At 41.3% G+C, this 72,089-nt stretch overlaps 2 protein-coding genes across 3 annotated transcripts; one reads left to right on the top strand and one right to left on the bottom strand.

Moving 5' to 3' along the window:
* Positions 1-15,108: 15,108 nt before the first annotated feature.
* Positions 15,109-24,722, top strand: GORASP1 (golgi reassembly stacking protein 1; the record flags this gene model as incomplete). Its single annotated transcript, XM_080339153.1, has 9 exons — positions 15,109-15,171; positions 18,888-18,968; positions 20,272-20,475; positions 21,145-21,231; positions 21,587-21,717; positions 22,237-22,378; positions 23,169-23,313; positions 23,661-23,819; positions 24,439-24,722. The coding sequence occupies 9 exons, from the start codon at positions 15,109-15,111 to the stop codon at positions 24,720-24,722; spliced, it is 1,296 nt and encodes a 431-aa protein (XP_080195279.1).
* A 3,234-nt stretch (positions 24,723-27,956) lies between these two features.
* Positions 27,957-61,797, bottom strand: WDR48 (WD repeat domain 48). 2 transcript variants are annotated; one of them, XM_080338987.1, is made up of 19 exons: positions 61,701-61,797; positions 50,926-51,066; positions 49,167-49,245; positions 48,812-48,894; positions 48,564-48,693; positions 44,456-44,544; positions 43,560-43,661; positions 42,974-43,198; positions 41,557-41,631; positions 41,114-41,216; positions 40,716-40,813; positions 38,059-38,166; positions 37,569-37,665; positions 36,934-37,053; positions 33,646-33,751; positions 32,150-32,237; positions 31,542-31,618; positions 30,582-30,774; positions 27,957-29,962 (listed from the first exon to the last, which is right to left on the bottom strand). In XM_080338987.1, the coding sequence occupies exons 1-19, from the start codon at positions 61,746-61,748 to the stop codon at positions 29,867-29,869; spliced, it is 2,058 nt and encodes a 685-aa protein (XP_080195113.1). In that variant the 5' UTR covers positions 61,749-61,797; the 3' UTR covers positions 27,957-29,866. The 2 variants fall into 2 exon arrangements, with proteins under 2 accessions (XP_080195113.1, XP_080195114.1); XM_080338988.1 differs by having other exon boundaries at positions 36,934-37,029.
* Positions 61,798-72,089: the final 10,292 nt, after the last annotated feature.

Below are 72,089 nucleotides of genomic sequence, written 5' to 3'. Positions count from 1 at the left end.
AGGAGTGGTTCAATTTCGACTAGAGATTTTGGGGGATAAAAGCCCCAGAGAAGGATTTGGATGAGGAGATGTCTATAACCAGAACATCTCTATTCAGCTCTGGTGTGACTGAAGGCCCCATGGCTGAGCTCATCTCCATGGGACCTTAAATCTCCCTGGTTCTATTGTGTTTTGGGCCAGCTGAGATGCTCAAAGGTATGAAGACATCCCCATGGGGCTGGTGGAGATGATGAGGGCCCTAAATAGAGCTGTGTCCCTTTGACACAGCACGAAGGGATGGGATGGGATGGGATGGGATGGGATGGGATGGGATGGGATGGGATGGGATGGGATGGGACGGGACGGGACGGGACGGGATCTCCTCAGACATCCCTAATGGCACTGAGCACTGTACTTGACCCCTGCACCCCCAAGCTGTGTTTCACGGCATCTCCATCCTTCCATCCCCAAAGAGCTCAAGGTGTTGTAGCTGGTCCTGCCTCTCACCAGAGCATCCTACCCCTAGTGGGACCAACCCCAGGACATAAGTGTCCTGTTACCACAGTTGTCTCCTTTTTCTGCTCCCCATAAAGGTGTGGAGAGCACAAGTTTTACAAAATCTAGTTGGTTCCCTGGTTTCACTACATCCTCACCACCCATCTTTGGAGAAACGGATGGGAACATTTTATGTGAGCACTATGGTACTGTGCCCAGTCATGTTTTCCCAATACCATGGGATATTGCATCGCTCTGACACCTAGTATGTTCAAACAATAAAACCCATGTGAAGCACAGTATTTTCCTTGGTATCACAGCTTTGCTGGGGAACAAGTAGCTCTAGCAAGGCTCCGGGATAGCGAGAGGTAAATGAGGCACAGGAGAAGCACACACGCTGTCTGCATGCTGCCAGGCTATCGCCTTCCTCTTATCCTACGTAATAAATCATGGCTGAGCAGCACAAGCTGTTCCTGTCATCGAAACACGGGAAGAAAAGCTCCTCTTGGCATCGGGGAGGTGATAATGACCCTGAATTAGAGCTGTATGTCTCCAGCACCTGATTCTCCTGCTCCTGCGGGCACAGCCTGATGTTTCTCCTCCTGGCTGTTGCAGGAACGGGTCCAGGTCTTGCTCATGTGGAGGAAGGATTTAAAGGAGCGATGTCCAGCCTGACTTTGGAGCAGCTTCTGACAACAGGTTTCAAGTACCTGATGGTCACGGCTGCCCCATGGAGACCAGGGGCAGTTGCATGGCTGTGGACAACAGCAGGGACAGCCCATCACCACTGTCATGTCAGAGGACAAGCAGGATGGCTGTAGCATTTTGGGTTGTGGCAAGGCACGTGCATTTTCATTAAATTATTAATGTGGTCCCTGGAGTGCTTTTGGCTCAGGGAATAGCAATGTCCCCAACAGTTCCCAGCTCTGCTCAGCCCAGGTCAGGGGCAGAGGCTGATGAAGGTTTGGGACCCCGTGTGACATCCCCAAATCCCCCCATTGCCCATGCACACAGAGTTAGACCCCCCAGCCCAGGCACTGCAAGCCCCCCAAGGCACTAATGCTGCACTTTGCAGCATCTGAGTAATTTGTAGAAGTGTTTTGAGGGGCTCCCTTTAAAAATATGATTTCCCAAAGCCTTTGACCTATGTCTTTTTAATTCCTTCTGAAACTCAAAATTCAAATATAGCCAAGCCAAGATCTCAGATGCCAGTTTGCTCCTGTCACTCGGCTCCTAAATTCACTTTTAAAGGACATTACTTCATCACTGAGCCTAGTAGATCTAGGCTCTTTCAGAAGAAATTAAATATTTGAACTTGATATATTAGCAGAAATCACACATACTGTCTTAAAAGGAGCAAGATCCATTCACTGATACTAAGGGGCAGGAAAGCTGAGATTTAGGGGGTTTAAAACTTGTCAAAAGAGGAGAACAGTCAAACTAGAGAGCACCCAGGAGACACTGCCAAGTGCAGTGCAAATAGAGCAGAGAGCTAAAAATACAGCTGGGACTCCAGTCCTTTACAAGCCCTAAAGACAGCGCCGCTGCTTTTGGTTTTGTTTGCACTTGCCGTAATAAGGAAGATTTATCTATTTGCAAATAGGACCTTTGGATAACAGCGGCGAACAGCAGCTCCTGTGTGTCATTGCTTATCTGTGTGTCTGCAAGCGCACACGGAGGACAGAGTGCAAGGCTGCGTGCGTTCTATTTTATCTTTCTCTACCCACAAAACTTCTCTTTCACAACCGTATCGGATATTCCTCTGGTTTGCCAATGCCCTCTAGTGGCTTTTGGCGAGAAGAAATATGCATTAAAAAAAATAAAGAGGATTTTGCAAAAAAACTGCTATACTCTAGGTGTGTGGAGAGATAGGCCATACGTGTTTTAAAATGGAAAAAGAGATAAATCAAAATCCTTAATTCATAAATGCTCATCTCATACACAGAAAATGGGAGAGGGAAGGTTGTGGGATTCCCCATGTATTCCCAGAAGGTGCTATTGTAGCTCATCAAAAGACAAATATTGCTTTATTGTTCAGGTACATCTCCCTCTCTTCCTCCTTCCCTCCCTTAACTGACCCTACTGCATGTCTAGTAGGAACATGGCTTTTATTTGGAAATCCTAAGTGCTGCAGATAGGGTTGCCCACCTGGTTGGAGTATGGGCCCCTGCGTGTCTAACAGCACAGGGGATTGTTTTACACTGAATTTATTGCTTCCTCACTAGAAAAGCATCATCCAGAAAGGTCATTTTCTATGCTCTTAGTCTTAGAAAAGGAATTTTTAGAAAACAATCATCCTGCACAAAGTGAATTTAAGAATAAGTTAGATGGGTCGTACTTTCAATGGGCTGAGTTTGCCAACTCAATAGTGTCCCAGGTGGAGGAACAGCAAGGTCAGATAGGAATAAAAGAGTAATAAAGGAGCTCGAAAATGCTCTGATTATAACAGATCTTAACACTGCATCCAGACCTCATGCCATCTCCACCTGCACAGATCAGAGTGACTTTTGCTTGAGATCCCCACCAGTCATGCTGGGAGCAGATCTCATGGTCGACCACTATCAGCATCAGCTCCTGCAGTGTGTCCACACTGCTGCCACTCGCCAGCAGAGAAAGGGTAAGAGTTTGGTCCAGGAGCTCCAGTGGTTGAGGAAGGAAGGCCATACCCTGCCTTGGGCAGCTTTACCTGCACAGTGGTCCCTCTGAAACCAGGAAGGACCCTCAACACTCAGAATCACAGAATCACAGAATATCAGGGGTTGGAAGGGACCTTGAAAGCTCATCCAGTGCAATCCCCCCATGGAGCAGGAACACCCAGATGAGGTTACACAGGAAGGTGTCCAGGCGGGTTGGAATGTCTGCAGAGAAGGAGACTCCATAACCTCTCTGGGCAACCTGGTCCAGGCTCTGTCACCCTCACTGAGAACAACTTTCTTCTCATATTTAAGTGGAACCTCTTGTGTTCCAGTTTGAACCCATTACCCCTTGTCCTATCATTGGTTGTCACCGAGAAGAGCCTGGCTCCATCCTCCTGACACTCACCCTTTATATATCTGTAAACATTAATGAGGTCACCCCTCAGTCTCCTCTTCTCCAAGCTCAAGAGCCCCAGCTCCCTCAGCCTTTCCTCATAATGGAGATGCTCCACTCCCTTATCATCTTTGCGGCTCTGTGCTGGACTCTCTCACTCCTCCTTCCCCCTTCCTTACCCCAACTACCTCCCATCCAGTAATACAGCAGGGATGGTTATTAGGCAAAACTTCTCATTCAGGTGGAAGCACTCCCAGCTTAATGAACCCAGTGTCATAGGCGGGAGAGTCAAGGTGCAGCCGTGTCATAGCTGAAATGGGATACAGGTAAAAGACTCTTTACTGAGATTCCTGAATTAGCCCTAAAGCAGATGTCTGCACTCACATTTTTTCACTCATATAAGTCTCTAGGCTCTGGTAGCCAAGCACCTTGCAAACATCACTAATTAATCCTTACAGCTATCACAGGTAACAGGAAAATACAAGCAATTAAAAGAGTCCATGGTACAGACTGACAAAGGGCTAACACCTCCCAAAAAGCTCCTGCTTCTTTGGAGGCAACCAACTGAAGAGTGAATTTCAGTGGAACCTGGGTGGACAGATGTGCATCTGAAGGGGGATTTAGGACAGACCCTTGGCATTCCATAGAATCTTTTGGTTGGAAAATGCCCTCAAGATCATCAAGTCTAACCATTAACCTAACTCTGGCATTAACCATGTTCCTAAGAACCTCCTCTATGTGTTTTTAAATCCCCCCAGGGATGGTGACTCCACCACTGCCCTGGGCAGCCTGTTCCAATGCCTGACAACCCTTTCCATGAAGAAATTTTTCCTCATATCCAGCCTAAACCTGCCCTGGTACAACCTGAGGCTGTTTCCTCTCATCCTATCGTTTGTTCTTGGGATAAGACACCAACACCCTCCGTGCTACAAACCTCCTTTCAGACAGTTGTATAGAGCAATTTCACCATTGGCTTCCTTCCATCAGTGCTGGGACTGCTAGCAAGCCCCCGAATCAGCTGCATGTCCCAAATCCCTCTGTGAGGCTCATCTTTGCCCCATGTCGAGCAAAACAGGACTGAGTTGATCCACACAGACACCGTGTAACACATCCAAGAGATGAGGACATTTGAGAAATTTCCATTGTGTCATCTTGCAGCGCTTCCCACAAATCCAACCTCATCAGGAACTGGACTGAATATACATATGAACGGTAGGAGGACCGGGTGCTGAGTACCATCTAACAATTTGATGATATTCAAACAATTACCCATTGGCAATGTGGTGGGGATTCTAAACATTATGAACAAAGACTCTATCCACATGAACACAGTACTCAGTGCCACCCATCTCCAAGAGATTGTGCTCACCCAGAGCCAAGGTTGCTCCTTGTGGCCCGAACACAAAAAAACAAATCACAAATTAACTAATGTAAAAACTACTCCCCACCACTAGCTTTGCACTGTAATTTCTGCATCACTGAGACCTCCTACGAATGTAATTATTTCTAAAGCACCTTCCACCGCAGGTTCTTCAATGGACTGTGGCTAAATGGTCTTACGAATTAAGCAAAAGCTTCTTGCAGTTTGCTGGCGAAGCAAGTGGAGGTGCAGCGTCAGCTAATACAGCGCTGAGCTCGGTTTTGGATGAGAACGTTCATTTTTGCACCTCTGCATCTGTCTGAAACAGGGTGTGAAGGATCAGCTTGTTACACTTTATTGTAAGCACATCCACTAAGGGCTTATGTAATTAAAGAGGAGTGTTTGCTTATTGGTGTCACGCCGCATCGTTTAGGCAGCGCATGTCAGACGTGCTGCAGAGCAAACTGTACAACACAGCCTGGGAGCGACACAACGCACGTTTTGTACAACTTTTCCATCCCTGTGCAGGTTTCTCAGGATGCAAACCCATTTGGAACACTGGCATTCATGCAAACGTACCTCCCCTTATGCAAATCAGCAATCAGCTTGATTTCCACTCCCAGGAAGTCTGCAATTAATGCGTAAAGTCAAGGCTGAAGCAAACAGAGTTTTCCAGTTCCCTTGATTAGTGCGCAGCGAGACGTCCAGCTGTGCAAGGAACGGTGGGGAGCTCAGAGGGTGGGAAGGGTCTGGCTCACTTCTGCAGCAAGAATGAGGACAAGAGAAGGAGTTTTAATGCTTTTTATCCTACTCACACGCTGAGGCAACAGGCAGGAGTCATCACCCAGTGGGGGTGGGTAAGGGTTCCACCGCAGAAGTGAGAACAGCACCCCAGGGAGTCAGCACAGGCAATCTGAATTGATACCTGGACCAAATAACAACATATTTTACACCCAAGCCAAGCGGTCCTGCAGAAAAGGTGTGTGTGGCTTTGGGCAGTGGAAGATGTCGTTTTCTCACTCTCTTTTTTCAATATATATGGCTTTTTTCAAGTATAAGACACCAGCATTACCTGCCACTTCCAGCTGTGTGGTTGGGCCTCATGGCCTCCAATTGCCCACCCTGTCAGTACATCCATCTGAAGAGCATCCCTTAGGGGACTTCTGGAGATCATCCCTAACTACACACAAAAACGAGTGCGGTTTGGCCTGTGGATTCCTAACAAGCATCGTTTTTTGCCAGTGACAAACCTGAAGCAAGTCTGAAAGATCGAGTGACTGAGACTTGCACACGGTGTCACTGTGATCACACTCTGTGATTCTTAAAGTCTCTGTGGTTGAAAAATGCCATTAAAAGGCTCCCAGGTGCAAAGTTCTCATACAAATTGACTTCTGCTTCCTGTAGTCCCCAAAAGAGGTTCACCCTTTCCCGGCTCAAATACTTCAATGGCACTTTACTCTAGCAACTATGAACCAGATACTAAAGCACCTTGAATGAAGTAGTAGCATTTTTCCAAGAGAAGTTATTTTTATACTAAAATATCTAAGGAACTGTGTTGAAATTTGTGATTAATACAATTTATCTATACTCGTAACTCATTAAATTGAACAAAAATGTGGGAAAAAAAAAGGAGGAGCAGTGACCTGTTCAAGGCAGAGCCCAAGGTTACACAAACACCTCCACACTGCAAGAAACAAGAAAACAAGAAGAAAACAAGAAATGCCTGTAGCTGGTGGAAAATCCAGAGACTTCTTTCTATAATCAGAGGAGATTCTCTTGAGACACACAGTCCATCAGTGGGTGGGCAGTCAAGATCACTTTGAACTTTAACTGCAGCTGGAGACCAGTTGTCAAGTAAAAAAGGAAGAGTTAAGGAAAACAACTGGAGAAGACAGCAAGACTCATCCACCCAGGTAAGCTAATGGGATCCACTGTCCATGGAATGGATATAGTAGGACCAGGACCTTTTCCATGTCATCCCTTCAGTTGTCTTTAACAAATCTTTTCTATTTTACTGGAAGCCACAAAAAGTTCAGTGTGATATTTCAGCACTGAGACCATCTTTAGGTCATTGAACACTTTTTCCCCCTTACATCATAGATCACTTTTAGCTTCCAGTTAGTTTTGGCTAGAAGGTCAGAAAGTGGCCTCCTAGCCAAACAGTCTCTTCACTCACTTTCACTACATTCATCATGCCTGTTAGACCTGGCAAACTCACTTATTTTCTATTGCTAATTTATTTTTCCATAGACTTTATGTGTTCCCCGCATACGATTTTGTTGAAGAACGTTGTTGTGTGTTTATTCTCCTTTCGGACATCATGACATTTAGCTTGAGTAATTGTTTGTCCACAATCTGTACTCTCCAGCAACGCGCATGGTATCGTACTCATTTTGCAGATGAGTGGCTTTGATGTTGGGCCGTGTTGTAATGCCCAAAGGAATAATAAATGACACCGAGGATGATGAATTACAGCTGTTTTCAGAATTCCTCCACTTCAGACATTGTTTTAGCATAGAGCTCTTGAGGGACTGTCTGTGTTTTGCTCTGGGCTCTTGTTAAGGAAGTTTCTTTTCCCTCAGTTTCCTGTAGCAGAGATTCAGGCGTGGATTCCAGAAATTCTTCTTAAATAGATTATTTATTTGTAAGATGCAGCATAGAGCTGATCGAGCTGGGTAACTCCTGAAGTGGAACCCTTAGCAGAAAAACCCTTGGACAATCCAAGCCCCCACCCCCTGTGCATCAGTCCATGCCAGCTGCACAATTAGAATCTGAGCTCTCCTTGTTATTCATTGCATGTCTTCTTTTTCAACAGGCGGGTCACTTCTTATCTCTGTGGGTAGTTGTCTCCCACTATCCAGCCTGAACATCAATTTATGTGCTGTCCATCAGCTGCTACTCTGCACCTGCAGCTGGGATGTTGGAGAAGGTCTCTGGCAATAGCCAAAAACATTCTCCTGTTTCTAGTCTTCTGTTAGACTCCATTCTGTTCCTTTACATATCTCCAGGGATGCAGCTCCCCTTATCTAGTAGCTTGAACCTCTCTGAGGCTTTTTTCTGCTGAACAAGGAAGAAAGTTCAAAAGTCCACAGCTCACAGTCTTAGCAAAATCTCTATAAGCAGTTTCTAAACAAGTTCCGTAAGAAGCAGTATACCCAGTAATTCAATAAACGAAGGCAGTCTGTTCTCTCACAGCTCTCTACAGATGGTTTGTGGAAGAGGTGAAACTACAGGACACATGAATGAAGAGGAGGGAGTTTGAGCAGTGGGATTGGGAAGCTGTTCCATGTACAAGCACTTGCCAAGGTGAGAAAATTCGAATTTATGAGTTAGGACTTTAACTGCAAGGTAAGGAAATGATAAAACATGGAGATGATTGCAGTTTATGGCAATGAGAAGGGTGATAAGTTTTTAGTATTGCAGCATCAGCACAGAGCTCCAGTTGTGAAGCTCAGCTTGAGATGTCAAGGTCTAGAGCTACCACCCAAAACACATCGCACCAACTGCTAATTCTCAGAGGCCAGTAACCCTCCAAGGGCCATGAAATCTGTTTCAGAACATGCATAGTCCAGGAATCATATTCCAGAACTCTTCCTCTCTGAAGGACCATCTCAAGTCAGAGCCAGCTCAGGGTTTCTCACAAGCGTAGGTAAAAATGAATTTCTGTGCTCTAGGTCTTTACCGGTAAACAAAACAGGACATTTTGCAACACAAAGCCAACTCAAGTGGTCCTGTTTGTGTCTGTATGACACAACTCTTTTGTACTCTAAAACAGAGAGGTGTCACCCATGCCACCTATGGAACACGGTCTCTTGTCCATACTAACTTTCCAAATAATGTGTAAAAGTTGCTATGGGGAGCATGGGCTGGTGCAAATCAGTGCTATGCTAGACTGTGCTAACATTTAGCTGTACCCAAAAAGCAGGACAATTCCTGAGTTGAGGCTCTAGCACTGTTTAGTTAATTGGTGCTCTAGGATTGTTTAACTAGTTAGTGATCCAGCAATGTTTAGTTAATTAGTATATAGCCTTTTTGTCTTTGTTCTCAGAGCATCAGAATTAAATATTTTGTTGACAGTAGCATTAGTAAATACTTTTAGGTGTGATGGGAAGAATAAGGGAGGTTGTGAGGGATAGGACGGACAGTGGGGAAAGATTCCAGGACTGTATGAGCAAATAGGATTTGGGTGGACTTGAAGAGATCCACGGGGAGCTTCCGAGCACAAAGTTGAGGATACAGTCATCTTTCAGGGAGGTCCTAAAGCTCAAACTGACTTCCAGACATTGGGAGGGTTTATTGCCTATATCTACTGCACAGCTGTACACTCGCTCTGCTCTTACAGGCTTTTCCTAAGCATCTGCTGTCGGCCATGGTCACGAGGGCATTGGCTTGATGGATTTTTGGCATGGCACAGTTCAGCCCTGCGTATATCTTTACTTATTAAGTTTCTAGAACTGAAAGGCTCAGATTTATTTTTTGCAGTTGAATGCCAAGGTTTCCATTCTTCTTTATAGCAACGATTCAATGTAACCTCTCTTTCCATGATAATCTAAGCACGTTGTTAACTTAAGTATGTGCTAATGTAAAGACACGCTCCTCTTCTCAAGAGAGATGGTTTTAAACAGGACTAGAGAAGACTCCTTCCAATGCAGAGTATTTAATTTTTCTTTTTCTTTTTTTTTCTTAATCTATATTCCTTCTCTTCTGAGTTTGAGTTGATCAACACGCTAATAAACCCATAAATATTCCTAGCTTATCATCATTTGGCAACAAGTAAGAACATGAACGGAAACGCCTTTATTACTTAAGCAAAGAAGTCTATGGACACACCATCCTGAACACTGACAAAACATTGATTTAATGTACAGTACTTAATAAATATACTACAGTGGCCAATAAATGAGGATAAAGGGATAAATGACCTCACTTTTTCCTCCTCTTTTTATTGCTATAGCATGGAGTCTTTATTTCAAGTAACGTTGAGTTGTGAAAAGGGATGTATGCTATGAAATGTCTGATTTGTCAGACCACATCATTTATCTCTGTATCTGGAAGCATATATTTGAGGTTCATCTAAAATACATCCCACTCAAAAGAAATCTTTAGCAAGAAGGAAACATAAAATCAATCACTGAGAAAACTTCCCATTTCAACACTGGAAGTCATAAAATGACATGACGTAATGTCTGCACATTCGTTTTAATGATAAAAATGTTTATTAAGTTTAAGGTCAGTCTCATGAAATACACACACTTAACCCCTATTTACTGATGTTTCACATGATGATGCTTGATGGACAGGGCAAGCGACAAAGCAACAGTAGTTATTATATACTGTGATACACTCTTACATGAAAAGTGCTGCCTGATAAATTCATTAGGTGGCTGAGGAGCAGGCAAGTTATAATGCACACACAAATTACTCTGGAAGTGATGTTTAACAAAGCTGGATATACAGACTGTTGAGGGTACATGGAATGTGAGAGCACCTGCTTCATTAAGTTTGTGAGATCAAGGACCTTCTCAGTTCAGAGGGATAACAAGTGCAAGGGAAAGGGATAAAGCAAATACAGAGACATAAATGTGGTAGACAAGGGATGACTAAAATGATGACAAAGACCAAAAGTCTCCAGATGGGAACTGATGGGCCATTAAGGAACTACAAGCAGAGCTTTGGAGAGAGCGAACTTGGATGGAACAACTGATAAGAAGGGAAAAAGAAAATGAACACATAATGACCTTAACACAGGCTACTGCACGACAATCTGACCGGTTTTATTTAAAACCTTTCTGCACAATCCCAGCAGGTAAAGGAGGTTTAAAATTGATAAATCCAATTTACTGCCACTTTAGGGTACTTTCGGTCTGAGCAAATAGTATAAGTAGCTATAAGAGAGAGGGTCTGATATTCACTGTCTTTTAAATGGAATCATGTTTATAATACAGCTACGATGAATACATTTCCCCCCATGGTGAACCTAAAGCTGCACACACAGGCTTCAGTGTTCATGTCTGGGTCATCTTATTCTTAAACAGTTGTCTTCCAGTTAGATTCTTCAAAAAAGTGAAAACTTGAATTTTATATTAATTTAAAAGTCTAAAATACATGTTCACTCAACATTTTTATTTATTACTGACTGGCACCTTTAAAAGCTAAACATTTTGTATTAAGATCTTATTTTTTGGGTTTGATTGCTGCTTGTGTGTTTTCTAAAATCTAATAGGCTATTCATGCAAAATGGCAGAGCAGTGACTGAAGAGATTTATGTTTTAATATCAGTCTGGATTTTATGACACAAACCTAGTGAGAGGAAAGTTGAACTTAGTTCTTTATTTCAGAGCAGGAAAAAGTGATTTAAAGGCAGATGTCCACTCCTCACAGAGATGCCCCAAAAACCACACAAACAGAAAAGAAACTGCTCCATAAAACTCTCAGAAATTGTTGCAATTATTATTTAGTTTTCATGAATCTCTCTTATGCTCTTCATCATTGCTAAAGGGCTTTGAAACACAACAGAGAACATTGAAATGTGTCCCTTGGGAGCAGCCAGGACCAATTTGTTCTCAGAGTCTTTAGAGTCTTGCATCTGGGCAGGAACAACCCCAGGTTCCAGTATAAGTTGGGGAATGACCTATTAGAGAGCAGCGTAGGGGAAAGGGACCTGGGGGTCCTGGTGGACAGCAGGATGACCATGAGCCAGCACTGGGCCCTTGTGGCCAGGAAGGCCAATGGTACCTGGGGTGGATTAGAAGCGGGGTGGTCAGTAGGTCAGAGAGGTTCTTCTGCCCCTCTACTCTGCCCTGGGGAGACCACACCTGGAATATTGTGTCCAGTTCTGGGCCCCTCAGTTCCAGCAGGACAGGGAACTGCTGGAGAGAGTCCAGCGCAGGGCAACAAAGATGCTGAAGGGAGTGGAGCATCTCCCGTGTGAGGAAAGGCTGAGGGAGCTGGGGCTCTGGAGCTGGACAAGAGGAGACTGAGGGGTGACCTCAGTAATGTTTACAGATATATAAAGGGTGAGTGTCAGGAGGATGGAGCCAGGCTCTTCTCAGTGACAACCAATGATAGGACAAGGGGTAATGGGTTCAAACTGGAACACAAGAGGTTCCACTTAAATTTGAGAAGAAAATTCTTCTCAGTGAGGGTAACAGAACACTGGCCCAGGCTGCCCAGGGGGGTTGTGGAGTCTCCTTCTCTGCAGACATTCAAACCCGCCTGGACACCTTCCTGTGTAACCTCATCTGGGTGTTCCTGCTCCATGAGGGGATTGCACTGGATGAGCTTTTGAGGTCCCTTCCAACTCCTGACATTCTGTGATCCTGTGAGAAGAAAGTGACAGCGCTGATGGATGCCCAGTAGTACCTGAGTCAAAAGGACTATGTACAAAATACTGAGAGTTATAAAAATGTACTAATGTATACTCCAACAGATGGTAAAGAAAGTAGTTTTTAAAATCTCAGTCACCACCTCCTTCGTAGTATCCATATACAAAATGAGAGAAATTGTTGTTAGTGTCATGTCTTCAAAAATAAATAAAATAATTATTGATTTTTCAAAATTATAGAATCACCATGGGTGAATTCGTAAATCATATTTCTGACATTTGAATGGAATAAGAACCAAAAAGGGACATGAATACAAAAAAGAAATACAGTCATGTTAGCCATTTTTGTACTTATTTATCCATTCAATAAAATGTATCAAATTGAAAAACATTTAAAATCCACACGTAATATAGTAAATCACAAGCAGAGAGTACCGTATTACAAATGTAAAGAATCAGGTCACACTTATAACTAAGAAAATTGCTCAGGTATGGTTTTCTACCGCAATAAAAGCTAATTCTTAAAGCCCATAAAATATTGGTTTGGAAAAACCCTCATTTACATTTGATTCTTAGGGCCATTAACTGGCAGAAAATAGCACTGAATTAGATACGAATTCCATCTATGCTTTTACTGAGAACTAATGATATGCAGCATATTACAGGCTTTAGTGTCTAGCAAGCACATGCAGCTTCATTTAAATAGAACTGCTATTCCCATTTTCCAGGATCACACTGATTTTCGAAGAGTGGCCATCATATTATTTGTATTTCACTTCCTCTCCATTTCCTCTAGTTGTTTATTCACCGTAGAAATAACATTAGCCCTGTCACTTCAGATAATTAATGATGCACAAGAAAAATCAGTAAAGAATAACCTTTGCTGATTGTTCATAATTACTTCGATACTGCAATAATTGTGCTAATGGGGAAATCTATCTCTGGTATAATTATAAGAATAGACTGAAATTGCATTGAAAAAAAAATGGTCTATTCTGTTTCTGTCTTCAATGATAGAACTGAGCAGAGAGAAAATAAGAGGCTCTTGATACTTATTGAAATTGCTGTCTAAAGACTTCATTTTTAATTATGTTTTATTTTCTCAGATAATACTGAAGTTGCCTTATTTTAAAATGGATGATTGATTGTCAAGATCCAATAACTGTTTTCCGAGTCTACTATTCTTTCCTGAAAGTACTAATCATGAAATTGCTGGCATGATAGGTCGGCATCATTACATATTTTCCAGAAAAAGTCATAGAAAAGGAGTGAAGTACCGAAATGATGAAAATCGGAGATCTATATCCCCAAAATATACTCATTGCAGGACAGAAAAAATATTAATTCTATGCTTGTGAAAATGTGAAACCTGTTTTACTGACTTCACCTACAAAACTGCCCCCTTGTGAGTAAAACCCATGTTTTTCTCAGGAGTTTCTGGAGTGTCACATGTAGATCATGAACAGATTTTTCTACTTCAGGAAGATGGAAATGTTGGCAGCATCTGGATTCTTTTTGGTCCTTCGGCTCTGCCATTTTTAATTTGAAAAACCTTACCCTCTTCCTGAGATAAGCAGTATTGCTATATCTTATTAATTACAGCCCCCAAAACAAACTAAATCCGGCATGATTTAAGTTAACATTTAAATTATGCTGGATTTGAAAGAAGCCTTGCTGGTTGCTGAACTGGATTCTTTATAGACCACGGTTTTTAAAGGAAATGCTGTTCTTTATCAATATCGCTCTTCACTGTTTTGTCACCATCAGTGTACGCGAACTGTATTAAACAACGTAGTCAACATCTGGCATGATTCTCTTGCTCACTGTTTCTCAAAAGGATCATTGTGCATTTAGTAGAGATTGTGAATTTGGTAGGATTTCAGGTTCTCCTGCCCCTCTACTCTGTCCTGGTGAGACCACACCTGGAATATTGTGTCCAGTTGTGGCCCCTCAGTTCCAGCAGGACAGGGAACTGCTGGAGAGAGTCCAGCGCAGGGCAACAAAGATGCTGAAGGGAGTGGAGCATCTCCCGTGTGAGGAAAGGCTGAGGGAGCTGGGGCTCTGGAGCTGGACAAGAGGAGACTGAGGGGTGACCTCAGTAATGTTTACAGATATATAAAGGGTGAGTGTCACGAGGATGAAGCCAGGCTCTTCTCCGTGACAAACAATGGTAGGACAAGCCGTAAGGCGATTAAACTGGAACATAAGATGTTCCACTTAAACTTGAGAAGAAACTTCTCAGTGAGGGTGGCAGAGCCTGGCCCAGGCTGCCCAGGGGGGTTGTGGAGTCTCCTTCTCTGCAGACATTCCAACCCGCCTGGACACCTCCCTGTGTAACCTCATCTGGGTGTTCCTGCTCCATGGGGGGATTGCACTGGATGAGCTTTCCAGGTCCCTTCCAATCCCTGACATTCTGTGATTTCAAGCAGGAGAGAAGGCGAGAGACCACCCGCCCACCTTCCCTTTCTGGGAGCGAGCCCTGGGCCTCTGCCTCACTCCGGGGGGCTGGCGGCAGCCGCAGCCCCGCTCAGGGCTATGACTCGGTGGCTCTGTGGGTCGGCGAAGCCCCAACGACGCTCAGCGACCCCCGCACCCTGCGGCTTCTCCTCAGCGCTCCCGCACAGCCCTTTCCCGCCCTTTCCCGCCTCCCCCGGCACCGCCTCGCTTCCCGCGCCCCGCCCCCGTCTCTAAGGGCGTCTTCACGTCACGCGCCCCACCGGGCCGGCAGGGAGCGGTAATCGAGCGGAATTCTCGCTCCCCTCCGCCGTGCGCGGCCGCTCCGCTCGGCACTCTGTTGCTTCGACCTGCGACGCCCTCAGCCGAGGGAACGGCGTGAGGGGGATGCTCGTTGCTGCCGCCGCCGCCGCCTGAGTGTCCGGTCCTGTCCTGTCCCGTCCCGTCCCGTCCCGCGGTGCCGGGCATGGGGCTGGGCTCGAGCTCCGAGGTCCCGAACGGCGGCGCCGAGGGCTTCCACGTACACGGGGTGAGGCGGCCGCCACCGGGCTCCGCGGGGACTGAGGGCCGTGGGGGGGCGCGGGGGGTCTCGCTTCCCCACTCCTGCCCGCGGCGGCTCAGGGAGGCCGGGCCCGGCGCGGGGGAACGTGCTTGCCTGGGGGCCGCGGGCTGCTTGGTCCCGGTTGTTAGCTCCTACCGGGGAACTGCCACGGCGGCAGGGGAGGGGCGGCCGCTCCGCTCCGGTTGGCAGCGGGGACCCGCCCGGCGCGGCCTCACACCCGCCTGGCGCCGCCACGGGGCTCGGAGCCGCCACCTGCCACGTCTGGGCAGCTGGGAGAGCCCTTTGTGCTTCTCTGAAGGAATTAGAAACACTTTAAAAGTGTCTCCAAAGTGGAGAATTGGGCAGCCACCAACCGCGTGAAGTTCAACCAAGAGTAATTTGCATCTGGAATATCGTGTCCAGTTCTAGGCCCCTCAGTTCCAGCAGGACAGGGAACTGCTGGAGAGAGTCCAGCGCAGGGCAGCAAAGATGCTGAAGGGAGTGGATCATCTCCCGTGTGAGGAAAGGCTGAGGGAGCTGGGGCTCTGGAGCTGGACAAGAGGAGACTGAGGGGTGACCTCAGTAATGTTTACAGACATATAAAGGGTGAGTGTCAGGAGGATGGAGCCAGGCTCTTCTCAGTGGCAAGCAATGATAGGACAAGGGGTAATGGGTTCAAACTGGAACACAAAAGGTTCCACTTAAATATGAGAAGAAACTTCTTCTCAGTGAGGGTGGCAGAGCCTGGCCCAGGCTGCCCAGGGGGGTTGTGAAGTCTCCTTCTCTGCAGACATTCCAACCCGCCTGGACACCTTCCTGTGTAACCTCATCTGGGTGTTCCTGCTCCATGGGGGGATTGCACTGGATGAGCTTTCCAGGTCCCTTCCAATCCCTGACATTCTGGGATTCTGTGAAGTTCTGGATTTTGCACCTGGGACATGGCAACCCTGGCTGTACAGACAGACTGGGGGATGAGATGTTAGAAAGCAGCTCTGTGGAGAAGGATCTGGGGGTTCTGGTCAATGGCAAGTTGAACATGAGCCAACAGTGTCCCTGGCAGCCAAGAGGGACCTGTGTCCTGGTGCACCCAGCACAGCACGGCCAGCCAGGCAGGGAGGGGATTGTCCTGCTCTGCTCTACACCTGGATAGGTGTAGAGCTGCACTGTGTGCAGGGCTGGGAACATAGGATAAAAAGGAGATAAAGCTACTGGAGATGTCCAGAGGAGGCTCTGAAGTTGGTGAAGGGTTTGGAGGGGAAGCTGTATGAGGAGCGGCTAAAGTCACTTGGTTTGTTCAGCCTGGAGAAGAGGAGACTGAGGGGAGAGCTCATGGTGGCTCCAGCTCCTCACAAGGGGAGTGGGAGGGGCAGGACTGAGCTCTTCTCTTTAGTGACCAACGACAGAACCCGAGGGAATGGCAGGAAGATGTGCCAGAGGTGGTTTAGGTTGGAGATGAGGAAAAGGTTCTTCACCCAGAGGTGCTGGACACTGAACAGGCTCCCCAGGGAGGTGTCACGGCCCCAAGTCTGACAGTGTTCAAGAAGAGACTGGACAACACTCTCAGACAGACAGAGTGAACTGTGGGGTTGTCCTGTGCAGGGACAGGAGTTGGACTCCATGATCCTTGTGGGTCCTGTCCAACTCAGGACATTCTGTAAGAGTAGCGTTGCTCCCCTCCTCCCCCCTGCCCCCTTCAAATTCTCTTGTCTTGATGATTTGATTAATTTCTCTCAAGATCTTTGCAGCATCTTGGCTGGGGGTTAATTACACCTCCAGCCAGTGTTTTCCTGAGGGGCTGTGTCTCACAGTGCTGCATCTAGATGTGAATTTGTTTTAATTTCTCTGTGTGGCAAATTGTTTGCATACATGTTTGCTTATATGCGTATCTTGGAGCTTAAAGATAGGCAGAGGTGTTGCTGGTAAGTTAGCAGTTATGTAAGTTATTATTTCATTTAGTTTACAGCCTTCCTCTCTGAAATAAGAGTGGAAATGTTGTCATGTGCCGCTTTTCAGCAGTTAGTGTTTCTCAACCTCTCCAGATGTTCTAAGGGTACCAGTGTTGTTACGTGATCTGCTTTTGTCTGTCTCCTTCAATTAGTTATCTCCATCAGAAATGACGGTCACAAAGTGCTTCCTTCTTTTAAGTGCAGGATGCTGCACAATTGTTTGTACTGGAGGATGATTTTAGTGACCTGCAGTATGCAAGAGATGAAGGGTTTTTTTGTTTTGTTCTGGTTTGGGTTTTTGTTTTGTTTTCTTTTTCTCCAGGAAATTCATGCAGCTTTTGATACAGTGTCATTTTGAAAACCACATTTTGCAGGCTTTTCTTACAACTCACAGTTTTGTGGGGGGAATTTGTATGGCTTTTAGACATCTCAACAGCAATGTCACGAGCTCCATCATAACTCCCATGTACTACTTTTTGGGTATATTTTCGTCCTTGACATTGTGTTAGGTGTTAGTTTCATTGTAAGGCTTCTTGCACATTATTTAGAATTGGGGTGTAGGGTAAACTCTTTTTAACCTTCAGCTTGGTTCAGTACAAGCTGGCTCTTTGCTTTTCATGCAGTTTAGGGTTGTGATGAAAGTTATAGTGGTTACAGTGGTCAGTCTTGTCTGTTTAGTGATAAAGCATGATTTTTTTTCTCTATGAAAGCTTTTACTGAAGTAACTATGCTCTTACTTAAGTATATTTTATAACTTTCATAGACAGTTGTGCCAGCTTAAGCCCCACTACTGATACAACATTATGAAAAAGAAAGGTAGGTTAGTAACACAACACCAAATGCAAGATATAGCAGTTTTAACTTTGCTAGCAATTAACATTTTAGTTTAGATGATGCGTGGTTTCTACCTTAGCGCTTAAATTGTGGGGCGGCATTTTAGGAGTCAGATATATTGCAGGTTATAGGCTCTGCTGCTGAGTTCACAAAAAGTAAAGTTACACGCAGAATGAATTGTTAGCATGTTTGCAATCGTTCTCTTAAAGTTATGTTGCTTTGTTAATATACCTTGAAGTGAGTGTACTCTCATATACTGTGCATGTATCAAGTTCCTGTGTAATTTCTGGTGTTTATTTTTTCCTGGTGTTTTAAGAGCTATTCTCTAGATCTCCTTATTATATCTGTTTTACGATAACTTGCTTATAGTGAAATTGAGGTGTTGCAACTCTTAGTTCTTATGGATTTTCTGTAAGTGATGGCAATCTTCTTGACCAGTATTTGTGGTTAGTCACATGTTTGTAGCATAATCTCTTTAAGTGTTCCTGTTCTTGTGTGCTGTAAATTGTGGGAACCTAATTGTAAATTATGTTTATGTAAAAAATGGCTGTGATGTAATTAGGGACTCTCAATGTGCTCAGGCTGTTAGTAGCATGGAATAAAATCCTGAAGCAGTGCTTTGAAAACTAAGCCCTTTTCCAAAGTCCTCAATATTTAATAATTCTGTACTCCAGACTCTGCATCACAATACTTGTGTCTTGTATAGGGTTCAATACCTCTTTTTTACAGCTTAGTTAGGACTCCAGTTGTTCATAGTTCTATAAAATTAAGTTCACAATTGTGGACTGCTTCCTGAGGTCTGTTACGTGGTGTCACATCTCTGGTTGAACTCAAAAGTAAATATTGAATCAAGTGTAAAGATTAACATTGCCGCTTAATGTAACTAGAGCTCAGTGTATAATAAGAGTAAAATCTGTTTTGCAGGTTCAAGAAAACTCCCCAGCTCAACAAGGAGGACTGGAACCTTACTTTGATTTCATCATTGCGATAGGACACACTAGGCTTGTAAGCCTCAAATAATTCATTTTTTTTTCCCCTGCATGAAATATGTGTATTGTAGTGATGAAACGTAGAAGCCAAAGCTGTCACAATAAAGAAAGTTTTCATAGTGGACATTGTGTAGGGCATTAACAATGTAGAGGAAAACCTGGTGGCGTTCAAAGTCTCCTCTCTGGCTGGATCCAAATTTGAGGGAAGTCTCATTTATGCCTTTAGTCACCTTAACTTCTTAACACATTAACACAATGTTTGTTATATTACTCATTCATGCTTATTTTCTGCCACAATGTGACTATTGAATGGGCGAGTCAATGGTAAGAGCTCAACATTTGTTTAAACAAACTTATTTCAACATTTGATAGAACATGAGAAAGAGTCGTGGCCTGTCTGCTTATACTTAGGAGTGGGAACACAGTTCCTGTATGGTGAGGTATGGAAGAAGAGTTGATTTTTGGTTTAAAAGGCTCACAGCTTTGGCTGTATGCTTCATCCTAGCTCCAAACAAGCTGAATTTGTCTTGCTTTTATTAGTAGAGGTGTCTTTTTTGAAGTGATCGTTGTAATGGTGGAAGATCACAGTCGATCTTTTAACATGACAAAAACAATTATAGTTCTCTAAGCTGCTCCCAAGTAATCTGTCTGTTCACAGCCAATTTGCGATGGCTTTGAAGGGTTATTGAGTGTGGACTGGGATTAGTGGTGCGAAGTAAAATGTTGCTGCTTATCCTTATGACTACACAGTCGAGATCTAATATTGCTGATGTAATTGTATAGCAGTTATGCAGAACAGCAAAGTAAGTGACGAAACTGAGTAACAGTAACTACTTGTATAAAGGGACATGAGCTGACAGTGTTGACTTCTTTCTAATAAAAGAAAATTGAACTGCTGGGACTGATTGTGAAACACAGAGCCTAAACTTTGATGGGTTTAGTTCATTGTATTCAAATTAAAAGGGGCCTGTTGTGATAAGACAAGGGGTGATGGTTTTAAACTCAAGGAGGGAGATTCAGGCCAGACATGAGGAAGAAATTATTTACAATGAGAGTGGTGAGACCCTGGCCCAGGTTTCCCAGAGAGGTGGTGAATGAACCATCCCTGGAGACATCCCAGGCCAGGCTGGACAGGGCTCTGAGCAACCTGAGCTGCTGAAGATGTCCCTGCTCATGGCAGGGGTGGCACTGGATGACCTTTGGAGGTCCCTTCAACCCAAACTATTCTATGATTCTAAATTCTGTCACAGGTGTGATGTCTGTGTTACTGGTGCAACTAGAAATAATGTTAATCATGTATCTCTTTCTGTGCTCTACAGAATAAAGAAAACAATATGTTGAAAGATCTGCTGAAGGCGAATGCTGAAAAAGCAGTGAAGCTGGAGCTGTATAATATCAAAACAATGAAAGTAAGAGAGGTGGAGGTGATCCCCAGTAACATGTGGGGAGGACAAGGTCTTCTAGGAGCCAGCGTGAGGTTCTGCAGTTTCCAGGGAGCCAATGAACACGTGTGGCATGTTTTGGTGAGACAGAATTTTTTGGTGGCTTGTTCATGTTCATACAACCTTATTTTAAAGTGTAATGTTTAGAAGTAACTTACATGTTGAAGTACGATGCTGAAATTGCACAGAAGAAGGGAACACAGCCTTGAAAGTTTGAGCTATTTGAATAGGGACAAGTAGTGGGTTGCTGTTAGTGTTGCCTGTTGCTGTGAAGAAAACTAATTTCATCCCAGCCAGACCAAAGAGTTTTTGATGGGGAAAAGGATTTTTCATCTTACGTTAAAGAATCAATGGCAAAAGCGAAAAATATTCTGGCTCAATAGGTGTCCCTGTGTTGGCTCAGGTTCATCAAAGTAATATTAATGTTACAAAAAGCACCGCAAAGTTATTGAAAATGAAGAGGGAGAGCTGAGAGTAGGAAAGAATAGGAAAGACTCTTATGTTTCTGGTTGTTTAAATAAATGCAACTTTTCGACATCTTCAGACTATTTCATTTTGAACTGATAGTATCTTGGTCTTTCTCATTCAGCATGTTTTACAAGATGTCACACATAGATGTAGCCTGTTCAAGGGCTCCTGTTTTATCCCATCCATAAAAAACTTCTTTCCTCCTATTGCTTTTGGAGGCAGATTTCAGTTTAGATCTTGGGGTAGCGTATCCTGCTGATGATACGTGTTGTTCTTTTACAGGATGTTGAACCCGCGTCTCCTGCAGCTCTCGCTGGTCTCCAGCCGTACACCGACTACATCGTTGGATCTGATCAGATTCTTCAGGAGGTAGGGCACGTGTTCCTTCAAACACTGATTGTTTTCATGCTGCCAAGTGTATGTTGTAAGGTTTTTTTTAACAAACCTAATTGCGTGTACATCAAATGTATGGGGATAGTTTTTGGGGGATTTTGGGAGGTTGATGGTTATGACAGATGCCTTACGGTTGAGGTAAACATTATCTTTTTTAATCGGACAGTAAAAATTTGCCCCTAATGGTCAAACTACACCAGTGAGTGTTAAGTCTGTCTTTGAGTTCTTAATATGTCATGTTGAAGTAAATAACTGTGTAAAATGCTAAATTGTTTCCAGCTACTTATCTTACACATTTGAGTTTAAGAACTGTTTTTCTTTTTTCTCTTAGTCAGAGGATTTCTTTTCCCTCATTGAATCCCATGAGGGGAAGCCGCTGAAGCTGATGGTTTATAACACTGAAGCAGATTCCATTCGAGAGGTAGTTGTGACTCCCAATGGAGCTTGGGGTGGAGAAGGAAGGTACTGATCTCCGGACAGTCACTGCCTGATGACAGGTTATATACTCACTGTAAATGAGATGTTAAGAGTATTATTATTATTGATTACAGTTTGTTTTCAAGTTAAGCCTTGTTTTCTTAGACTTTTCATACATATTTCCTTAAAAAAAAAGAAAGCTTAGAACTAGGAATTAGGCATGTTCTGGATCTAATCCTGTTTGAGTGGAAACCAGTGGCAAAACCTGTGGTGACTTCCCCGGTAGTAGATTCGCTAGCTGTGTTCTCACAGTCAAACATTCAGTTAAAGCGAGAACAAAATCCAAACCTGATCAGATAGTGTATTTTGTAACTGAAAGGTAAATTACGTATGTCTAAGGGTCAATTGCAGAGTGCTTCTCGAGTGCTAAAAGTGAAATTATTCTTGCAAGTAGGTGGGTTTTGCAGTGGAATATGACACAAACTCTTCCAAATTTAAAACACATACTAGCTTTGTTAAGAACACCTTTTTTTTTTCAAGTCTTGTTTTACTTCTCTTGTACAGTTTAGGATGTGGTATTGGATATGGCTATTTGCACCGAATTCCAACACAATCTATAGTGTCAAATAAAAAGCCAGAGAGCAAACCACCTTCACCCTTGCCAGAGGCTGGAACTCCTGTACCATCTACTAATGGTTACACAGAGGTATGTCAGGAATTAGTTACATTCTCTAGAGCTTCACACTTTTCTGTCTGTTGGAACATTCATAATACAGTATATTTGAGTGCAGCACACAATTTTGATGAGCTGGGTGAAGGGAAAGTGGGAGCCCATGATGCTGAACAGATGACAGGAAGAGCAGCACGAGCAAGAAATGTTTTATTTTCTAAAACTTTCAGCTGCTATTCTGCCATATTCCTCACTGCATTTGGGTGCAATTACATATATTATAATTACTTCTTCACCAGCGTTGACCGTTATATAAATTTTTGCCAGATATTTTCTTCCTATTTTGAAGACTTGCATATTACAGCTGTATCAGTTAATTAGAAGAATACTCTTCTCACTAGGAAGTAAAAGAGTCACAGAATAGTGTGGGTTAGAAGGGGCCTCTGAAGCTCGTCTGGTCCAACCCCTGCCATGAGCAGGGACATCTTCACCAGCTCAGGTTGCTCAGAGCCCCGTCCAGCCTGGCCTGGGATGTCTCCAGGGATGGTTCATCCACCACCTCTCTGGCCAACCTGGGCCAGTATTTCACCACCCTCAGTGTCAAAAATTTCTTCTTAAAAAAAGTTTAAGTGTGGATTGTTCTTCTAAGAACTAACTGGCTTTAAAAGGCCACATCAGAACATGTCCTAATCAGTGGCTTGAGTATCGCTTTCAGCCTCGTAGGTTCTCTCTGGAGACCAAGGCAGAATGCTTTCATAGGAGTGTTGCCTTCAGGTGAAGCTTTCAATATCAAAAGATGGTTTTCCTTCTTACTGTGTTGTTCCAGACTCCGTTATTGGCACCAACTTCTGAGAGTGACAACTCTGAAATAGTCACAAACTTGGATCATTCCCCAGATCAAGAAATGAGTAGTTACTCACCAGAAAGCTCACTCTCTCCTCCTCCCCCCCTCCAGAGAGTTATGGATCCAGGTATATTTTCTTTGGTGCTTTTTTTCAGCGATTCTTTAGAGATCATCTAAGTCAACTAATATGGTTTGAGACTTAAATACAGAACTACAAGCACTGCTGGTGGTTTTCCCTAAAGTTTTTTGACTTGAGTGGGTTTCAGAACTGTAGAATTTGGGCACTAGGAGCCTGACTGAGGTTAACGTTCTGCAGAAGTCTTTCCACTGATGACAGCCAACTTTTAGGTTAAATTTACTTGCATTTAGTGGGAAGGGGACATCACTGACTTGAGTCTGGGTATGACATGTCTTTTTGAGTCGATAATTTTGTGTTGTATCTAAACCAGGACTAATATTTGCTTTCTCCTTCAGGATTTCTAGATATGTCTGGTCTTTCATTCCCTGAACTCACTGATGTATCAAGAGTGTCCAGCGTGGCTTCACCTGCCTCCTTCAACGTTCCAGCAGCAGATGCTTTAGTGGGCACTGAAGAGTTAATGATGTCAAGCAATGACACTTCTGGTTATTTTGGTGAGTGTATTCAAGATTTCCTTTAGGCCTCTGACCTCATTTCTGGAAACACAATGGAAAAAGTAGCACAAATCAGGTGTAGAAGTGGACAAAAACTAATAAGGCTTTTTAATAAGATTATAGAATGGGTGTCTTTTTCTTTAAATGAAAATGTTGATGATCCAAATTAAACTGACCTTAAAAGGAGGTATTTCTAAAATCAATGTAAATGAGTTTTTTGTATCACAGGCTTCTCTTTACAGTTGTCAACTGAAAACAAAGTGGCAGTGGCTTTTCTGTTAAAAACAAAAATATCTTCACATGATGACTGCCTTTCCCTTTGAAAGGTGGGGTGAATAAGACTTGTAGTACAAAAGAAAACATCTCTAGCATAGGAATCCAGCAGCCCAAATGGTTTGTGGTCTCTTAGAAACCTACTCTCACCATCGGATTTTTCTGGATTTGGGCAGAACGCAGCAAACGCAGCCCACGTATTGGACAGTGTGAATCTGGTGACATTTTTGTGCGAGGAATCTCAATCAAGCTGATTCTCTAGATGTGTGGTAACCAGAGGCACTGCCTGTTGGCCTGACAGCTTTTGTTTCTGTTTTATTTTTACAAACTATTTCTATTTTTCCAGAAAATGCCACAGCTTTGGACCCTGAAGATGTAACTATGTCTTCCGAAGGCTCTGCCAAGCAGCACGAGTTGGACGACCCACTGCCTTCACTTCCATCTTTACCTTCTTTTGCTCTTCCTGATGAAATTTCTTCAAGCACAACAGTAGGAACTGATCCTGATAATGAAGGAGCAAAGCTGCTCGTAGACAGTATTGAGAGCTCATTAACCATGACTCCGGTGAAACCAGATGACGAAGCAGCGAGTGAACAGAGAGAGGAAGAAGCTGCACAAGATGATGAGTGAAATGGATGCTGCTTTTGTTTACAGACTGTAGATGCTGTAATGCTACAGCTTGGAATATTTTTCTTGAAATAATCTTGAAAGATTTTGAAAGAATTACAGTGATTCTATTTTGTTAGTGTAAGACAATATTATAAAAGAAATCGTATGAAATACATACCTTACTGTCTTTTCCAATCGTTGTTTAATGATTGAGCAGCTGTGTTGAAACTTTGGATGCTGTCCAAAATCACCAATTTAATGGAGAAATCGATGCAGGAAAAAGTTGGAGATGGGCAAAATGTTGAGTTCCTGAATTCACGTTTGCCTACAAATGCTCCTGAATGTATTTGTGAGGGCATGCTCACCTAATGATGATTTTCTCAGTATGATTGATGGCATTAAAAAAATATTGGTGGTTTTGACTTGCTAGAAAGCTTTTCTAATGGTACACATTAATTTGACAAGTCTTACGTCTTCCAAAGCCCTTTCCTACCCCACGTTATCTTTATTCCTACTCTACAAACTGTTGTTTTTCTTGTTTTAGCGTCCCTTATCTGTAACAGTTATTCACGTACCTTCTTTGCATCTACCCTATGGTTTGAAGTTGCAGCATATAGATGGGACAATATCATATGGGTGGGTCCTGTCATTCACTTCAACTCTTCGATGGATCAAGTGGTGATTGTACAGTTAACAAAAAGAAGGTGGGAGGAGGAAATGATGAGGGTTTGTTTGAAACAAACTGAAGTCAAAGATGATTTTAGGTCAGGCCCTGTTTTCAGGGTGTTTAACCTCTCAGTGGAGGTGAATGTGTCTTTGTTTCTGTAGTGATAAATAGCTTTTCCTTAGTTGTGCTTTTCTTTGTACCTATTTCTGGTTTTACACAAAGAAATGGGGATGGAAAATGTTAGTGCAGCAACACCTCTTGCTTTTTGTAGCTTTTTTGTTTTGCACTTGTCTTCAAACAGCTTCTGAATGTAACAGTAAACATGAAATGAACAATGAAAGAGACACATGGGTGTTTTCAGGGGTCAGCCATTTATCATGGGATTTTAAATCTGTTCATTAAGAATAACTTCACTAGAGCTGGTACTGTTAGTGTGGTGAGAATCTTCCATACATTAAGAGAATTATTTAAAGAATAATTTAAGCCGTACCTGCAGGCAATAGAATGAAGAGATTTCAAGTCTGCTCTGCTAAATGGTGTGTTCATAGTGAACAGATTTGTTTCTTCTATGTCGCTAAAATAAATTTCCTCTTCTCCCAACTGACTGCTACAAGGGTCAACAGCCAAACACTAAAAATAAATGTAATTTAAGCTATTGCTAAGTTTGTTTGGTCTTACAGCCTGTTGACATCTAAGCAATCTATTTGTTGTTTATTCAGGACTGTTTCTAGTCTTAACCCCTTTGTCAAAACTGTTTTCTAAGCTGGCAGTAGCTCATTTGAGTGGTGCTGTACTACAGGCGCCCTTTAGAAGTTTGAGAGCGGAGAATGTCAAAACTCACACTATATTTCAAATGTCACAGTAATAAAAGACTTCAACACTTGCAGCAGTCTGTGTCCACCCTGCTTTGTGTTAATGGCTCTTGGAAGGGGAGGAGGGGAGTTCCGTTTATGGTTATGAAGACTTTAAATCACAGTATCACAGTATGTTTGGGATTGGAAGGGACCTCAAAAGATCATCTAGTCCAATCCCCCTGCTGGAGCAGGAACACCCAGGTGAGGTTACACAGGAAGGTGTCCAGGCAGGTTTTGAATGTCTCCAGAGACAGAGACTCCACAACCCCCCTGGGCAGCCTGGGCCAGGCTCTGCCACCCTCACTGAGAAGAAGTTTCGTCTCAAATGTAAGTGGAACCTCTTGTGTTCCAGCTTGATCCCATTACTCCTTGTCCTATCATTGGTTGTCACTGAGAAAAGCCTGGCTCCGTCCTCGTGGCACTCACCCTTTGTATATTTATAAACATTAATAAGGTCACCACTCAGTCTCCTCTTGTCCAGCTCCAGAGCCCCAGCTCCCTCAGCCTTTCCTCACACGGGAGATGCTCCACTCCCTTCAGCATCTTTGTTGCCCTGCGCTGGACTCTCTCCAGCAGTTCCCTGTCCTGCTGGAACTGAGGGGCCACAACTGGACACAATATTCCAGATGTGGTCTCACCAGGGCAGAGTAGAGGGGCAGGAGAACCTCTCTCAATCTACTAACCCACCCCCCTTCTAACACACCCCAGGATGCCATTAGCCTTCCTGGCCACAAGGGCACAGTGCTGGCTCATGGTCATCCTGTTGTCCACCAGGACCCCCAGGTCCCTTTCCCCTACACTGCTCTCTAATATGTAATTCCCCAACTTATACTAGAACCTGGGGTTGTTCCTGCCCAGATGTTCATAACAAATGAACAATGACCTAACATAATTGTTCAGAAAACCAAACAGAGCCTTAAACCTCTAACCAATAACTTTATCATTTAAGTGCTGAGGTGCAGTTTAACTGTACAGATGCCTTCTGAGCTTCTCTTCTCCAGGCTGAACAGCCCCAGCTCTCAGTCTCTCCTCATAAGATGCTCCAGCCCTTTCATCATCTTCACAGCCCTTGGCTGGACTCTCTCCAGTAATTCCTCGTCCTTCCTAAGCTGGGGAGCCCAGAACTGGACACAAAACTCCAGCTGTGTCCTCAGCAGGGCAGAGTAGATGGGGAGGAACAACCTCCCTCAACCTGCTGGTCACACTTTTCCTAGTGCACCCCAGGTACCATTGGCCTTCCTAGGCACTGAATTACTGCGTCCTCTCTGAGAGCAGCCCAGCTGTTGCAAGTTCACACAGCAAAGGCTTTGAGTATTCTGTACTGGCATCTTCAGCATCAGGAGACCCACCTGTGTGTCTCTTACAGGGCTATAACTTTTCTGATGTTGTCACATCAGAAAACTGTGTGACAACAGGCATGAGTCGCTTGTAGCAAGGCCATCTTTTCTTAGGGACTACACAAAATCATTTTCATAGCACCAAAGCACGTTCTGCTCACGCAAACAGCATCACTGGAGCGCATCCTCCACCTTAACAGGACCTCAGAGCTTGCATTTGAAGGCTTGCATGCCTGCTTAGTTCTTACATCCAACCATATTACAAGATCATCTTTAAGGGATGCCATTTCTTGAGGCCTCAAAGGGTTCTGAAGTCCTTTGTAATTCAACCATGAAATGGTAATGGCTCAAGCTCTACAACTGCATAATTGATCCAATACACAGAACAACTTGAAAATATTTTAACTAAAGCCTTTTTATTCTATACAACTGTGAAACGTCATTTACCCTTCTGGCATTGCAGACTCTTCTGTCAGTCTTTCCTGAAACTGTGTTTTGGGATGGTTAGGGGGGCAAAAAAATAGAAATAAAAGAAGAACAATTACAACCTTGGCTGATTTCAAACGAAATTCCTGGAGCGGTTCCAATGTACACAACAGGACAGCAAAACAACCAGAGACAAACCAACCAAACAGTGCCTATTGCAACAAGCGCAAACCCCTGCTATTAATAAATACAAAGGGCAAATTATGAATAAAAGTTACAGTTCTGTTTAAGCATTTAATTCACAAATATCACTAAAAATATGCAGGTACGGCACAACTGCATCCAACACACAAACTGGGATTAAAAACTGAAACCGACTCTCAAAAGACAGGGAAGAAGACATGCTAGTTGAGTTCTGAACCGTATCTTTTGTTTAAGCAATGAGTTTGTTTAGCGAGGCTAAGAGTGCAGAAGGGAACGAGTCGACTATTTGTTCCAAATAAAACACAATGAAAAATATTTTACGCTTTCTTTGACCAATACAATCCCAGTAATAGAATATATTGGGACTTTCTTTAGGCCTCAACCTAAATCTTGATTGCAAGACACAGGAAGGGCAAGAGCGTCTGTCTCCTGAAGAAACTCGAATAATACACTGCCCTTTGAAGGCACTTGTGCTTCTGCTTCAGACAAGAATCATTCGGACACAATTGCTTTATGAGGATTTATAATTTGCTCCAGCTACAAATAGTTTTATGGGACAGCCCCACATTTTCTAACAGAAAGCTGAAATGCCTTTAGTCCCTCCCCCCAATAAGTTAAACTCTATAAAAGACTATGAGGCTACGACAGTCACAGGTTTTTAGAAAGAACAGTGAAAAGAAGATCCGCAAAAACCTATAACAAAAGAACAAATGCATATAAAACCTCAGAAAAGAAGAGTAAGTATTTTTATATCATGAGTATGAAATCTGCTCAGAAGTCTCTAAGGTTTAACGTTCAACGTATTTTCAGAATGGTCTGAAGTTTTAACAGAATGTCACGTAGTTATGGAGCACAGTCACCAAAAATTAGACTAGTGTGTCTTTAGAACACCCAGGTTACAGTGCAGGAAGTAGTTGTATATATATATATATATATATATATATACATATATATATATTAAAAAAACCAATTTTGTTAACTTGCTGCAAAGCATGTTCACTCTGTTATGATGCACAGCACCATTGGACCGACCCTGCTGCAATATTTATCTAGTGTTCTTACTCTTGGTGCCAATAGCAACTGAGTTGCACTATTAAAACAAATCTGACGTTAACCCTTCGTTTGCAATTAAATGGGCCGATTCTTTCAAGTAGGCAATACCTATTTTCTGCTGTTTTCCCAATTTCTTTAAGTGGTAGAAATGTTTGAGTAGCACTGTTGGAACTTCATGAATGGAATGTACTAAAAATACCTCGTGTGTGGTTCAGGATTATTCTGTGAACGCAGCGACTAATATGGTCAAAATGGTTTAGTATCGAGCATGAGCAGATGAGGATATTATGTTCTGGAAAAACAAGAAAGCCAAAAGGAGGGAGCGAAAGTCTGCACTGGGTTATCACCCATTCTCTGTACACCTCACACAACACCAACCACTCAGGGACTTCCCATCTCATTGGCTGAGACAAGGACAGACTTTAGTTTAAGTCATATAGATTATTTTTTCCTCTATATTACAGATCTATTAGTCGCTTCAATTAAATGTATACTTTCTGTCCATACTGAGTCATTAGAAGTCTCATCTACCTTAGGGGTTCAGTGGGCTTCTATAGTACTAACTCTTGGAACCAGTACAGTATGGTCAAGTAAATGAGTAACCACTTGGATCCACCACTCCCTTCACGTCGATTTCTGGCGATAATGAAGCGTCAGGTCGCCCCCGCTCTTCCAAATGAAGTGCTTTACAGTTCGAAGGTCCATATTCGGATCCAAAACCTAAATGGTAAGAAGTTCATCTTTTATTCCACAAGTCACAAATTCAAAGCTAAAACGCTCTGGTTGGGCAAAACAATCCCATGGGTGAATTGGCATCAAAGATGAACCATGAATTGGCATCAAAGATGGACCATGCAAAGGCTCCGATTTTTCAACCAGCAAGTAAATCTGTTGCGTTGCTGGAAAGTTTTACCAATGTAACATTTAATTTCACATTGCAACCACCTCCTCAATCTTCATGCGCTTATTACACTTACTAGACAATTCATGATTTCGGACAAATTTTAAACTCTGCTAGAAAAGTAGAATTAAAAACATGCAAAAAATGCTAGAAATGGAACTCTGTGGGACTCTTAAGCCCATTTGTTGAGTAGGAGTGACCAATCTTATCAAGCCCACCAGTTAGAACCAAATTAAACAGATATGCTACATAAATTCTTTGATCCAGCTGTTTGCGACTCTCTGAACTTTTGTCAGCAACCGGTTAACAAGACGTCAAAACATCTCCTTAGTTTTAAAGGTAACATAGAGCATTTCAAGCTCAGTATTCAGAAATTCACAGCTGCTTCATTGCTGGACATTGCTTTTGTTCACAGGCCAAAACGCTCGAGTAACTCACCTGGTCCTGGCACAGCAGCTCAATCTTCTCCTCCGCTAGCACAGCGATGTCCTCCTCTTTTTCTTGTTCTCCTGCTTTTTCATTATTGGAAGAGCTGGTTGTCTGGGACTCGTTATCCAAGTTGATGATTTTCTCATACACATGTTCCATCACTTTTCTCACCTGCAGCATATCACTTGCTGATAGTCGGTCTCTAGATAATTTAAGTGAAGTTTAGAAGGAAAAACAACTTGAGAAACTGTATTTCTTATTTTCCAAATACCTGAATCTGGAGCAAATTATGCAAGCACACAGATAAGACCTTCCTATAATAAATTTAACAGTGAATTATCAGAACCATCCAGAATATCATGATCATAACAGCTATTTCTCCAAAGATCCACAGAGCTGAAGGGACACAAATAAGCTCTAAGATATGCAAAAGACCAAATTAAAATCAAATCTTAGATGATGAGTATTGTACACAACTCTTATTTTTTCAATAGAAAAGGGATCAGTAGGAGTGGGACAGAGATATATGCAATAATAAAGAGGTAAACCAGAATATGGTGTTCACCTCACTAATAAAAGGACATTCTAAAGTAATAAACAGCAGCAGTTTCTCCATAAAGTGCAGAAAAAGTCTATGAAGTTGCTCCTTCACAAATTGTCTCTGATGTAAAGAATTCAACAAGACTTGAAGGGGCATTAGACATTTGTGGAAAATACCATTTATATGTAACAATTTGGGGTGTTTTCTCTATGACACTGACTTTGTATCTGAGGACTTGCACTGATTTCTAACCTATACAGCTCCCAGTTGCAGCTAATGTGACGGGCAGACTATCTTGCATTCCTTACTGGCAGGTTTTGTACCTTTTCCTTTTAAAAAGCTATTATTCATCACAGTTAGAAATAGGAAACATAATATAAAGATCATTAGTTGACAACAACAATTTAATGCAAACATGCATTACTTACTTCTTTAGAGTTTTTGCCCCTGATGATGAATGAGGTTGGAGGTAGAAGGGAATCTTATTGAATTTGGGCATATTTTTCTAGAAGGAAACAAATTGAGAAGTTTTAATTTAGGATGGATCGTGATCAGCTCCTATTTCCACCAGCTGGTATGTGAAGTATATTCAGCTCCTAATTATCAAAACCCAAGAGAGATTCTTAATCAATATAACCAGCACAGCCAACTTCCAATTTACTCACACTCCTAAGATGCTTCACTTTAGATGATGCACGTTAGATTTAGCTTTTAAATATAAATTATCATTTATTTCAAAGGAAATTGGGTAGTATCAAAGCAATATGGAGAGTATCTTCTGTTCCTGAGCTCTGCACTTTAAAAGGATACCAGTTATGCACAGTGCTTTCAATTCTTTTTCTAAGACTTTCTGTCAAAAGAAAGTGAGTAAAAATAACTGGACACATCAAAAGATCGTGAATCCCAAATACAGACCTTGAGATCACTTGTTTTAAATACAGAGTACAAATTTAAAATGTCATTTCAGATTCCATACAGGTAAAAAACCTGCAGTTCACCTTAAAAAATAGGCAAAATCCATCTACGTGACACTTACATCCACAGTGATGTCGATCACCCATTGTGGCACAGTTTCATTTAGAAGCATAGATTCCGTTTCACCACCTGAATCCCGACATAATAACCTAAGACACGCAGAAATAACCTTTGTGAATGGAAGCAATTACTGTAATGTGCATTAAAAAGCTTTCCAGCGACGATCTGCGCTTTTAATGGACAAAGAGCTTGAACTTGGTTAGCTGCCCTTATACTTATCAACACCAAACTTACTGGGGAAGTGATCACGTATTTTCTATAAAGACCAGAAAAAGGAAGCCAGATCCCCAAAGCACAATCAGAGAGGTGTTTCAGGAGACCACAGCCTCTGGTACAGAGACATTTAAAAACATCCTTTGCTCATGGATTGTGAATATTGAAGCAAAAAACTGTCAGGAGAAAGGGAAGAGCATCTGGTATAAAGTAATTATTTTCTGCTTAGAAAAAATGAGCTTTGCATGTAAAGTGTTTGCTAAGCTCTCACCAAATGGAAAGAACAAAACCAATTTACATGCAACGGTGAAACAAAGCCATATGTAATTTATACATTCCAATCAAGTATTTTGTCAGAGATTCCTGCAACACACTCTTGAGGTCCAATAAGTATGGTTTGTTCTCTCCAACAGTGTCTGTCGAGTGTTGTTTGAGAACAACCTGTATAACATCCACCAGTACAGTATGGATGCAAATATTAAGCCACAGCTACAGTGTAAATACATTGACATCAGTTTTCAAAGCTGAAAAAGGTTACTCTGCTTTACTGACCAATCCATGGAGTGAAAGGTACCTACTTTTGGGCCTGGGAAACAAAAATAACAAGTCAAATATATCCCACCTCTCAAATTTAAAATCCACTAGGTCAGTAAATGTTAAAATGCTTCACGGTATTTGAAAGCTTGGAATTTGTTTTGCAGCACTATTAAACTGCCTCTGATGTACCATGTATCACAGACTTTTCAACATAGAATGAAAAGAAATAGAAATCAGCATATACAGATTATAACATAGAACCTGTGCTCCCACCTGCCAGAGCTGAGGACCTTCTAATGGGTCACCAATTCTAATTTTGGGAGCATAAACCAACTCTCTAGTGAGCAGGATCTCCTGTCTAAGTCATTAATGCTCAAAGACCAGCACATCAAACCCATAACAGAAGTTTTACAAGAGTCTGAAGCAGCACAATTTAATTCTAAAACTAAGTTTAGTTAATTGGCTTGCAGGAAGAGGGGACCCAAAAAGATCTAAAAAAAAATGACACGCAATTAAGAACAAATACAACTTACCATTGTGAAACCCCACACCTTGTTGATGTTTAAACTCAGATACTCAGGTGGACAATGCAAAATTGTAATTAATTGCTGCTTATTTTGCTTGTCAGGGGTGTGTCTTGGATACACGGTACAAATCAGACGCAAGTATTACATTTTGATAACACTTGTTCTTGCACAAAGGAAGTGATTGTTTGGCCACTGAATTTACACTCGTGAGTTTTCATACCTGAACAAAGTGCGTCCTCCGGCCTCACCAAAAATAACCGGTGTATGTGGTGGCACTTGGAAGTATCCGTTTCCTTTCTGGACTCTGTTCTCCTGCTCGCCGTTCACTGTTGGGAAAAAATATATACAACAATAAGAATGCACTAGGCCTTAAAACTTGGTATACATAGACCAAAAAGTGCCTTTTCCATCTGTAGCTGGTACAGATATCAAATATATTAAAAGGAACACTAGAGGGTAATGAGATCGATACAGGTTTCTGGAAGGTCTGTCTCAAAAATTTTGAAGAAAAGGGCAATAGAGCTCATGAGCCACAACCTGATGACTGTTTTTCTCTAGTTCCTGAGCAGAAGTCTGAGGATTTGTCAAACTGCACAACACTAATATTAGAAATAAACTAAAGATATTCCACTGAGATGAAACCATTCCCCGCTCCCAACTATGCAGGATGTTGGCTTTGCTCTTCTACCTGGATTTGTCAGATGTCAGAATAGTTGACTAGTAAAGCTCAGACTTGTATTTCCTTGAAGTTACTGCATTCTAAATACAATTTATTTTTAGCTAGTTATAGCAGTATGGTCTTCAAACACTGAAGAACCTGATTCCACATTAGATACTTAGGATAAGATTAAAAAATCAACACTATTTCACAGAATCACAGAATGTCAGGGACTGGAAGGGACCTCAAAAGCTCATCCAGTGCAATCCCCCCATGGAGCAGGAACACCCAGATGAGGTTACACAGGAAGGTGTCCAGGCGGGTTGGAATGTCTGCACAGAAGGAGACTCCACAACTGCCCTGGGCAGCCTGGGCCAGGCTCTGCCACCCTAAACGTGAAGAAGTTTCTTCTCAAATTTAAGTGGAACCTTTTGTGTTCCAGTTTGAACCCATTACCCCTTGTCCTGTCATTGGTTGCCACTGAGAAGAGCCTGGCTCCATCTTCCTGACACTCACCCTTTACATATTTATAAACATTAATGAGCTCCCCCCTCAGTCTCCTCTTGTCCAGCTCCAGAGCCCCAGCTCCCTCAGCCTTTCCTCACACGGGAGATGCTCCACTCCCTTCAGCATCTTTGTTGCCCTGCGCTGGACTCTCTCCAGCAGTTCCCTGTCCTGCTGGAACTGAGGGGCCACAACTGGACACAACATTCCAGATGTGGTCTCACCACTGCAGAGTAGAGGGGAATGAGAACCTCTCTTGACCTACTAACCACCCCGCTTCTCATACACCACAGGTACCATTGGCCTTGCTGGCCACAAGGGCACAGTGTTGGCTCATGGTCATCTTGCTGTCCCCAGGACCCCCAGGTCCCTTTCCCCTACAATGCTCTCTAAAAGGTCATTCCCCAACTTGCACTGGAACCTGGGGTTGTTCCTGCCCAGATTCAAGACTCTACACTTGCCCTTGTTATATTTCATTCAATTTTCCCCCGCCCAGCTCTCCAGCCTGTCCAGGTCTCTGATGGCAGCACAGCTTCCAGTGTCAGCCACTCCTCCCAGCTTCGTGTCATCAGCAAACTTGCTGATAGTGCACTCTATTCCCTCATCCAAATCATTGATGAATATATTGAATTTCCATTGGCATCAATGAAGTTGAATACTATTTATTCTGGTATACGTAAGAAAAACAAATTAGGGCCAAGGGATTTACACTGCAAGCAAAAAAGACCCTTCCAGAATCCTGTGTATGTAGGGTTTCAACATAAATCCTCATGAAAGAGGGGAAAAAGGATAATATATCAGGCCAAATTTGATCTAAGATTAATCAACATCTTCCTATTATTTTAAGTCTGTTAAATTCTTTTTTTAAATTATCAAATTGTCTAAACAATGTACAATAACTAAATAATTTACACATTACACCAATCACTTGAAGCCCTTAGTGTAAGTGCATGTGAAAGAGACTTTGTGCAAGAAGACTGCGCTAAGCGTACCAGAGAAAAGGTAGACTCAAGAGGAAATTTTAGTCTCATGAGATGAATAATTCCCCAGCTTTCTGACCAGCCACACATGTAGTAAAAGAAACATCAATATTGTACCAAGAAATCAAAAAAGAAAACCTGTTCTCTAACAGAAGGGATGATTATGATACTGAAGTTCAAGCAAGTGAGAAATCCTTCCGTTTGAAAGATTTCTTCCTAAGTTCTGTTAATAATTGAGAGAAACAACCCTGTATATTTAAGTTCTTCTCTCTTTACACTAATTTCAGTGTCCAGCAGGTACACTTTATCTTCTCAAGTCACCGCTCAGTATCAGTTTGTGCCATTTGAAAGGGAAAATGAGGACTGATTCTGGTCTAAAGATTCCACTGATCCACAACTATTCACAGAAATAAGTGGCGCAGCACCAGTGTTCCAACAATACAAAAGCCTGACTTATACTTCCCGTATATTGTCTGGCTCTTAATTGCCAATACACAAAAGTACAAAAATCAGCACATTTCCCCAGAAAAGCCGGCCAAGTGCTTTAACACTCCATGGAAACCGTTTTTGAAACAAGGATGTAGCTAACTCTTGGCACAATCTTTGTCATAAAATAGCAAGATATTGCTGAACTTACAGTTTTCTTAACTGTATTATCTATAGAGCCTAATTTCTTAATCGCCAAAGATAAGACTTTTCAGTCAAACCTGACCTGGGTTGAATTCATTTCAGAATAATCCACAAACTTGGGATTTACACAGTGTCTTTTATTCTGCAAATGCAGCCACTATCTTACATTTTAAATAGCTGTGCTTTTTATCTCATGTCTGATTAGACTTAGCCTTATTACCTTAAAACACCACTCTTTTAGGTGGCTTTGTATAAACCTATCCTATGTATTACTTCAATATCTACTGAATACATTTTTTTCCAATAAATCTTTATCTTATATTGTTCATAATACCTAGAAGAAAACTGGAATTATGTCAAGAGAATACTAGCTAATGTTGAGTAACTGAACGATCGCTCTTTGCTGTCATTATTGAGGTTGTTTCTTTTCCAAGTCAAACCTTAGTTTTGCCAGTAACTGGTTTTCACCACAGCATCATGTTTCTCTGACTTCAGCACCATCTATTCACCTGCTTTTTCCACAGACTTAGAGTTCTTAGGATTTTCACTGACACTTGCAGAAGAAGCTCCTCAGCAAATTTTGGTGAAAACCAAATTTAAAAGCATTAAAACCCATTTGTAATGCATACAGAGAGAGTTTTAAGACAGCAAGTCAAACTGTATCTGTGAAAGAAGCAGAAGTATAAAAGGAATGTATGAATAAATCCTAGAAAAATTAAAATATTAAAACACTAACCATGATTTATTTCATTTTCTTCTTCATCCATTGGATTGATATGTGTTCTAGGCCAATACTCCAGAAGCGCTTGCAGGAGAAGCCCTCCAAGGTTTACTGGCAAGACATCGCGAGGCAGAACTTCAGTTACGCAAATACCGTTGGCATCATAATATTCTGACATATGACTTACAGCTTCCCAAATGTTGTTCCCAAATGACCTTCCCAAAAGTTGGAGCAGTTCTGTTCCCAAAACAAAACTATTTATGGGCACAGAAATCTGCCTATCACAATCTCAGAATGATACATGACAATACTCTTCATTGAAAAAGCTGATTATAGAATCACTACTGTGTAATAACTCGCATGCTATAACATCCTCTAGATTTGGTAATAAGTCCAAGTTTAGGAATATTACTTTTCCCCTTCTGCTTCTTGAAGGTTTAGCACCAAGTTAAATAGAAAACCTGAATGTGACTGAAACGTTTCAGAACAAAAAGCAAACATTCTCACTGGAGAATTCTCTGCAGAATTCAGCCTCAAAATAAGCCCTAAAACCCAACCAGCTGCTGAGATTTGTGGCACTGGAATACTCTGCAACACAAATCCTACTTTGTTTTGGTCTCAATAAAACACTAATATTAGTTAAAACTTACATTTTGGATCAGAACCATCTGGACTGCTAAATCCAGCATCCTTTGCTGAAACCCAGGCTGCAAAGCAGTCACTTTCATCCAAAGTAATTGTCAACATCTGTTGGAAAAAGGCCACCAGAAAGAGAAATGCAATAGTTGTTTTGTATTTTAAAAGTCTATAAATTTATTTTGCTCCTACTTAGCTGGGAATATAAAGAATTTCTAAATGCAGCACAGCACACTTTGTTTACCAAACTGTATTAATTGATAATTGGTACTGGTGGATTTAAACTGATCATATTATAAGGAAAAAAAGTTATAAAATCTGTTATTCAGATTATTAAGAAGTGAGGTAAAATTTGCTGCTTTGCTTCAAATTACATCCAATCCATCAAATAAAAGATGATCATTCTTCAAAACCTACGACACACTAAAACCTTTGTGAAAAAGCAGTGTATGAAAATATATGAAATATGACATTAAAACAACATATTTAGGAGTTGTATCTCACCCCAGTTTTCAAGTCTACTGAGAACCAGTTTGGCACATACACCATTTTAAATCTCTTCTTAATTTCTTCTTCAAAATCGACTTTCCCCAGGTCTTCAACTTTACATGCCTGTACACCAAAAGAAATACACAAGTTTTAAAATTCTGAGTATCGTATCAGATCAACACTTTGGATCTTTTACTTGATCTTTCATATACACTTGGAATGATTACGACTTATGACTCCTCCATGAGCACTCTAGTCCAGAAACACTCAAGTTCAATGTTCAAATTTTTCAAAAAGAATTAAACGATAGTCTATGTGGTAAGTAATTCTTATTTATTTCTGAGGTAGTGGCATCATGACAGTGGAAAGATAGGGAAGTATTGCTTCACATTAATAAAAACCATTTGCCCTATCACTGAGTCTTCTAGCAGCCTCTGCCATTCCTCTCCCCATCAGTAAAATTCACTATCAAACAGCAATATTTGTTGCAAATCTAGCAACAAATTCAGCTCAACTACTGCAATGCGAACAGCAGAGAGTGAATTTGTGTGCTGATCCTTTTTTCCTGTTTCAGTTTGGTTTACTGTATTCTTTTAAGGTTCCCTAAGTCTTCTAACATCTAAATTCTTCTAATTCACTTGCAGTGACATCCTGAACCCTGAAATACGATTTAAGCAAACTCAAAGGACTGTAACCTTGCACGACTTATTGCCTCAAAATGCAGGAAAAATTACAGGAAGCAAAGATTGAAGGGTGTAGCTACAGGTAACAAAACTTCCCTCTTTTCTTTGGCGTCCTCAATAAAAAGTGTCTGCTTTAGAGTGCAGTGATCCTACATGTAAGATGACGCTGATCTGGTGAGTAACCCCATCTCTAAAGTGAATATTTATTTAAACATATCTAAGAGATACTTCTGAAACCCTTCCTAACAAAAGAGAGAGAACTGAATGAAAGTACAAATTAACATTAGCATTTGGCTTTGGTCCTGAGCTCTAATGCTGTACTTAAATATATACCGAGTGTAAACCAATAGAAAGAAAAACTATTCACTTGTCCACAAAACTCATCTGGATAATTTTTAGTACAAATCTACATTCTCCAACTAAATTCCCTTCTTTCTCACTTCAGTCAGCAACTCAGTAAGTTAGATGAGTGTGCTTCATTACTGAATCTTGGCTGGAATACTACATAGATCAAGATGAAACAGTAAAACATTTAAAATTTCAAACAGAATTTTACAAGAGACAAAATTGCTGACTGTCTCACTGAGCTGGGATTCCAGTCCTTTCTCTCTGCATTTTTCCCCCTCTCCTCTGATGAATCATTGGGTAAAGCAAGATATGGAAATGCCACGTCAAGCCTCTCAAGTGACAGGAGCTATGGCCCCTTCTGCTGCCCTTCCTTGCAGTCATTGTATCATTTTAGTTGGAAAAGACCTTTAAGATCGAGTCCAACTGTTAACCCAACACTGTCAAGTCCACCTCTAAACCATGTCTCTAAGAACCTCATCTATGCCCTAACTAACACGGGAAGTGGTGAGTTTATGCTCCCATACTACACTAGTGAGCACACCTGTGGGTTTGTAGCAGGACCTGAAGCCCATGTTTCCCTTTTGCAGGGTAAGTTTTCACAGTATCACAGTATGTTTGGGATTGGAAGGGACCTCAAAAGATCATCTAGTCCAATCCCCCTGCTGGAGCAGGAACGCCCAGGTGAGGTCGCATAGGAACACGTCCAGGCGGGTTCTGAATGTCTCCAGCGAAGGAGACTCCACAAACCCCTGGGCAGCCTGTTCCAGGCTCTGTCACCCTTACTGAGAAGAAGTTTCTTCTCAAATTTAAGTGGAACCTCTTGTGTTCCAGCTTGATCCCATTACCCCTTGTCCTATCATTGTTTGCCACCGAGAAGAGCCTGGCTCCATCCTCATGGCACTCACCCTTTATATATTTATAAACATTAATAAGGTCACCCCTCAGTCTCCTCTTCTCCAAACTAAAGAGCCCCAGCTCCCTCAGCCTTTCCTCATAAGGGAGGTGCTCCACTCCCTTAATAATCTTCGTTGCCCTATGCTGGACCCTCTCCAGCAGTTCCCTGTCCTGCTGGAACTGAGGGGCCCAGAACAGGACACAATATTCCAGATGTAGTCTCACCAGGGCAGAGTAGAGGGGAAGGAGGACCTCTCTCGATCTACTAACCACCCCCCTTGTAATACACCTCAGGATGCCACTGGCCTTCCTGGCCACAAGGGCACAGTGCTGGCTCATGGTCATCCTGTTGTCCACCAGGACCCCCAGGTTCTTACATTGTTCCATACTATGTGGGGCAGACATGCTCACGGGCCTCTACGAGTCCTCTTTGAAACAAAACCCAACCAAAACAAACACTATTTTCAGGATAGAATTCAAGAGTCTGAACTTGAGGTGAATGGAGATGTCAATACTTCACCAAATTCAGGTGAATGAAGATGGCAGCGTCACGTTGGACAAAGATGCAGAAAAGCTCAGAAATGCACGCTCCCCTTTCAAAAAGCAAACTCTGCATTATGTCTTGGGACAGAAAGATGACCTACTCTCTACCACCAGAATCTCACTCAGTACAAATAATATATAAAAAAAGGTACAAAATAATTAATCACGCAACAGTAGATATTTAATCTGAAATTACATACTTACCTTCAAGACATCCCAGTATGCCACATTATTATTTGTGTCTTTGGTTAATATGTGTCTCTTGTCATTAAGAATGTGGCACTGAATAATACTAGCACCCCCTAGCAAATAAACAAGAATTGAGGTCAATACAGTGATTTTTTTCTAATATTGCATTAAATTTAACTGTATAACATGACATGCAGGATCGTTCTTTGGTTTTGCTATTTTATGTAAGACTTGGATATCTCCAAGGTTGAAACACTATTTTAACTGTAACTAACACTAGATAGACAAAAAACACATTGTTTCAGTTGAAATCATAGTATCAAGTACCTGAAAACTTAAGCCAGTCTTAAAAATCTACCATTTCTGCTCATGACAACAGATTTTATAATGTACTTAAGAAGACAGTTGTTTACCTTTTATAACTTGGTCAGGCTGTGTACACAGGGGTGGTATGGGATTGGTACAATCATTATCGTAATCTCCAGACGCTCTAAAATTATGAATTCCCTTCAAAGTCTAAAGAAAGAAACAAAATAATGACACATTCATAATAATCTATGAACTTTGCTTTTATCTGTAATGACTGCTGGTTCATGCTGCTATTTTTATGCTAACTGTCCGGTGCCAAGTAACATCATTTATTTCTAAAAGCAGCATAAATAGGTAGCAAAGTAAGTCATAGCTCAATGCCTTTCCATCAATTTCAATATTAGTATTCTATGATTCATTTTAAAGAAAGCTTACAGATCACAGCAAGTCACACTCAAATTGCAAACAGTCCAACAGTTCCCAAACCAAGACTGCAAAGCCCATGACTACTTACTTGAATTCACAGCGTCTAAAACGTATCACTTACCCATTTATTCACAGAGGATTTAGTTGTTGCAACCCAAAGTGCTGGAGGAGGATCAGCTGATCTATCAAGTTCCATCTAAATAATGAAAGCACAAATACTTTCAGGCACACTTAATCTCCCTTTGTTCAATTAATATTTGCTCTGTGCAGACCTGCTCCCATACTTGGATGTAGCTCAGAAACAGCAGTACTTTCAGTTTACTAAAGAAACACAGTTTAAGTGAAAAATAACTAAGCTGCCATTTTTGAAACTCCAGATAAATAGTTTCAAACATTCAACAAATAAATTCTGGACATGGACAACAGTAGATGGAATATGTCTAAACACTCAGTATTTAAAGTTGCTTCTTGTCTAACAGACAGTTTGGTAAGTACAATATTCCCTGAATTACTTTGCATTTAAATAATTCACATGGTTAAGAAGAAAGTGTAAGAAGTTTTGTGCTAATTAAAAAGCAGAACATTATATAACGACATATATAACTATATAACTTCATATAACTATAAAGTCCTATTTCTTGGACAAGAATGAAACATGGTAGCTAACTTAGAAGTCTTCTAACTTGAACTTCTCAATTTCTGACTTCTACATTAACATATCCAGGATTTTATCTGAATATACTGAGCCAGAGTCCACTCATAAGGAAAGCGAGATTGCTCATATACTGGTATCTGTTTCAACTGCACACTCCTTATACATCTATATGCTCCAAGGTCATGTCATCCAGAGTTACAGATGGCAAAATAAATCCAAAAAACAGTCTTTTCAAAAGACTCAAAACTTGTGTGTGCATGCAGCTGAGAAAACATCATGCTTACGTGTCAAAAAAAACCCACAATAAATTTTACTCCTAGTTCCCATGAGTACATATTCCATGCAACATATTCCAATGCAGTCCTGTGCATACATATTGCTGCTAAGAAGCATTATTTTTGTGTAAAGCCTTGCCAATGCCAGCTTAGTTTCTTAAAACCATTCTAGAGTCTGGCAAAAACAACTTTTCACATTGGAAGCATATTCAATTTCATTAATATCTGAAATTGTAGATTTTAGGTAGCTGCCAGGCACTTACCTTCTTCAGACAATTAAATTTCAGATGCAATTTAATAGACAAAGCCAATATACAGAAGGTGTGCTGTAGCAAATAGTTCTTACCCAATATGCTTTTTTATCAACTTATTTCTCAACAACACACAATATAATTACACTTTTATACTCTGATGGTGACTGAGCACTGGAAACAGTTGTCCAAGGAGGTTGTGGAGTCTCCATCTTTGAAGATATTCAAAAGTCATCTGGAAATGGTCCTGAGCAACCAGCTCTAGGTGACGCTGCTGAGCAGCAGGTTGGACCAGATGACCTCCAGAGGTCCCTTCCAACCTTAACCATCCTGTCATCCTCTGATTGAAAGAATTACCTTAAGAACTGGTGCTTTTTCTTCACAGATAAGCACACGGATATCGGGGTTTCGTAAATCTGTACAATAAATCTTTCTGTCTCTTCCTCCCGAATAAACATGGGTGAAGGCTTCATTGACCTGCAGAGCCCAAACGCCTTCGTCGTGGACTCGATACGTGGCTATGCATCTCTGCTGCCCAAGGGACCACAGGCGGATGGTCCCATCAGAGCTGCCTGAAAGACACTGAGCAGCAACAACCATCATACTTTAATCAAGCAGGTATTTAAGTTTTTTACAATCATTTCTTTCATAAAGAGCTTTCATTCTTATGCTCTATTTTTCCATTAATATGGTGCCAAATGAAGACTGGCAGGTTAACAACTACAGTCACAATTTCTAGCTATTTTACCTAAACCACCCCCTCCATACATCAACGCACATGTAATCAAACAGCTTTCACCCACCAGCATCCCTCCCTTCATCACTAAATATCTGTAAAATACTTAAGCTACCCTCTGTAATCAATGACACAAAATAATAAGATTGCAAAAGACTAATGACATTTCTGCTGCCAAACGCCTTTGTCTCAAGTTAAAGCCCATACCTGGGTGCCATCTCTGTTCAACAGCAAAGCTTTTACGTTGTCCGTGTGCCCTTTGAGTTTCATTAGTTTTGCACAAGTTCTTGGATCCCACACTCTTAGAACCTACGTAAACAGACACTGGATAAGTCACATTAACATCGTTCTTCCCACCAAAGCGTTTTCTCTACAGAAAATTAAGCTTTTCTGAATAAGCTGACCCTTGTTCCAAACACACCGACATCCATTACCAGAAACATATTTCATTAAAACAAGAAAGACATAACTAGATGTTATGCACTTCTAATAACCATATGTGATTTTCTTCAGTTGATTTTAATTTAATGTGTTCCAGCTTTTTCTGTCTTCTTAAGAAATTAAAGAATGGAAGCGACTGGAAACAGAAGAGTGTGATGTGGATAAAAAGAAAAGATACTGAGAATCCTCTCAGATGCTTTGCTGGTGAATCCTATCGTCATTTTTATATTGACTTGGAAATAAAATTCTCTCTTGGGAACATTTGAATTCGTTAGTTCACTTCATTTCCCACCTCCTGCAGGGGTCTTGCAAATTGCTGGCGCCACTTTTTACTTACCTGTGCAACCTGCTTCAGTTTTTATAATCATCTCAGCAACGTGCCCCCCAAAACCAGAGATTTGTGGTGAAATTTAATGATCTCTGATAGAAGGAGGGTTACACAAGATGATCTGACAGTCTCTTCTGTGTATTAAAGCTATATGGATATATACAGAGGCAGGTATTTGTATCCTACACTTGGACTCCCATTTAAAAAAAGTGTCTACTCTCACTATTAAAAGAACAAAAGCTGCTACAGACATGACACCGAAAATGACTAAAATTGTCTCTTTATATTAAACTTTGAACTGAAGTGGAAAGAGCCTTACCAGATCTTTGCTTACCTTTTCAGTGGACCCTGATACAATAACTGTTCCCATTTGATTCATCGCCAGGCTGTAGATGGAGTCTTTGTTCCCACTCAGGGAAGAAGCTATTTCAAAATAAAATTTACATTTCCTATGTTAATGCTGTCATTTGAAAGACTTATTCACTCAAAAATAGTATTGTAGGGTATTTTAATACCCTTTGATTCATTAAAACAGTGCCAGTTTTAAAAACAAGACTATATAGACAATCTACTGCTACGAAAACCCCCTCCCAATCTTAATCTACTGCTGCATAAAGACAAAGTAACCCCTCAGACTTATGGTCATTACAACCCTGGTGCCCTTTTGGCACCACAATTCAATGCCATGACCATCAAGGTACTTATTCTTCTCTACTCCATTACTAGAAAGTGATGCTGATGTGATCTTATAGTACAGAGCATTTGGATTTAAGTGCAGAGATTTTTTTTCTAAGTCCAGTAGCAATAAAATTCTATATTATATAGGAAAGGTTGTTCTCTTAGTTCAGCAGAAATGAAGTTACACTGCAGTGTTGAAATGTGTTCCTCAAGCACACATGCTGCCTTTGCATTTGGGAAAACCATATGGCAACTCCTTTGCATCACAACTGTCAAGAGTGGAGGAATTCTGTACCTTTGAGCCCAACCTACTTTTGAGGAGATTAAAGTACTAATCCTTCAAGTCGGGAAAGCACAGACACAGCAAATAAAAATCATCTATCCAGACAGCACCATGAGTATTTCATCAAGCCTCAAAACCATACGGTCAGTATGCCAAAAACACTGATAATAGCAACAAACTGACTTGCCAGAAAAAATGTGAAACTTTATATAATAATTTATGTATATTATGGAAATAAAGTTTCTAACACGCTCTTTGTGACCCAATATCACAAACATCTTGTCACAGTGGAAGAATTATGCAGCTTTACTTGAGGGTCTTCTCAACCATTCGCTATGGCTGACCAAATGTAAACTTTCAAATGAAATCTGTTATTTGTAGCCAAAATAAAATCATACACTTCCACTGTAACCAGAGAATAGCTGAAGGCAAAAAGCAGAACTGAAAGCTCTTGAAGGTTAGCACTGTTCAAAAACCACAACAATGTGTGAAAGGATAATGTACAGTGTTATCACAAGCTGGACATCAGGAACGGAAGAGAGAATCTTAAGTGCACAGAAGGAAAATCTATGCCAGAACAAAAGCAAAGCTCAATTCTACCCTCTTCTGGAAGAGACTACCTCTCAAAAGCAAAATCTCTCCACTTAACGTAAATTATGACTATGCTGAGAGACTCTTTAAAAACAGGCTTCTATTTAACGCTGGCTTGTGTACATTGCTTCCCTGTAATCAGATAGGAAATTAATGCACAAGAACCATCTTCACTGTTGAGACCACACCTGGAATATTGTGTCCAGTTGTGGCCCCTCAGTTCCAGCAGGACAGGGAACTGCTGGAGAGAGTCTAGCGCAGGGCAACAAAGATGCTGAAGGGAGTGGAGCATCTCCCGTGTGAGGAAAGGCTGAGGGAGCTGGGGCTCTGGAGCTGGAGAAGAGAAGACTGAGGGGTGACCTCATTAATGTTCACAGATATATAAAGGGTGAGTGTCAGGAGGATGGAGCCAGGCTCTTCTCGGTGACAACCAATGATAGGACAAGGGGTAATGGGTTCAAACTGGAACACAAAAGGTTCCACTTAAATTTGAGAAGAAACTTCTTCTCAGTGAGGGTGGCAGAGCCTGGCCCAGGCTGCCCAGGGCAGTTGTGGAGTCTCCTTCTCTGCAGACATTCCAACCCGCCTGGACACCTTCCTGTGTAACCTTATCTGGGTGTTCCTGCTCCATGGGGGGATTGCACTGGATGAGCTTTTGAGGTCCCTTCTAATCCCTGACATTCTGTGATTCTGTGATTCACTGGCTCTCTGAAAAAAAATCATCAATATTGTTTGAAAAGACTGAGGAAAACCAGCTTCTTTAAGGATATATACTGTGTTCTGTTCTTCCCAACAGAAACATGTTTAGTTAGGAGCACTAGAAAGAAAGAAAAACAATTTCGCTGCTCCCCCTTCCTCCCCATTATGAAGTTCCTGTTCTAATGTTAGAAATGCAAATTGATTTCTGTCATCTTGGAGGTAACGTCTCCAGTTCTTTGATCCTGGGCTCAAAACAAGCGTCAGCTCCTCAGTACTCCCTGTCTTCCAACTGTGATTCACTTGAATCATTTGGGGTCTGTACCACTGCTGCTGTGTACAAGAAATATTCTTGTTTTATTTGACACACAACCAAATTTTCCTTCAAAAACTCTCTCTTCGACCCGAAGATAGCAGAACTTATCAGCAAATCTTGTTTTCTGTTATCAGCAAATTCTACTTTAAATGAAAGAAAATTTCTGGGAAATCTACTTAGTCATGTGCAGCTATGGGCCATCCCAATACTATTCTGCAGTCCAACACAGCTCACTAGAAGTCATCTCTCTTCTGCAGGCTACACAGACATGCCAGCATACGGCTATACTTGAAGGAAAAAGTCCTGTAGACACAATAAACACAAAACTAACAGTTCTGCCCACCAGATGCACCTTTGCGTTTAGAAGCTACCGAATCCATAAAATCAACACACCTTTCAGAATTAGTCAAATTCCTAAAAACCACATCAAAACAACTATATGCCTGCCCCTTATTTACAGAATCACATATTCCTGAAATTTTTTTGAAGTCTGTTGTGCTAATTCTAAACTTTAGTTTTGCAGATTTTTCTTGAGTCATTCCTAACCTACGAATGAGGAAGCAAGAAAATTTGTGTGTGGCAATGCAGCATTAAGTACCTATGTACATAAGTATAAAATAAAAGAGATCAGATGCTTTGAACAGTATTTTTCACAGAATCGACTGGGTTGGAAAAGACCTCAGAGATCATCAAGTCCAACCCTTGGTCCAACTCTAGTCCGTTTACTAGATCATGGCACTAAGTGCCATGTCCAATCTCAGTTTAAAAACCTCCAAGGACAGTGAGTCCAGCACCTCCCTGGACAGCCATTCCAACGCCTGACCACTCTCTATGCAAAGAACTGCTTTCTAATATCCAGCCTAAATTTCCCCTGGCAGAGTTTAAGCCCATGCCAACCTATCTAGAAGCAGCAAAACATGCTGTGGTCAAACCAGACCTCTTTCTGAAAAAATACACTGTAAAATAGCCAAGACAAACCAGGATGCTGATGACACAGATCTACATTAATCGCTCAAGCAATTAAATGTAACTGAACTTGAAGTTTGGTGTCACACTTTCCTGAAGAGAAACTTAACCAGCTCTACCTTGACTGCTCGAAGAAGGCGGTGCTGGAATTGTGCTATGGGGAAAGATCTCATGATTTATTGTAATGCCTTTATTAGGATAGATAAGCAGGACAGATCATTTCTTGAAAGATGATTATGACATTAAGGATTAACCCTGACAAGAGGAATCTATGGACAGCTTCTCCTTGTGTTCTAATATAACTGCTATGCTATGCTTACATGTAATCAGTATTACTTCACACTTCTTAAATCTAAATTTATCTAACTAACTTTATTCTTCCAACAGATAGATTTGGTAAATGTACCAAGTTCTCCTTTAGGAGCTGTGCTGCATTTTTGGTAACATCTATATAAACAAACAAACCAAAAAACCCCCACAAAACAAACAAACCAACCCCCTCCCTCCCTAAGCAAACAAACAATTCAAAACCCAACCAACTTACAATACATAGAAAATGCACTGACAAATAATCTAAAGGAAAATTTCTATAACATGTTAATTGAGGAGCAAAAAGCATCTCAAGCTAAAGCTCTATCAACTTTCAGAGAACACCAGCACATTAACATTTCAGAAGAAAATGTTCAAAGAGACCTGTCCTCTATTCTAAATGCCGTGACTGTTGGCTGCTCTAGGTTTTTAGCTATTATATGATGCAACAAATGGACTAAGGACGAACTAAAACCACCTTAAAATTTCTCGCGCATTTTTTGTGTACACACAAACTGGTACCTATATAGTCTTAAATTGATCTTGAGAATTACACTACTCAATAAAATGCATTGCATTTGCCTCCCCTCCCTAGGTACCTACTTGTTACGGTGTTATTTGAGGCAGTCAGTGCTGTTAGAGTATTTACATCCCAGAGGAATATCTGTCTGTCCAGCCCAGCAGATGCTACCAGTTCTTTATCTTTTGCATATGCTAAGGCTTTCACATAATCCTATAACAGAGTAAATATAACAACATGAATCAACAACATTATCCTTTTGAGCTCTACATATTAATATTTAAAAGATTGTCAGTGGTAACATATGGGATTTACAGATAAAGTTTTTCACCTTATGCGTCCTTAGTGTTGACATGCAAAATCCCTTATGTGCATTCCACACTTTAACAGTAGTATCTGAAGAAGCAGATATCACTAAATTGAAAAGGAATAAAGAGTAAATTTTAATGGCTCATATATTGCTATAGATCATATTTGTGCTACTCTTGAATTTTTTTAATAATCATATCTAAACGCATTAAAATTTTCAGTAAAACACCTGCTACGTTATTTACCAAATTTACAATACACACCACAGAAACTCATTTGATATGGTAAGAAAATATGGGAAATCATTAAAGAAGTAGAGAATATACTTTTATACACAATTTCTGAATACTGTACTTTTCAAACACTTCAGTACTTACATGTTTTACCATTGCAGCAGAGCACAATATCATTTACCCAATCCGTGTGATGTTCCATAGATGCTATATAAGGGTCTTGCTGCAAATTAAGAAAAAGCTTTATAAGATCTCTTCACAAATGCAAAAGATTGTGACTGTTGTGACATTTTCTTCAGTCTTCAAAGAGACCAGAAGTTGCCTAATGTAGAGTTAGTTGAAGTCAATATTCCAGAATTTTTTTGTGAAAGGATTATACAGCTATGTAAGATACCACTAATTACTTTTCAGTGAAATTCCTATACATTTAAAATTCTCGCTTTCATTTAATGTATAATTTCACCTTAAAGTGTTTGGGTTTGTATCACAGAAAAAATCATAATTAAAACAAGAGGGACAGCCAAAGCTAATGTTATTTCTGCATTTATGGGATTGGACTTGTTCTGCTGTGAAGAGGAACAGAATAATCAAAACACAATGCAAGGATCTCTCAGGATCTCTCCAAGTCATGAACTTCATGAAGTTTTATACACGTGGAAGCCCTGGTTTCCAATAATCTGCTCAAGTTCCTAACACTGGTCTTCTGTTTAGTGGGACCCACACACCAGTATACGCTGTGGCCACCCAGCTGGAAAGCAGCTGGGCAGAAGAGGACCTGGGGGTTGTGGTGGACATCAAGATGAACATGAGCCACCAATGTGCGTTTGCCATAAAGAAGGTGAATGGTCTCCTGGGCTGCATTAGGTAGAGCACACCCAGCAGGTCAAAGGAGGTGATCCTTCCCCTCTACTCAGCACTGGTGGGGCCACATCTGGAGTACTGGGTCCAGTTTTGGGCTCTCCAGTACAACAGAGACATGGACATAATAGAGAGAGTCCAGAAAATGAAAATGATGAAGGGGTTGGAGCACCTCTTCCATCAGGAAAGGCTGAGAGAGCTGGGACTTTTGGAGAAGAAAAGGTTTTGGGGGGGATCTCATCACCATATATTATATAAGTACCTGAAGAGAGGGTGTGAAAGAGATCCAGGGTCTTTTCAGTGCTGGCCACTGACAGGAGCAGAGGCCATGGGCACAAACCGAAACACAAGATGTTCCCTCTGAACATCAGGAAACACTATTTCACTGTGAGGGTGACTGAGCACCAGCACAGGTTGCCCAGGGAGGTTGTGGAGTCTCCCTCCTTAGAGATACTCAAAAGCCATCTGGACATGGTCCTGGGCAACCAGCTCCAGGTGACCCTGCTTGAGCAGGGGGTTGGACCAGATGATCTCCAGGAGTCCCTTCCAACCTCAACCATCCTGCAATTCTGTGACTACTCATTTAGTTCTCTCCCCTCAACAGAACGTAGTCTTCTAATAAATTTTCTTTAGTGATTAAGCACAATGGTGAGTAAGCAGACCAGAGTATAATGAGGGGAGATGACTTAATATTCTCTTGAAATATCACAAAGCAAATTTAACAATCCATCAAAATATATGCTCATAACAGAAAATACATAGTCCTAGTGACTCTATTTATGTCTCTCTCATCACTGCAAATGACATCTTTCTATATTTCACATTTTTCTCTCAGCTGTGACTTGTTCTTTGGATGGATAAGCCCACATGTAGGTTTGTAAAATCCCACATATTTTGTTACAATATGAACAGCATAAAAATATTTTCCTATCATAATAAAAGCAGCTGTTAAAAACAGTATCAGATGTATACCTGTAAGAAGCTCACTAGCATGACAACTCGGAAGAAAAGTCAGTTTAGATGGAGGAATCCTCTCTTGTCTTACCTTGTGCTGATTGACACTCCATATCCTTATAATAGAGTCTCGGCCTGCGGTGAAGAGTCTATTTAATGCTGGATCCAGCTGAAGTGCATTTACCCCATTTCGGTTATACTTCTCCACTTCATCTCTAATTACATAGGAGACCTAAAATACATTCACACAAATCCAATTATGGTATTAAAATATGGACTTGGTCATGGAATGCCAACATCTAATTCCACATTTGTGAAGTACTCAGGTAGAAAATGCTAAGAGCTTTACAAGCATTAAATAAGTCAGGTAGTTTGGGAGTTACCAGCACCACCTGAGTCTTTTTCCTTCCTCAAAAAAGGGGAAGAATGCTAGAAAAGATATCAGCAGTGCTAGAAGCAGAGCCCAAAGGGTTATTTAATCATTAAAATTCAAGCTTAGACCCAGAGAATCCTTCGTTTAATTCCCTGCTTCGCACAGATATTCTGGGTGATCCCAGACCAACATACAGTTTGTGTCTCAGTTCTTAGTTTCTGTAGCTGGGATGACAGTATTTCCCAGACTCACGAGGGTGAGGACACGTTCGCTAAGGACTACAAACCAAATTAAAATTCCAGGTATCTGTTTCAGGTGTCACTATTATTTTGAAACTTACTTTCTAGTATAATATGAAGAATAATTTATCTGTCTGAAATAACAATAAATATTTATACATTTCATTTCTTTCCTCTGTATTTCGCCATACTGTGTGTATAGGTTACTTCATTGTTTTATTCAGAACCACTAAAAGGACATTGAAGGAGACATACTGCAAAGGCTACAGCACTCTCCATTATTACTGTTCAGTAAATGGAATTATAAGGCACCGCAGATTTTTCAGAACTACCCCATTCACACTGTGCTGCATCTCTCCTGACCACTGGGTTTACTCAGAGTTAATGCATCACTATGAGAAAAACCCTCACAAGCAGAGAAAAGAAAGTGAAACTGCCAACTATGACTCTTCCCAGATTCTGTAAAATACAATAAGAACAACAGGGTAAACTTTAGGCTTGGTATAATCCAGTCTGCCCACAGCAGGAATCATTTCGATACATAAGTACCAAGTGTTTTGAAAATGCTTTCAAGGAGTAGCCTTGGGCTAGAGATCTGAAAGCAATTTTTCACTCCAGTAAGTGCATTATAGCAGTATAAAGAAAATGTTTTTCAGATCAGATCTTAGTTACACAGAATTAAACCAACAAATGAAATAAAATGTTCAGTGGTCCTTACTATTCAACAAACATTTTAGAGCATCTCAGATTCTATACCACAAGAACTGATTGGTCCACTTGGGGAACATGGGCAACACCTTAACTGAATTATCCTGTCCCATTGCAGCACAGTAAGAGAACTGAGGCTTCTAGAAAGCACAAAAAGAGTCTTGTTCTCCGTTTTAGAAATGGCTGCAACAGCTCTATAGACCAACACATCAATGTTAAGAGCCTCCTGAATCCTTCTGCCTTAACACTCTCCATTATCATTCCACAAGTCCATTTACTACAACTTTGATGTTACGTCCCATTCCACTTAAAGCTCTTCTTGTTCACAGTCCTTGTAGTCACAGCTCCAATTTCAGATTATGTCCTAATTTCCAACATCTCTCAGCAGTTCCAGACTCATCCATAAGATTCTTGCTATCCGTGCTCAAGTCTCCACCTACACACAGCTTCAGCAATGTTCCTGAGAGAAGACACCATCAACCACGCACCAGTGTTACGATAAAACACTTCAAATATTTGAAGATACTTGGTTTTTGTAATGCAGAGAGCAAGATATATGTGCAACTCCTCACCCAGGCTTGATCATATCATATCTACATTGCTGGAAGACCCGCACAAACCACTCAAGTAAAAGAATGTTACAAAGTCAAGGTCTAGTGTGATACAAAACACAAGGCAAAGGGATGGCCATCAAATCCACATTGCTTTGAAACTCTTTGAATAAAGCCAATGAAAATATTCAGCTAAAATTATTAAGTGTGAGCAGATAAGACATAACTTAAAGGAATTGAGAACCTAAAGGTCAGTAGATTGAATTTGATGTTAGTTACTCAGGAAAATGATCTCTTGGCGAAATATAATGTCAGATTCAAGATGAACATGGGCCCTTCAGCTCCTGCTTTTCCAAAACTGCTCGCAGGAGATTTTTTTGACAAATGCTCAGTTTTCTGATTTGTTTCTCTTCTGTCAGTTACTCCCCACATTTGCTGTATTTTCAGGTACAATACAAGGTCTTTATTCCACTCATAAATAAGACTGTCAAACTATGTTAGTCACCCGTGCATTTTAAGGAGCTTTTTGCTCATAATGTTACCTTTTTAATTTAGAGGAGTTCAAGTAAAGAACAGTCATAAATATTTTTTTTTTTTTTTAAATAGGCAAATTGTAGCTTACTCGAATAAGTCAGGTAAATGTAATAGTTACATTTATACAGTCCTAAAATAACATTTGGCCCTCTGAAGGCAACTATGAGGCTGATGTGGCCCCCAGGGAAAATGAGTTTGACATCCCTGAATATAACTGATACTTCTACAGGACTGTGGAAACTGAGAGTCATACCCCTATGTTGATCTTGAATTAAAGAATTGAATTAAAAATCAAGAATTAAAGTTGTTTCACGATTTCTTAAAGCGAAATGGATAAAATCTTTTGTCGCTAAAATAAAGAACTAAATGTTGTTCTTAACGCAGGAACTAGCAGTGAAAAAAAGCTCGTGGAGATTAGATGCAGTAAAATCATTTTCACTTCCTTCTATAATGGAATTTGCATTACTATTAAACTTCCACCTAGAATGATCCTTAAACGGTGGTTGCCAGCTCGACTGGGCACTATTTTTCCATGACCAGGGAAAATTGACAACCGCATCCCACCACCACTAGTAATGAAATATTCAAATGAAGGTCTAATTATTAAGCCCTTTATTCCTTTTAATAACTTGCACACATGAATTCAGTCAAACATCCCTTGGCAAGTATTGTTTATATATTACGAGACGCAAGACAAAAAGAGGAATTACACTGTTTCAGGATTGATGAGTCTGTGGTAGATCTAAGAGGGAATGTTAGGTCTCAGTAACAGTTTCAGCTTTAAATACAGCATCACCCTTCTTTCTTCATCTCAGAATCTTGACAAAGCAACTCTGCTGTAACAACTGAATTTAAAAAAAAGATTAAAATATTATTTCTTACTGTTCCATTATTTTGGAAAAACATGATGGATTTGATGGGGGAAAAACATGGCAAAACAACAAAAAAGCTTGACACTCAGAAAATTATTTAGTAGTGACTGCTACTGTTCATGGAATTCCACCAGTTCCTCTTGTCTCTCCCCACACTTACAGTTCTACTTCAAAATTTATTCTGTATTCAGCTGGGACATGCACAGACTAATGGATTCTCTATTGGATTTCTTTTTGGCACCTGGGTTAGATTTTCATAATGGGCTATGTACTCACCAAGGATTATTTTCTGGTATTTCCCTCTTCAGTTTATGCAATCTGACTGTATTTGTCCTGCTTGAGCACAGGCTTGAAATCACTCACCTAGCGTGATTCAAGTCACTTAACAGCTTGTAATGGGCTGTAGCATCTAAGGTGGTTTCTTCATGTCTGCAGAGGAGTTTCTTCACTTTTTGGCAAACTTTTTTATTCCAGACTTGAGGCAGAGTGGGAGCCAATGTGAGGCCATTTGGGAAGCCTGATCTCAAGCTCTGTGTAACCCTACCATATGATCATATAATCATAGAATGTCCTGAGTTGGAAGGGACCCACAAGGATCACCTGTCATGTAAATGTTCTCAGGATATTTGCATGTTTCATGTGGCAAGAAGATGTTTTGTGGTGGAGACTGGTCCGTGCTGTGCGTGTCCCCCAAAGTAAATCTCTAAGCTGCTGTCAGGAAGTTCTACATCAGCATGAGAGGAAAGAGTAGGTCCATTTTTAGGCCATGTGTTTTTTCTACTTAAAGTTTTATTTTCCACCCACAGAAGGAATAGTAAACGTTTCCTGATAAACAGTCTTATGGTCAGCAAGTTTATTGGACACCACACCGACATTTCAAGTGAATGCTGCTATTTGAGCAGTCAGGTAAGGACAAAACAAACCACTTTTCAAGAACAGAATATGGATGCCAAATTATGACTATAGCACAAAAATGGACACTCCAACCCTCATGGGAGCCCTCATGACATCCTAGTGACTGTCAGTTGCTTACATTGGAAATACTTAATGAATTTATTTTTTCATCCAAACAAAAAAAAAATGTTAAATGGCCCCATTGGGACTGAAATAATCATTTTACATATTAAAAGAAGTAGAACAAGACATGCAGATTATGCAGCTGAACTGTGCTGTACACCACAGAAAGAGGTGTAACACCAGAAGCATCAGGCTTGTATTTGAATATTTTAATTATATATCAACACAGAAGGACAAATTAAGGGTTCCACAAAATCTGTTGAAAGGGTGTTGAAATGCCTCTCAACACAATGAACTTCAGATCGGTCAATAAAAGCAACAGCAACTTGATTTAAAAGAACTGACACTTATGTAAGACCAGTAGACAGCAGGAAAAGTCCACTGAACCCAAAAGTTCCCTAAGATGAACAGAGGAAGATCGCTGATAATCCACATGTGGTTCTGCATTGTATCATTATTTTTAGGAAAAAAGGTCAGAAAGTTTGTTTGTTTTTACATTTGACTGTCACTAAGTATAGAAACATAAGGACTATTAGTAAATCTAGTCAGTATACAAACAAATACAAAAATATAAAGTATATATTCAAGTATGTGTGTACAAACACATACCTAAACAATGTAAAAGCAACAGGCTTTTGGCTGAGAAGAAACTGCTGTGATAAAATTCAGCTCCAACCAGCACACACATCTTTATCACCCCATAAAAGGTCCAGAGAGGACTATGAAAGTCACTAGAAAGTTACAACTCTAAGCACTTCAAACCCAGAGCACATTTCTACTTTGTTCATCACTGATTCACAAATCATTTGCAAACCACAAAGAGAATAATGTCTATGATATAGATGATAATTGTTTTATTGCCATGATTGTCTGGGAGGGGTAAGATTTGTGGGATATGAAACATTTTAATCAATGACCAAGGCATTTTGCATTTATACTGTTCTAGCTTTGATAAACTCCCATAAAAAATGGGAATCTTTCACTGGAGCAGTGCACAAACATCACAAGGTGATGGACCCTCATTATAAAGAGTTTATGGCATTCAGTTCCCTAAATGGATCAGGATTAATCATTTTAATGACTAAGAGCTCCAGAGCTAAAGCTACTGTCACCAGACCCATTTCAGTACACAAAGCCAAGAAAATTTCTTACAGGATTGACAATGGATGAGCATATCAGCTGACCTGAAATCTCATTACCTTTGTTACACTGCACGTCTTATAACACATTTTGTCTTAATAGATGGGTAGAATCTGCTTTTACAAATACCCCCACCTCAAAATCACTAGAAGGATTCCATGAGATCTGATGTGAATTCAATCAAAAATAAGAGAAGCAGCAGTCAACCAGCAAGAAAAAAAGATCTACTGCCTTAGTATCGTGGCAAGGCAGATATATCCCTTAAAATAGTGTCTTAAATTAGGAACATATTGATATTTGCATTTTTACCAAGCGCTCTGGGCCCTAGAATAAAAATAATAGAGAGCGTCAAGAAGTTAATTTTATATTTTTACAATGGAAGCAACTTACTGGCAATTCGTTTAAGTATTATATATAAAATGTACATATAAATTATAAATCTACTATATGTAAAACATGTAAATAATACAGATCTAAAATGTAATAAGTTACAGCACACAAAATCTAGTGCACTTTTAATAAATGCTGGTATTAACAAAATCAGTAGCTGAAATAGTTTCTAAGTGTAAACGGTTTTTTTTAATTTCACTACTTTCTACTTGCTGTCAAAATGCAGTATCAGTGCATTGATATGACAAAGTTGGTGCAAAAAGATCTTCTCATCCTGTAAAAAGGGACTTCAAATTCATTTGATAATTTCATAATAAAGATGCTGATCCAGATCACCTATGGCAAGAATTCACACGTTCTGCCAATAGGTTTTGAGTGTGAAGGTGAATTTATTCTGGCCAGGCAGCAAGTTTAGGGAGCAGTGACAATGCCGCCCCTCAAGGGCAGCTGCTTTAGGCCACCTGCTGAAAAGTGGCTTCATCTTGACTTAATTCCCAGTAAAACATGTGAAAGCTCCAGCATGTGGCCAAGATGTTCTGACCACACAGCCGTTCCTCGACACACCTCTGCGTCCCCATCCCCTTCCCAAACCTGACAACCAGTAGTATTCAATATATTCATCAATGACTTGGATGAAGGAATAGAGTGCACTGTCAGCAAATTTGCTGATGACACCAAACTGGGAAGAGTGGCTGACACTGGAAGCTGTGCTGCCATCAGAGACCTGGACAGGCTGGAGAGTTGGGCGCAGGAAAATTTAATGAAATATAACAAGGGCAAGTGTAGAGTCTTACACCTGGGCAGGAACAACCCCAGGTTCCGGTATAAGTTCGGGAATGACCTGTTGGAGAACAGTGTAGGGGAAAGGGACCTGGGGGTCCTGGGGACACCAGGATGACCATGAGCCAGCACTGGGCCCTTGTAACCAAGAAGGCCAATGGTACCTGGGGTGGATTAGAAAGGGGGTGGTCAGTAGGTCAGAGAGGTTCTCCTCCCCTTCTACTCTGCCCTGGTGAGACCACACCTGGAATATTGTGTCCAGTTGTGGCCCCTCAGTTCCAGCAGGACAGGGAACTGCTAGAGAAGAAGAGACTGAGGGGCGATCTCATTAATGTTCATAAATATGTAAAGGGTGAGTGTCACAAGGATGGGGCCAGGCTCTTCTCGGTGACAAACAACAGTAGGACAAGGGGCAACAGGTACAAACTGGAACACAGGAGGTTTCGTTTAAATTTGAGAAGAAACTTCTTCATGGTGAGGGTGACAGAACAATTGAACAGGCTGCCCAGAGAGCTTGTGGAGTCTCCTTCTGTGCAGACATTCAAACCCGCCTGGACACCTTCCTGTGTAACCTCATCTGCGTGTTCCTGCTCCGGCAGGGGATTGCACTGGATGAGCTTTCAAGGTCTCTTCCAATCCCTGACATTCTGTGATTCTGTGAATTCACTTCTGCAGCCTTCAGACATAGAGAGTTAAGCCTAAGAAACACCAATAAGCTTTCCTTAAGCTTTCTGGCATGCCTCTTAAATCCAGTGGTTGTTAGGCTGGGTTCTGTGCTACCATAATTCATCTGTAGGGCCTTCAGAGCAAAACTACCACACATACAGCCAGGTCAGTCTGGAAAGTGCTTGTAGTTTTCTGTATGTATGCATGCACAGCCACCCATACATTTTCTCCCTGCAGAGGAAATACTAAAAGATGCCCCCAACCCTCTGCTTTCCCCTCTCCACCAAAATTCAGCAATAAAAGTATTTAAAAAAAAAAAAAATATATATATATATATATGAAAATGACAGGGCTGTGAAGGTGCTGAGATTCAAGGGGAAACATCCTAACCCAGGCAATTTTATTTTTTTTTAAAGGAAGTCTTGACAATGGAAAAGGTCTAAAAATATGCTCCTAGTAATAATTTAATAATTACATTCTTAATTTAAAAGAAGAAACACAGGAAGTTTTTTGATCATGTCTCATAAACTGACACATGAAAAAGATTACAACACGAGACATCCCTTTGATACACGTGGTAAACTACATCAACATGCTTAAAACTGCTGGCTGAACCACATAAAAGCTTGAATTAAAACAAAAAATGTTTGCATTCATTTAAATGTTCTGCTGCTGGACACCTCAAATGGCCGATTTATATTTAAATCAGTTAACTTCTTACCTTTTTTTTTTTTCTTTATTCACAGACTTTGAGGCCTAAAATAACTATTCTGATTAAATCCTTTTAAACATACAATTACATGTAGAAGCACCCTAAACTAACTATTTTGGATGGTTCTACTTACCAGTAAAACAGGTGCATCCAAGATAATAATAGTACCCATTTCCATAAACTTCAACCAGATCCTCTGCCATGTAAGGAACCAAGTTCCTCCATGCCCAAGAGGTATTTCTTTAAAAAGCTTCCTCCCTCAGCCTCACTGGTTTGGGAAAAATTTATCCCCTTCTCACTCTCTCAAAAACCTGATGTAGCAGCACCCTAAATGCTGAGCCATTGGGAAGTACAATAAATCATTAGTTGTTTTAACTTTCCATCAGTGGCAGGATTCAACAGCCACTTAGAATTCCATTACATAAGCAAAATCCTGTCTAACCAAGTAGGTGAAATAATAAGAGTGCTAGAAAGTATATAGTTTCTGCCCAGAGCTTTATATGCACTTATAACCTAACTAAAGTTATTCTCTGCAGATCTAGACTTACAATGTACTGGCTGAGACACAGATCAGGGCAACAGTACATGAAGTGAAAAAAAAAAAGAATCACTTAACACAATGAAAGAGTAAAAGAAGCACAAAACTACCTCTAAATATAAGCTTTTCAGTTAAGTAATGTTTGGAAAAGGAATGAAGTAGTAAAAAAGGAAACAATGTTCTCTTTGATGCATATTGCTGTCAGGGAAATAATACTCCATAAAGAAATAGGACTACATCAAAGAAATATCTAGTTATCATAAAATCCTCCTCCTCAGGAGAGCAACCTGAAAAAACCTGTTTACGACACAAGCAACAAAGTCAACAAAGAGATATTATATTTTAGAGTCTTAGTATTTTAAAGAATATCAGAGGGTTTTTTTGGAAGGGCAAAGGAATTCTTTATACAGTATTGATCGAGTGCTTAACTTAACCATGAAAAACACTAAAGGCTACAAAGAAGTGCACATTTCTTCTACGTGATAAAACACAAAAGAAGTGTTCAAAACCCAAACCCATCTCTGCTTGGAAGGATCCTAACGCTATTTCAGGCTTAATCAATATTTCTTTTGATCACAGCGGGCAGATACAGCTGAAATTTGCACTTACCAGCAGAGGTGGGCAGCTTTGCACTTTGATAAAGCATTAAATCTTTCCCACAGTGAAAGCTGCAAAAATGTTTTAAGTGCTGGTAGTATCACAAACAAGAACAAAAGAAGTTGAGGACCACAATAAAACCATTTTCACTATTTTCACAGTTAAAGACTTTTGACTTTTTACACACATTCCAGTCATTCCCGTCTCCACCGAGGCTACAACAGTGTACTCATAGCTACGTATGAGCCCACACCATGAGGTCTGATCATTTTCTCAGGGGAGCTGAGAAAGTTCACACCCACCCGAGCACCCAGGTCACACTCTGTGCTGACCCCAGTGGTGGAATCACCATCCCTGGAGGTGTTTAAAAGGTATGGAGATGAGGTTCTGAGGGATATGGTTTAGTGCTAGATTTAGGTTATGGGTGGACTCTATGATCTTGAGGGTCTCTTCCAACCACAACGATCCCATGATTCCACCATGAGCTGGGTGGTTCAGTTCTGACTCCTCCTGGCCAGGGAACCCCACCAGCACCTGTTCCCCCTCAGCCGGCCCAGGCAGCCTCTTGCCCCGTCCACAGATGTCAGTGGAGGTGGCCAAGCACCACTGGGGGTGTCTCCTCTTCACCGCACTGTCATTGGGGAAGTGAAGGGGAGACCTGGACAGGCTGGAGAATTGAGTGGGGAAAAATTTAATGAAATATAACAAGGGCAAGTGTAGAGTCTTGTATCTGGGCAGGAACAACCCCAGGTTCCAGCATCAGTTGGGGAACGACCTGTTGGAAAGCAGCATAGGGGAAAGGGACCTGGGGGTCTTGGGGACAGCAGGATGACCATGAGCCAGCACTGGGCCCTTGTAACCAAGAAGGCTAATGGTATTCTGGGGTGGATTAGAAAGGGGGTGGTCAGTAAGTCGAGAAAGGTTCTCCTCTCCTTCTACTCTGCCCTGGTGAGACCACACCTGGAATATTGTGCCCTCAGTTCCAGCAGGACAGGGAACTGCTGGAGAGAGTCCAGCGCAGGGCAACAAAGATGCTGAAGGGAGTGGAGCATCTCCCGTGTGAGGAAAGGCTGAGGGAGCTGGGGCTCTGGAGCTGGACAAGAGGACACTGAGGGGTGACCTCATTAATGGTTATAAATATGTAAAGGGTGAGTGTCAGGAGGATGGAGCCAGGCTCTTCTCGGTGACAACCAATGATAGGACAAAGGGTAATGGGTTCAAACTGGAACACAAGAGGTTCCACTTAAATTTGAGAAGAAACTTCTCAGTGAGGGTGGCAGAGCCTGGCCCAGGCTGCCCAGGGGGGTTGTGGAGTCTCCTTCTGTGCAGACATTCCAACCCGCCTGGACACCTTCCTGTGTAACCTCATCTGGGTGTTCCTGCTCCATGGGCGGATTGCACTGGATGAGCTTTTGAGGTCCCTTCCCATCCCTGACATCCTGTGATCCGGTGAAGGAGGCGGCTGCGTTGCCATAGAAACCCCAAATCCCTGCCCGCCCCAGCTGAGAGCAGCCTCTCCCACAGCCGCTCCGGGCCGGGCGGCAGCGTCCCCGAGGGACACCCCAGATCCTGCTGCCCTCCCGCCGCTCCCCGCCACCTGCCCGCCGACCCCGCCCGCTGACCCACTGCCGCCACCGCCCCTCTCCCGGGCCGCGAGTCACCTCGCAGTCCCTGTCCCCTTCCTCCCGCCGGGCCGGGCCGGAGCCCCACGGCACCGCGCTCCCCCCGCAGCCCCTGCCGGGCCCTCACCTGCACTTTCCGCCGCCCCGCCGTGTTCTGCCGGTGATGCGCCGCCATCTTGCATGTTGACACTCTGATGTCATTTCCGAAGAGGGCGAACCGGCCCCGGAAGTCCCACCCCCACTTCTCCGCTCCGAGCCCGCTCAGGGAGGCGGGGCGGGGCGGGCCGGTCACCGCCCGGGGCGTTGCCGGGGAAACGGCCTGAGGGGGCGGGGCCGGGGGGCGGAGTGAACGTTGCTCCCCCGCCCTCGCCATGTTCTGTTCTGCTGCAGTCAGAGAGTGAGAGGATAGGTTTAGGTAGAAGAGACGTGTAAGATCATCGAGTCCAAACATAAACCCAGCACTACCAACACTAAACAGTGTCCCTAAGCGCCACATCCACAGGACTTTTAAACCCCTCCAGGGATGGTGACTCCACCACTGCCCTGGGCAGCCTGTTCCAATGCCTGACGACCCTTTTGTGAAGAATTTTTTCCTAATATCCCATCTAAACCTCTCCTGGTGCAACTTGAGGCCGTTTTCTCTCATCCTTTCACTTGCTACTCAGGAGAAGCGACCAACCCCCTCCATGCTCCAAGCTCCTTTCAGGCAGTTCAGAGATCAGAAGGTCTCCCCTCAGCTCCTGTTCTCCAACTGAACCCCCCAGGTCTCTCAGCCGCCCCCATCACACTTGTGCTCCAGACCCTTCTCCACTTTTCTATACACAAAGCAAAGAACAGCCCTTCCCCACAGAAGACCAGGGGTGTATCTGTCCCATGCTGCTGTTCATGGGGCCTATATTTTTCCCAAGAGACCAGACTCATGGGTTGAGGCTGCTTGTCCCCGCCATGGAGGCTCCACTCAGGGCTGAGGCTTCAGACCAGGCTGACCTGGGTTCCAGCCCTGAGGAGCTGCGGCTCTAAGCCCTCAGGCAGGCTGTGGTTAGTGGTGCTGCAGCTATAACTCACACCCTTTCAATGCCCGGGTCCACTGTTCTGGTTTTGTTAAAAACAAGTTTCTCTTTCAGTGAATTTTGCCTGTCAGCTACAGCCTTCGTATTAACTGCATTTTCCTGGAGAACCAGACACATGTTTTGGTAAAACCTAGCAATGGAATGCAAACTTATTGATAAGCATGGATGGACATCTCGCCAGAGGGGCGACGAGAAACAAGTGACCAAGAAACTGACCAACTGTGTATAACATTCCATTCACATAAATACTTCATATAAAGTGGGAGATCACGAGGATCTCGTCCCTTTTTCCTTCTTTTCCTCTTTTCCCTATGGCCGACATTAGGAGAGGACCTTGCTAGTCGTCCCTGTGAACTGAGGCCAGTGACAGACTGAATCCAGCTCTGGCTGGCTGTGGAGTCTAATCCAGGACTTTGGGTGCCGGCTCTGCAGTTGCTGAGACTTTCAAGATTGGTTTTGTATATTTTGTATTATTTTCTCTATTCTTATTAATAGCATTAGTAAAACATCTTTAATTTTTTCCAACTCTCTTCTCTCTGTACTTCTTTTTTCCCTCCCAATAGCCTGTCCTGAGTGGAAGGGGGGAGAGGGAGGGGCGAAAGGGAGAAGTGGGGGGGAGAGGGGGTTAACAATACATCTGCCGGGGTTTTATTATCACCTCGCAATCTAACCCTCGACATCCACCCTCTTACCTTTCATGTTGTGTTATGGGAGACAATCGCTTAAAAATGAGATCCTGACTCGCACCTTTTTTAAGGCAGCTCCACTGAGCGAGTAGCAAAGACTCAGTTACCTTCCCCAGAGAACCAGGAAAGACTTATATGATTTTGTCTAATGAAAAAAGTTTCCTGAAAATAATCGTATGATGGTATGAAATTTAATACTGTTTTCCACAGGCATCTCCCACCCCTCAACTCCCAAATATCTCTTTAGCACTTTAACTATTAGCACAAACTGTTCAGCTGCAGCAGTGACCATGTGCTGGGTGAGGATCTGTATGGAGCTGTGTACTGGACTATTTTCTCAGCACACCTCTTTGTTATAAGGGTTACTTCATTATGGTAGAGCAGGAAAGATGCTAATAGTGAAAAAAAATAAAGTATAAAGGGATAAGGAAAATAAGATACATTCAGGTATTCACATTCTTGCTCAATGCTGGTTGCAAAGATAAGTAGAAGACATAAAGCCATTTACTTCTGCTAATTGAAACTTTGCTTATTTTGATACATGTCACATTTTCTAGCATTGCTGAAGGCACGTCGTCCTCATCACAATTGCAAGTGGAGGGTATGATTCTCAAATGAGATCTGCCTTGACCAAAGTCCTTCCTGAGCCACAATATTTCTACCATTTCATCTTGTTACAGCAGTGGCAAGCGTATAATGTAAGACATCTCCTAAGATAAATGTCAAATGTGTTTATTATCTAATACATTTCAGTTTTTTTCAAATATAAAATTAAGGCTTCTTTTGTTCAGAGTTTAGCTGTGTAGTGGCTTCAGGCTAATGGTAATTGTCAAAGCGTCTCAGATGCTGTCACGCATAAAGTGTATAATTTTATTGGATTTTGGACTGGAAAAGAATGAAGCAGCATGAAGTTTTCTCTGTAAGTAAATACTGAGCAAAGTGCCTTACTGCATTTCAGTATGCATTAGTCCATTAAGAGGCTGACGACTTTTTTCATAACGCAATAATTTTCATGCATATTTCAAAGTCATTTCTTGTTTTCTCTTTAAGATGTTGAAATTCTTGTATTATTTTTGTGTTATTATTTGATAAAATGAAATAATAATTTCATTCATAAACACTAATCTTCATTTCATTATTGATAATCACCAATAGATTATCCATTTAGTAAAGTCAATATTTTGTCTTCAAGGGCAATCATCTTTTATACCTTTGTTTTAAAACTGAATTTGTTTATGGACAGAGAACATTTGGTTTTTACTTTGTTATGCAATTTAAAAATTGCTTTTCCTTTTTGTTTTGTGAATCAAATAACTTTTTGTGGGTAGTCACTGTTACTAATATATATATAATACAGTGTTTCAGATCAACAAATCATTACTTGAAGGACAAAAAAAGTATAGTGATCCCTTTGTATCACAGAAGCATTGAAGTTGAAAGTGATCTCTGGAGATTACGTAGTCCAACAAAGATCGTATGTACTGAGGGCTGCTAAAAATATGAGTATTAACATAGTGAAAATGTTCTTTTTTGTGTGTGTATGTTTATCAAGCCTGAACTAACGATATTACGCAAAAAAAAATAATTGTACGTGAACTTTCCTTTGTTATGCAGTAAAAGGCTGTATGCAGTGTATGCAGTGAAAGGCTGAGGGAGCTGGGTCTCTTTAGTTTGGAGAAGAGGAGGCTGAGGGGTGACCTTATTAATGTTTATAAATATATAAAGGGTGAGTGCCATGAGGATGGAGCCAGGCTCTTCTCGGTGGCAAACAATGATAGGACAAGGGGTAATGGGATCAAGCTGGAACACAAGAGGTTCCACTTAAATTTGAGAAAAAACTTCTTCTCAGTAAGGGTGACAGAGCCTGGAACAGGCTGCCCAGGGACGTTGTGGAGTCTCCTTCTCTGGAGACATTCAAGACCCACCTGGACATGTTCCTGTGCCACCTCACCTAGGCGTTCCTGCTCCAGCAGGGGGATTGGACTAGATGATCTTTTGAGGTCCCTTCCAATCCCAAACATACTGTGATACTGTGAAACCTTTCAACCTTTCATCTTGTTTGTGTCATTTTAGGAAAGCGGAAAGATGACCTAGTTTATAATGTTAGTTGCTGGCTTTTGGTTTTGGAAGAGAAGAAACATGACGTATGAATGAGTCCAGGGGTTATTTTTCAATTTCCATGAAAATCTGATCAACTTCAGCAAAATTGCGAATTTCTGAGAACACAAGAGTGAACAAACAACTGTTGAGCCAAAAAGGAAGTGGTGGAGGATTGAACAGGTCTCAGGAGTGAAGCCAGGATGTTGAGATAAGGAGAGAAATAAGGATGGAAATGCCTGGAATTTAAGTGTTTGTTTGTTGAATAATCATTGTAATAAGTAAGACTGTAAAGGTGATATCTCCTTAATAATAGTAGGTTGAAGAATGCTATAGAATTTCCCAGCTGCTTCTCTCTGCTGCTCCATTCCCTCTTTGTGAGGTTGGACAGTCACAGCATTCCAAGCAAATCTTAAAAGGATTTGGAAACAGGCTGTAAGAATGATTTGGAGCCAGAGAAGTATGACTTATGATGTGAAGTTCAGATGGATTTTTGTCTATGGAAGAGAGGATGAAAGAGAATGTGGTAGCAGTTTTCAAATAATTAAGAAGAAATGTGGAATAAACTCATATTCATGTCTATGATGAGTGAAACAAGAAGTAACAGGCTGAGACTGGAGTTCAGGAAATGCAGATGAAGCACAAGAAAAACTGTCAGTGAGAACAGTGAAGCACCCGAATACGTTGCATATGAAGGTTTTGGAATCATCATCTGTTGTAACAAAAGAGTAAACGAATATCTCCAGGAATTACATCAGTAGAGTTGATGCTGGTTTGGGGTAAAACTCTTTACGGGGAGGAATAACCCCAGACACCAGTACAGGTTGAGGATTGACCTGCTGGAAAGCAGCTCTGCAGAGAAGGACCTTGGAGTCCTGGTGGACAACAGGTTGACCATGAGCCAGTGATGTGCCCTTGTGGCCAAGAAAGCCAACGGTGCCTGGGGTTCATTAGGAAGAGTATGACCGGCAGGTTGAGGGAGGTTGTTCCTCCCCATCTACTCTGCCCTGGTGAGGCCACATCTGGAGCACTGTGCCCAGTTCTGTGCTCAGCAGTTTAAGGACAAGAAATTACTGGAGGCAGTTCAGCAGTCGGCTACGAAGATGATGAGGGGTCTGGAGCATCTTTCTGATGAGGAAACTGAGAGAGCTGAGGCTGTTCAGCCTGGAGAAGAGAAGCTGAGAGGGGATCTCATCAATGTTTATAAATATCTCCAGGGTGGGTGTCAAGAGGATGGATCAGACTCTGCTCAGTGGTGCCCAATGACATGATGAGGGACAATGGGCACAGACTGAAAAACAGGAGTTTCCATCTGAATATGAGGAGAAACTTCTTTCCTTTGAGGTGCCAGAGCCTGGCCCAGGCTGCCCAGAGAGGCTGTGGAGTCTCCTTCTCTGGAGACATTCAAACCCACCTGGACACCTTCCTGTGTGATCTGCTCTGGTGACCCTGCTTGAGCAGGTGGGTTGGACTGGATGATCTCCAGAGGTCCCTTCCCACCCCAACCATTCTGTGATTCTTCTTGTCAGTTTTAAAGCTGGAACGGACAAAATGTTGTGCAGTGGTTTGAAACCAGCTGGCCCAACCTTTACTAGGGCTCTTGCATTTGTCATTTTATGGTTGCGTTCAGAGCCATGTAATAAAAGGTGAGACTTCAAGAATAAACTGTGTTACCAAGATGGTGTCAGAAGTTCTGGAAATCTTTCAGAGATTGTGTGCTCATAGTATCTTTTGAGAAACATAAAAGGCTTCAAAAATACTAATACTGTTTTTCAGAATACTAAGAAGAAACAGATGGAGTAACTTGAACTTCAGGCGCTGAGCTCATTTTCTGACTTAATCAGTGCACATTAGGTGATTAGGCAAAAAGCTACTCTGTGTAACAATGCATTTAATGTGTACTTACCATTAAAGCTATTTCCTGTTCTTCTGTAAGGTCAATTAGCTATTTACCAAATACCAAATTCCATGTCTGTGTGATTTCTTATTTCATCATGCAGCACGAAAAAAGGAAAATGGCAATCATATAAATTATTATCTTGGCAAATACATCAGGTACTTTACACTATTTGATTATTTTCTAAGAGGGATTGGGACACACCTATAGTTTATCTCTAGTATTTATTTGCCAGAGCCCTTAATTTTTTCTCACTGGCAGACTCATGCCTTTAGATATTTTGTGTAATATAATAGTTTATCTGTGTCTATTGGTTTAGGGTCTTTTTGTATACCTAATATTTAGTTATTCTGCATTCTGACTATAACGAAGAAGATGTATTTCCCCACTACTTTTCTTTTTGCCTTCTGTACCATATCTCTCCTCTTATGGGGATATGATATTTTTTAAGACGTATTCCTGGAATCTCATCTAGGTCTTGAAATTAAGGAGAAGAGCTCTGAGCACCAGGGTTAATAACTGTTATACTACTCTGAATATGCGTTTTAAAGAAATACTGTCCTATGAAAATCTGCTATCAGTTTTTGAACTGTGGCCGTATGTAAATAGAGCTAGGTAGAGATTAGAAAATGAAGGACTAATCTAATTAAACTGTAGTGATTTTGAGTATTCAAGAAGGCCACAAGTGTTCATAAGTTGCTTGGATACTTAATTGTCCATCCTGTTAAATATATTTGTGCCCCTTTTTTTGGTCCACATTTAACTATTTTCAACTTTCAGCTTTTGTTTGTTGGATTGAAGAGCTGTCTGCTATTAAAGTTCTCATTCATCTATAAGCCCTTATGAGGCGATCAAGTCAGGTCTCCACTTCTTATTTTAATGATTATGATGGAAACAATCACTGAATTTGCTGACTATTTTATCCCGTACCACATTTTTCAAAGATATTTACCTGAAAGACGTAACCAAGATGGTTTTGATTAGTTTGTCTTTTCAGCACAAGCTTGTGTCCCCAAAAAACTAAAGAGCTACACCCAGAATAGAAAGTGTACTTAGTTTTTTTTGTTGCATTTGGCATCAGTGCCTTGGAAAATTCAGTCACCGGGGACCATATTTGCGCAATTATGTCTATATGTTCCATTTTGCTGTCTTGTGGCTGTCCTGCAACAGGTCAGCTGAAGAGCCATGGTACCAAAAGCAGAAGAAGTTGCCCAGTGATCAGTGATAATTCTATTTCAAGCTGAGGCGAGGAAACCGTGGGGTTCGCACCTTGAAAATTTGTGTCTGGCACTGTTGCTCCAGGACAGTGTGCAAGTTTGAGGGCTCAAGAGAAAATCAGATTCCTAACATAGAATAACTAGCGTTTTCTATTGAGAAATTCTTTCTGTCGTGATATCACAGATGCAGGTTACCCAATTCCAGAAAGTGACATTAATGAGGAGGAACTTTATTTTTGAAGTTACTTAGAAGACTTTTTTCATTGTGTGTGGTAGTGAGGCAAAAATAACAGCTGATTTCTCTTAATATCAGCTTTTTGCTGTGATTATGATTTGTGTTTATTTTTATTATGCCCAAAAGTATTCCTGTACTGTTCCTATCTTTAAAGAAGCTAAAAACATACCGTACCTTTGCTCCATCTGACATGATTTCCATTCCCTGCTCTCCAGAGACAGAGATTTTGCCTTTGGGATAGTATTTTGATGTCCACGTTCATATGTATTTGCTATTATGTGCACAGTTGAATTCTCTGTGTTTTGGGGGGGTTTTCTGTGTGCAACTGGTTTGCATTTGCTGATTCTAATGGAGGATCGTTGGCATCACCGTGTTTGTCTGAGACTCATGGTTTATGTCAACTCATGGGGAGCAAATTATAACCAGAAGGTGCAATAAGCTCTGTAATTCGTGGTCGTGCTTTGTCTCTGTGAGAATCTTAACCTAAATTAAAGCAATCATAATATATTTGATATCAAATTCAATAGAGTTCTTCATCAGTGGACGCCACGATCTGGTTATGTGTTGTGTATGATTTTGTTTTGCAGGATCCATTTATTGAAAATATGGAATCTCTTTCTTAGGCTTGAGTAGTTTTCCTTCCTACTACTATGGTTAAAGTTACTATATGTTTTTAGTATTTAAGTAATATTGATTTTTCCATTGATTTTTTGATGAATGTATTTGTTTTCTCTCTGTAAAACACTTTTTATTTTACTTGAACTTCTTTGCATGTGTATTTTGTGAATAATACATAAGAAAGACTATTGAATAGGTCAGTATACATATTTCAGAATTAGATTCACAGATCCGTCAGTTGATGATAGTGACTTATTTGTTTGAAATTAAGTTCCATTCCCTCTTGTATCCGTCTGGTATCTTGTGTCCATCTTGTAATTTTAGCCAATTATAGAACTAGTATCCTAAATATGCAGGTGTGTCTTAAAGTGGGGGGTAGTGAGATTAGGTTTTCAGCGATCTGAATTTCAGACTTCTCACAAATCGCAGGGGTTCCCTGATCACAGAATCACAGAATCACAGAATCACAGAATCGACTGGGTTGGAAAAGACCTCAGAGATCATCGAGTCCAACCCTTGGTCCAACTCCAGTCTGTTTTGATCAGTCAGCTGTTGAGGAAAGGCCCCAGTCAGATTGGAAAAGGAAGGAAATCATGCCGATTTTCTTAGGGACTTAAATGATGGGAAAAATAGGAAGAGAAACCTTGTATGAATCCTTCTCCCTCTAAGCCAGAAGCACATGTTGTGTGTCTGTTATCCCACTGAATACAGGAGACACAGATTTCCAGCATTGTCGTTCTGAGCATTTCTCTGTAGATCGAAGCCAGCAGATGGGGTGGCTGGATAGAATTTGAGGTTGGATTGTGCATAAACCGTCAAATGCCTTGATATCTTCAATTACCATATGCATCTGATCAGTAATTTAAAGCCACATCTAGTGTTTAGAGTTATGGAGCAGACACAAGAGACATTTAATTATGCAAAAATCTGGGTTTTTTCAGCTCTTGACATCCGCACACGCTTAGTCATTTGACTAATGCTGATGTACTAATGCTACCAAGAAAACATATTTTTCCTGTGCTCTGACAATAAAAAGGAAAAAGGAAGAGTGTTATACTCTGCAGTTAATGGAAGAGACAGATCCCTGTCAAGAATATGATGACTAAATTTCTATAATTAACATAATGAATGAAACTGTGAAGAAAACTATGTTCTTCCTATGAGGCAGGTTTTCTGCCCCCTCCCTGCCTTTAAGAAACTGCCTTCCTCATAGTAGAAAATTTTACACAGTAACACAAGAAGAGTTACTTGTCCAAACGTTTCGCTCTTGGCTGCAAGCCCTAGGGCTTTCTTTTAACCGCTACAGATAAGAATCATGTTTTCTATGTCTTCCTCTTTTCTGCTTGTAAATATTAGAGCATGCAAAAAGGGCAGAAGGAGAGCAACTCTTTTTCCTCCTTTTATTTCTGTCTTTACTCCCTGTGCCCCATTTTTTACAGGGATAGATTGATGAAGAAGCTACAGCAGAAAAAAATACATCCAGGTAAGGATCCTTCTTCTATGTAGTAGTACTAGCTGGTCCAGCATTATAAATGATGCTGCTTTTGACCGTAGCAGATATAGTGCTATTATAGAACGATGCTTTACTGGTCTTTCAAATTCTCTCTTAATTGAACTTGTCTCAAGTACATGCTATTGCTTTCTGGAAAAATAACTTACACTCAAACTTAAAATGGCTTTTTGCTGTTTGCCTGACAGAACACTTAGTGTCTTTCTTTCTTTAAAACCATCTTTAGTTATTTCCTTTGCTGATGATGCCTATAAAGTTAAGTGTTTGCACACCGTTGTTTTTCTGTTTGCATGCATTAGGGCTGCCTGGCTTTTAAGGACAGCGTAGTTCCTTTGGTAGAATTCTTCCAGCAAACCCATAGTAACTGTCTTATTGTCAGGAAAGATAATAGGAAAGATTTAGAATCTACCCAATAAAGATTAAAGTAATTTTTGGACAATAATGCATTCTGTTGATGTAACTCAAAGATAAATAATTCACTTAGCAATAGGACTTACCAATAGTTTTTATTTGTTACCATCTGATACCTGTTGCTAGCAAGCTTTATACATTACTTTTATTTAAATAAATATAACTGATTTCGGAGGTGAGGATTAATGTTGTTTTTATTTTGCTCAAACAAGGTTTGTATGTTTAAACAGAAGTTATGGCATAATGTGATATTGAATGTGTTTTGGGCTCTGATCCTGCATATATGAGATAGAATATTTGACTGTGACATTTTGTCTTTATAAGGTACAATGAATGTATGTCATAGCCTGGGATTAATAAAAAATAGAAATTAAGGAATGAGAAACAGTAATGTGGAAGTCGAATTTCTAACCAAAAGCTTCTAATGAAGGGTAAAAATTGTGGCAGTATTTAATACATATTGGAAAGTTCATCTGGTTGAAACCTCAGAATAAAATATGAAGCAGGGCAGCTTTTGCTTTCATAGGTTTTTACATATATATTTCTGATTGAACAAAAAACCCCTCTTTCCTTTTAATAAATGTAACTGATTTCAACTGAAGGAATTGATTAATACTTAGGTGTTTATTCTTCAAAAGTATCACCCTGCACTTTTTCCATTTTTTTACAGTGTTTTACAGTGAGATCACAAAATTCCCTTTATTACCATCAGAAGAGCAACAAAGCTCCTCCCTCCATCCCTCCCCCAGCATCCCAGTACAAAAGAAAACTTACT

This window comes from Nesoenas mayeri, assembly GCF_963082525.1.
Source record: "Nesoenas mayeri genome assembly, chromosome: 2".
Taxonomy (NCBI): domain Eukaryota; kingdom Metazoa; phylum Chordata; class Aves; order Columbiformes; family Columbidae; genus Nesoenas; species Nesoenas mayeri.
The sequence above is the reverse complement of the archived record's forward strand: the minus strand, read 5'-3'. Positions and strand labels throughout refer to the sequence as shown.

Bases quoted from the DNA above. Each gene is read 5' to 3' on its own strand.
- WDR48 (XM_080338987.1), bottom strand. From the start codon at position 61,748: ATGGCGGCGCATCACCGGCAGAACACGGCGGGGCGGCGGAAAGTGCAG. The intron at 40,814-41,113 runs GTAAACAACTGT...TTTATTTGCTAG, and splicing joins GCCTGACCAAGTTATAAAAG to GGGGTGCTAGTATTATTCAG. The intron at 32,238-33,645 runs GTATGAAAACTC...TGCGTGTCTTAG, and splicing joins GGAGGACGCACTTTGTTCAG to GTTATTATGTCGGGATTCAG.